Raw genomic sequence first — 56,439 nt, 5'->3', positions numbered from 1 at the left:
GCAAGAACCAAAACAATAAAGGCTTGCTCGAGATTTTCGATCATGTGTAATAAATTGTCCAACATTTTTCACAATCCGGAGTCAGCTGGGACAGTATTAAACACCCCTCCACCCCCACCTACAACCCTAATGAGGATAAAGCGGTTCAGAAAATGAAATAAAAGACAAAAGAAAAAGTTAGACGAAAGAGGAGAAATAGAGAAAGAAAGGGAGGTGAGAAAAAGGGAGGAGAAAGAGAACGAGAGAAAAAGCAAGAGATACCGAGAGAAGTGGCAACATTAAGGAAACCAATACTTTATCAGTAATGAGGATTGGATTTATTCAACACCATAAAAGCTTTTATATTTTCACATGTACACACAATCATAAATAACCTAAGTCTCTGTAGGTTGGTTTTATCATTAAACTATTCAAAAAAATGGCATGAGAATGAATCCAAATAAAAATGTATAATTCTACAGCATTAGGGCAAACCAAAGAGTAACAAATTGTTTTCACTAGTGATTGAAAATACAAAATTATTTTTCCCTCAAACTCATGGTGCTACTTGCATCTCTTTTATAACATGCTCAGTGTGGGTAACTAAAATGCAAAATCCTCAAAAATGAAAATTTACCCGATGGTATGCTATATTATTTTCTTTTGACATTCACAGCAAAATCTAATTCTTTTCACACAAAAAGCGAACTGTACAACAGAACATGGTGTCTACTAAGGCAAGAAATGATATACACGTCTCTGATTAATTCAGCAATCTCTGGTTTTGATGCCTGCACTGGCATTAAAAAAATTTTGTACGTCATTTCTTGCTGTTGTTTTTAACTGACATAGGAGAAACGACAATGCATTTATAACCCAAATGTCTAATGTGTAACAAACAGTACCAAACTAGTGATTTGAGCAAAGCTTGTGAGCTTTATGTAGAGTGTACTGAAGAATGACATAAAAGAAAATTTTGCTGCTTTGAATATTCAATTTATTCAGCAGCTTCAGTCAGTGAAACATTTCTCGGTCATAAAAAAAAAAAAAAAAAAATCACCATGTTTTGTTTTATTTTCATTTGTCCACTTAAGCTTATCCCAATGTTGCCTTGTGGAACACACCCTGTATGTAGTACTACAGAATCCCCATTTCTAAAGACCACAAAAAAAAAAAAAAAACAGTTGACAGGGGGCGGTGACCAGGTTAAAATATAACTCAATGGTGGACTTCACTCAATCCAGTACAATGTAGATTAATTAAAACAAATAAGAGAACTGAGAAATTCAGACTGAATTAAAATAAACAAGGTGGAAATATGACGTTTTCAGAATGTCTATGTCTTACTGCATTTTAAGGCTGCTGTTCTTAGAACTGGATAGGAAATGAAATAAATCTATACGTTTAGGTCACGTAAGAGGTCACAAATAAATAAATTCACCGAAAGATTTGAGGGAGATTTATATTATTAAGGCAATGCAGTGTTCTACTTTCCCTCTCTTGGAATTTTAGATATTTAAAGAAAAGAGTAAAAGAAAAAAAAATTAAATCAACTAATTTTTACATAAAAAGTATTTGGGGTTATGCATTCTGAACCTGACAACATTCAATGCGGGACTGGAAAATGTGCTCCTCAGTGGTTCTGAAAGCGAAATTCTAGCCCTCACAAACATCATACAACACTAGTCTGATGACGGAAAGTATTATATGTTTGCAGTAGTACAACCGTGGTTAGAGCAGTACACAAATCTTTCTCTTAATTTAGTCAGTGCAATGTTCGTTTGTTTTCCTATAATGAAGAAATTGCAATCCCATCAGTTGTGTGCATGAAACAAAGCATTTGAAAAAAATGGAATAACTGTGTGAAATAAAACTAGACTTAAAAGTATAAAACTTGTAACATCAAGAGGAGGGAACAATGAACGATAAATGATGTGATCCAGACAGGAAGTCACAACTCAATGAATGTAGGCTCTGTAGACTGCAGAAATATCATTGTCTGACTGGTCCAGTGCCTTAGCCCTCTTGTACACCTGCAGAGGAACAAAGATAAACTTTTTAAGAAAAAAAAGACAAGTACAGTGGTACCTCTGCATACGAGCTCTACCTACGAGCAGCTTGAGATACGAGAAAAATTTCGAGATGCGAGAAAGCCATGACATGAGGCTCTTTATCATTGTAGTTTTTTTGCCGCATCCCTTTCGTATAAAAATATATCTACGAGCACTGGGCGGAGCTCGCATTTTCCCGTGACTCTGAGCTTGCTCGTTGTCGCATTTTGAAGATTTTTCCCCCAAACACATTTTCATAACACCAATTATGTTAATGCCATTTTACAGTAAAATCTGAAATAGTCATCTCTACTTACGAATGCCTCTAGGTACGATAATTTCAGCTTACGAAAGCTTTGTTTATGCAAATGAGGGCCTCGTGATACGTAAAAGATTCAAGTTACAAAATCCCCCAAAAAGTAAATCAATTTCCTTATCAATTGGCTCTTATTGGCTGTGTCACAAAAAACACTATCCATGTTTCAAGATTCCCTTACATACATGTCAATCTCAGTTAAATGATCCCCTATTAATGATAGCAATTCCCCTTTTTAAGTGAGAAAAAACGTACAAATGCAATGCGGTGCACATTTACACACACAAATAGGGCAAACGTAAAAGTCTAAAATGTACTACAAAGTAGACGTCATAGAAGAATGTCTACTGCAGGTGGTGCGACGTTTCTGCCAGAAAGTGTACACAGGCTAAATAGTTTTAAGAAAGACGGAGCGGTGTTAAGGATGGGCCTGGTAACTTCTCCCTCATCTCCCCTTAAAAAGACCATTTACTGCTTTGGTCCCAGGAAAGCGTTCACAAATGGCATGGAGTTCGACTAAGAAGTCAATTGTAGTAAAAGACTTGAGATCAATCCATTTATATTTATTTTTAATTTTTACATATTTTAGGAAATATGGTAGCTAGTGCACACATAAATGGGAAACATTATGAAAAAGTAAAGTCCTGATACCAAATGATTTAACTCATTTATTGAATGAACCTTATACTTATTCGGCAATTTAGAATAATTCAGAATAAGGGAGTGTAAACAGGAATACATACAAAATCAAGTCTTGGTACCATCTAGACACCTCAAAAAGATTTACCTCATTTGCAGCTGCTGCCATCGGGGTGGGGTGGTTCGCCATATCTCCCATGGAAATGGCTAGCCTTAAATCCTTCTGAATGTGCTTCAAATAGTAGTCTGGTTTGAAGTTGCCTTGTAGAATATCTAGACAAGGCAACAAGAATAAACATCTGGTTAACAATATTATGATATATAGTTTAACGATTCATATTGTACAGAGAAATTCTTTCATTGCCTTTAAAAAGCAAAACCCTGTTTTAGCAATATGCGAACATGTGCTGTTATGTATAATGTCTCAAGACAGGGGTGTTCAAACTTTTTTTTGCTCAAAGATCTACTTTTCAGGGAGTCAACCTCCTGCAATCTACCTTTTTTCCCAGGCTGAATGCAAAGGTTAGCAGTTATGTATATTATCATAACTCACAATTGACTCCATTGCAAAAGTTATCAAGTATTGATATGGTGATGAAAATCCACTTCTGATTCATGCACTAGCTTACTGCATATATGCCAAATTCATCGTATCTTATTGTCGTGTCAGTAGTACCTTGGTGGTCTACTGATGGAAAATGAGCTATATGTATTCAGCAACCTGTACTTCGCTTACTTTGGCATTTCTGATCCACAAAGGTGCTTGCCATCTGGCCCTGGCATAGGATGTCAAGGAAGGTTTGCTGTGATTGGCCAGTAGCCTGGGCCAGAGTGAGTCCTTCTGCAATGGTGGCCATGAAGCTGCCTTGCACCATGTTGAGGATGAGCATCATTTTCGCTGCGTTCCCCGCTTCACCTTTAAAATAAACATCTTATGTTTTGGGCTTCTAAGGAGAGGAACATGTGAGAATTGCAGATAGAGTGAACTACAGTGGTAGCTAGACTTATGAAATTGGTCCCAAAAGTGGTTTCGGAATGTCATTTTTCTTCAGTAGAGATGCATTTTAGATGTAAAAGTCGTAATCAGTTTCAATACTACCAACTAAAACCTTTAAAATAATAACAATTGTACCAAATTTGCATGAAATACGGGCAAACACAAAACAAGAGAAAATAATTATTAAAATAAATAAAATATATGATAATTTTTTTTATTATTGTTGATGGGCTAGTACATGGAAGAGTGGATGCAAATGTTTTCCACCTATGCAACAAGTAAAAACAAAGGATTGTTTCGTAAAATTCAAACAGAAGCAACAGGACTCTGTTATTTGATGTCGATCAATGGGAGAGTATTGGCATCTCTTTTGCAACAACACCATCTTGTATTTAGTTTACATTTGTTCACAACCCTAGCACGTGCAGTTCATTATTGAACAAGAAAGTCCGGGAATGGATCCTCTTCCATACAAGGCCAGTCTCATCATCCAAGTTAAAATCTATGGAAGATGACTTCTAATCTTCAATTATGTGAGGAATTATGTGAGGGAACTCTTCTTCGACGTACCATTTCACTGCCTCTTGGTCTGCTGAGGAGGCCTCCCCTTTTCTTGAACTTTAACTTTTCAAACCAGTCCTTGTTTGCACTAGTACAATGCTGAGGTTAATCTTCATTGTCTGCGTCAGGAGTTAAGCTATCATAAAAGGTCTCGGTTCTGGTTCTAATCATATTCGTACCCAGAGGTCTCTTCAATCCGAGACTCATTCCTAGTGTAAACACATATTACAGCCCCAGAAAATTCTGTTTCAAAGCCTGCCGTGAAGAGAAAGGTTAGTGATGAGCACAGACAGTTTCAAGAAAAGTGGGGAGTGCAATATTTCTTTGTTGAATATGGGGATGTGCTCTACTTCACTGAGGTACGTTGGCTCAGCAGGGGAAATTTGTTGAAGAGATTTTTTGAGTTGAGAGAAGCAAAAGACTTCTTGGAGATAGACGGGGTTGCTGTTCCTGTGCTAAGTGATCCCAAATGGCTCATGGACTTAGCTTTTCTTGTTGATATCACACGAGCTTAATGTACTGAACAAGAAGTTACAAGGCCAGGGGCAACTTACTTGTCAGTGCTGCCTATGACAATGTGAGAGCATTCTGCACTAAACTTTTGTTATGGAAAGCCCAGCTCTCTCAGACAAACCTTTTCCATTTCCCAGAATGCATGACTCTTGTGGATGCAGGCACACCATTCAGTGGTGAGAAATATGTGGAGGCCATTTTGAAGCTGCAGGAGGAATTTGATCACAGATTTGCAGACTTCAAGACACACAAAGCTACATTTCAAATTTTTGCAGACCCCTTCTCCTTTGATGTGCAAGATGCCCCTCCTGAGCTTCAAATGGAGCTCATTGACCTGCAGTGCAACTCTGCACTCAAAGCCAAGTTCAGGGAGGTGAGTGGAGAAGCAGACAAGCTTGGGCAATTTTTGAGAGAGTTGACCCCCAGTTTCCCTGAACTTTCCCGAATGTTCAAGCGGACCATGTGCCTTTTTGGGAGCACATACTTGTGTGAGAAACTCTTCTCCACCTTGAACTTCAATAAGTCCAAGTAAAGGTCCAGACTTACTGATGAGCATCTTCAAGCTCTATTTAGGGTCTCCACTGCTTCCTTCCTCAAGCCAAATGTGACTCAGCTATGTGAGAAGAAGCGCTGCCAGGTCTCTAGCAGCAAAAAGTAGACAAGAGAAGCTGTGTCCAGAATATTTCATGTTCAATTTTCCATTCAAGTTCAGAAAGTTAAAATTTAAAGAGCTGTTAATACAGATATTTGAAATGGAATAAAAATAATTAGTTTTCTCTACTTAGCCAGCCACTGTATATCTACTGTATTCTCATTATTTTTTTTATTTTTTTTATTACTTATTGATTTATTTTTATTAGTCTTTAAGTTAATTTATTTAATCCATTATTTTTTGTTAAAAAAAAAGATATTTGATAACGTTGGAATGTTTTATCAGCGCTTTTCTTGTGGAAATCCTGATGCGGCCCAGTCTCACCCAGACTCTGCCTCTTGCGGCCCCGAGGTAAATTGAGTGAGACCCCTGCCTTAGATGAAACGGGACGCTTAAGAGGCATTTTCAACGGTGACTCAAAATCCAAACAATGCTGGAATAGCTGTTTAGCGATAGCGATGAATAAAATGGGTGAAAAATTAAATTCCAAAGAAATCATAACGTTAATGTTTATTGTTGATTGTTGTTAATGTTGGTTGAATTCCTAATGTTGTGTTTATGAGGTGTGTTAATGTTTGTGTGGTTATCCTTTTGTTAGGGTGGATGAATAAAATGGATATTTCCTCACATCTTTCATAAAAAATTGGGAAACGTTGGCCCATTTTAAAATTTTAAGGGTTTAGTTGGTATTTATGTAAGGACCATGGAACAAATGAAAGAATTGACATATAAAGTACTGCTCTACTTACGACATTTTCAAGTTATAAAACAAGTTCTGGAACCAATTAATTTCGTAAGTAGAGGTACAGCTGTAACTCGTTTGTGCACCGCATTTATCTAATGATAGAGGAAATATCTTAAACAGTAAAATTCAGGCAAAGGGAACCAGAGGGTTCCACCTTATATACCCAAGAAGAAGGAAGTCTTTCCCATGGCCTGAAAGCAGCTGCTGCAGTCCTCATAAACTGTTCGGTCCCCAGCTGCCAAGATGACCAACATTCCATCATTAGAAAGCTGTTGGCTTCCTGCCACTGGAGATTCCAGAAAACGTCCACCCCGGGAGGTGATCACCTGATAATAAAATCCATACAAAAAATTGAATGCTACAATATTAAAATATGAAAAGGTTACTTAGGTTTAACTGTGTTTTATTTATATATAGTACCTATACCTTTGAATGTTTCTACATATCAAATATTCAGTAACAAAAAAATCCCTTTGTTCTGAAAATATGAAAAGAACCCAAGTTACTAAACATTAAAAAAATCCCCCCAAAACATAAATTCACTTCTGTATGTATATATATTTATTAATTTGTCGTGGTAGGAGTTACTTTCCTTCTTGCCCTTCGTGGATTAGTTTGCCCACCACTGGTTTATGGTGCAGTAAATATCATGGAACAAATTCTATTAATTCAATGTAAAATATGCTTCTACTTACAAAAGTTAGTTACAAAACCAATTAATTTCAGTAGTAGAGTAACCGCTGTATATTCTATAAAATGTTTGCATTACCTGCCTTAGGACAAGGGATGTGAAATCTGCTAAACTCAACATATTTTCACGCTTTCATTTTGACGCTTTGGGCTAGCTTGTTGAGTAATGTGCAATGTTATAATAAACTTAACATGTTTGGTCCTGAGGTTGTAAAGCAATATTACTGATATTGTCACCAAAGGTGAAAGGTAAGCTCAGGCAAAAAAATCCTATTTTATTTGTAACGACTCAGGGACACTGAGCGGGGAGAATTTATGATAACAAATTAAAGCCTGTCTTTTTAATGAAATCTAAGTTCTATAACACTGTATAAACATTACTTTTTTTTTTAAATAATAATGTTTGACGATTTCAACATTTTAAATGCCTGCTCAGCATTGAGATGCTAGTCTTTTTTGTTCTCATATGAGAACAAAGCGTCACATTGACAACATTCATCGAAGCCAACTAAGTTTCTCTAGCATATTCAACAATTAATTTTAACTTTTTCAAGATGATGAATATTTTCAGTTCTAATGTCTTGAGTTTATCCCTAACTTCTTGTTTGTCCATATTCAATATTATTGCGCCGGGGGAAAGAGTGTGCAGAGCATGCTCTGGTTCTGCGGCTCCACCTCCAATTGCAATTGCAATTACATTAGGGCGCTTCTGTTTTGTCCCAAATTATTCATTTTATAACAAGTATTCCTCAGTTTAGTATACATTTTTATAAACATTTTTTCTTTTTTAAAAAGCAGCAAGAGCGCACACATTGTTTTAGTATAATTTTTTTTCATTGAGAAAAGCCTGACCCGACCCGAACCCATTAGTGATGACATTTTAGGCCTGACCAGACCTGAATTTTGGGTCAGTATCTGGTTAAAGATCTCTACGAAGAGTTAACACACCTGTGAGAGTTCTGTAATGGTCTGTGGGTCAACGGTACTCATCTCTACATAGCACTTGCCTGGCCTAATTCCTTGCAGCACTCCACTGGGACCCATAACCAACTGGATCCAAACACAAAGAGACAATCATATCAGAAAAAAAGACATTTGTTACCAATCCTGGGAAGCAAACTCACATCTTTGGCAGCTTTTGGATCTGAGACACAGGAAAATGTAATATCGCACATTGAAACCACTTCAGCAGGAGTTCGGCCCAGCCTGGCCCCTTCTTGAATGAACAGGTCACACTGGAAAAAAACATTCTTTGTTAATATTTTAGAAACGACAAAATATTTTACAACTTATCAATTTGATTAAAGCAATTCACAAATATTTAGTTTTAAAGATTATAGAAATACATCGACTGTAGTGAAAAAAATTAATTGAGTTTTTTATTCAAAACTTTGCGGAGGTGGCATTTGAGGTGCTTAATTTAGTGAAGGTAAATACTATGCTAACGTACGTGTCATGCTAGCACAACCATTGTTGTCTGTCCATTGAGCTGAAGTGCTTTTTCGATGAGCAAAAAAACTGAAATTGAAACTGAAACAGCACTCTTTCGGTCAGTGCACCGTATAGCCATGAAAATACGGTAGTACCTTTTCTGCTGTGCGGTTCCAGACTGTGACAACATGACCCATTTTCAGCAAATTGGAAACAATACCGCTGCCCATTAGCCCGAGACCAAGGAAGCCTATTCTGGAAGTAAAAGAAAAGAAAATCTGTTGAAACATAAAAAGTTGTCTGTGCTCCCCAAAGCTGCCTGTGTATGTTGGCGTCATAGTCAATGGCAGCCTAGCAATGCTACGTATAAACTTATTATTATGCAAGAGAAAAAGTTCTACACAGAGTAGCAACGGATTAAAGTAGACAACAGAATGACTATTTTCACACCTATAAAACACCGTTTGATAGGGCGCAGTCTCATTTGCAGGTATATTTTCATTTTTTTAGTCAATACATTAAATACCTAGGACACATGTATTCATACAAAACAAAAATATAGATGCAACTATTGTTTCTGTTCCCAATTCCTAAATATATGACTAATGCACAGGCTCATGTTGCGAGGAACTGCACATAATAATTGGAAGCTGAAAATATCCCTGTTCTAGCATGCCAAGCACATTCATCAGACATGTCACCCATTGAAGTGTTTGGCGTGATCTGGATCACTGTATACGGACGGCAGCGTGTTCCTGACTATCTTCAAAATCTTTGCACAGTCATTAAAAAGTAGTCGACCAAAATTCCACAACACAAACTTGACAACGTATTCAAATCTATGTGAAGGAGATTTTTGCTGTACATGAGCCAAATTGTGTCTAAAGTCTCAATAAAACCGCTAGCAGTTTGTAGGTATTCTCAATTATAATAATCAATCTGAAAAAAAATTCCACTCGCAAAAATGTTTACCACATGACGGACCTAATCGCATGACGTAAAAGTATGCCTAGGCGATAAAACGATAACAGTAATTATTGTCAGATATTTTTTGTCAAAAGAACTAATATGTTGGACAAGTAATAAATACAAAATGTAATTACAAAACACAAACACCAAAAAGAATGAGGGCGCTAATGCGACGTGAAAGCTAGTTCCAGACCAACGTTCGGTTGATGAAGATGGTGAGAAACAACTGATCATTTAGGAGGGATTTAGAGAGGCACACACATGAAAGTGAAAGGTCTATAACACAGCAGAAATGAGTATTTATCAGATGCAGAACAACACTGAGCCTACCCACTAAAAGATTTAGGTGAAGTGGTGTAGCCACTTTTATTGGCAGCAGGTTACACATTCATTTGTGTTTTATGATATTTTGAAGATACAATACATTTTTGTTATTATCCAAGCTCTACGGTGACTATATTGTATCAAACTAATTTAAATCGGTGTTGTCCGGAAAATATATAATTTAAAAAACTGCATAATGTGGAATGTACTCACAATTTTTGGCTTTTTTGTACTGCCCATTTTTGGTAGATTTTTTTATGCATTCAGAGCTCTGTGTTGATATATGTTTTTTTATACACGGCAATTTGTGAAATTATTTTCCTCATGTCATTTCTTTCTTTGGAATTTAAATTTGACAAAAATCTCCACTGGAAACCAGAGGTAACTATTTTCTAGTTTTATTAACAATGCAAAATATTCCATAGTAACTGAATCAAACAGCTGTCAAATTTAATGAAAGCATGCAGGACAGAGAAAGAATGAGCTTGTATTTTTTTAAGCAATTGGTCAAAGCACGGGCTCAAAATCTGTTAAATTATGATATGAATCAAACAATTCATTGTTACCATCTTGACCACTAAGCACTAACCAGTCCCTATTCATCGGTATGTGGACTTTGTGTCATAAACAAGCATGGATTAATATGGCTGCAACCTAAATTTGGATGTCATTAGGTTGAAAGTCTGACACATCTTTGGGGTGTGTTAATACCTTTTATCTGTGGGTGTGATGCTGCCATTAATAGCTGTACTGTCTGCTGCTTGAATGGAGGTTGATGCACTCTCCTATAAAATCAAATGCAAACCATCGTCTTTAAACTTGAATTCAAACTTAAGTTTGATCTTTTGTCAAGTGTGTTAAATATACCTCTTCAATAATCTTCAAGCGCTTGCTTATAGGTTCCATGGACGAGGCAGGCTAAGAGGATAGAGGATAAAAAGACAGTATCTAAGTAAAAAATGACACAAAGAATTCCCAATTTTGGATGAATTACGTCAATAAAACATCAAATGTTATACAAAGCTTACGCAACTACATATAAAAAGTTGCTGTGTTATACAAAGCCACTCAGTTCAAAAGGACATGCATTGCCGGTTCCCAGGCTACCTGTCACCTTTCAATTCGCAATTACATTGACTTGAAATGGGAAGCCATCACACGAACAGAGTAAAACTTAGCAGATGTGAACAAAGCTTTAAAGAGCAAGACAACATGTAGGATATACATTACCTATTATAAATACGGATACTCAAAAACCCAAATATACAAATCATACTAGAGAAAAATGTTTAAACAGAAAATGACAGCTAATTGGCACTACCATTTTGTGACATCAGATATAACCACATTCCTGTGTACTGGAGCTAACTTACGGAATGCCAGGCACGATGTGACAGAACACCAGAGAAGGCTGCGGGCTGGTCATTTTTAGGCTGCAAGAAAAGATAAAATGGCATATTAAGCTTCTAACAAAAATATGTTGTAATATGAACCAGGCCTGAAGTAGGACATGCAATAAAATGTAGTGTGCAAAGCAGATACGTTTTTTCCGTTTTAATTTGGTGGCATAATTTTGACTATTAGGAATAATATTCTTCAGCCAAATTTAGGAGTACTCCACAAATTCGGGGAGGCTCAGCAAAACACATTAGTGCACACGTGGACCAGGATGATTGGCCTCTGATATGCCTGCCCAAACAGGCTCGACTTCCTGGGAAACCAATCAGCGGTTAGTCCCACCCACTGACTTTGACAGCAAATAAGAAAGAAATAAAAATTAGAGAAAAAAGAAACTAATGAAGTTCTTAAACAAATATTGTTGAAATAATTATAATGAATGACATTTAAGTGTTTCTTTAAACATGTATATGTTTTATCCAATCCTCCATAACTATTTGAGCGGAGATTAGCGTGTAAACGTTGCTATCACAATCGCCCTAGGAATTATGAATATTATTGCAAGGGGTTAAATATCGAGTAAGGTACAAATACTGTGTATTCAAAGAATAAATAGGACATTTGTTTCAGTTGACAGAAATATTTCCATTGCAAACATCTTTGAAATATAGACATTTGCCCACTCCTAGTGACTGTTACCTTCTCAGACTGGCTAAGCAAGAAGTGATGAAAATGTGGATCATCCTTCACAGGCTGTAACAGAACAAGGGGAAAAGTTGGACGGTTTGTTTAGAATGTGTCCACTTTGTAGCATATGTACAACAATTCACCAAGGAAATAATTGCTCTCAAGTGATATTGCAGTGACAATTATGTTGCTGGAGATCAAAATACATCTCTTTAATTTTCCATTATTTTCTCTAGTGCTTGTCCTGGTAAATTTGTTCATTTCAAGGAAGAGGGAAGAATTCGATGAAGTACATTTCAGTAGTTTATTTAATGGTGCGTAATACACATCCAATTAATGACACATCCTAGTTGCCTTTTCATCAGTTTCTTCCGGGAGAAAAAGTATGTTATGTTAGTCCAAAAACGGCAGCGCGCGAGTTTTGCTATTTTCTGTTTAAAGATTTCCTGGTTTGCATGTTTAGAATTTTTTCCCCCACCTGAAGGTGCATATATACTTAACATGTCCTCCCCGCCTCCTTTAATGGGGTGGTTTTTAACCTGGGTTCGTTTAGTTTGTCTCAGGGGTTCGGTGGATCCATTGCCGCGGAGGTCAAGACACATCGACGCATCACGTCTATTCACAATTCCATGCCCCGCTTGACCATCACTGGCTGCAGAAATAACATTACATTGCTTGGCCAACCAGCGCTGAGGAGAATTTATATACAGAAAACCCTCACCATTTCACGGTTCAACTTTTGCAGCTTCACTACATCGTGGATTCTTTTTCCTGGCGAATTTTTGTATTATTATTATTTTTTAATAATTTTTTAAGTTCATAAAATTGTGAAAATCCACTCTGAAACTTGAAACCAGAAGCCGCTCTCAGACTCAGCACTGAAATTTTAGGGGTGACCCTACTTGGTGGTTTTCCGATTATCGTAGCCATGTTTGGAACAAATTAAACAAGAAATTTGGATTACTATAGCTTAAATTTGAAAAATAACTCATATTATATTTTACACTTAAGTAGGGTTTGGTGAATGCGCATATGAAACTTATGGGGTTTGGTAGCTCCAACAAGGTTAAGAACCACTGCTTAAATGTCTTCCCAAGACTACACAATTTTTTGGGTCATGACCAATGATCGCAGCATCAGATTAAACAACATTATGGCATGATATCAGAATGTTTTTGAAGAAACACATTGTCACACAGTCGCCATGTTCATCGCAAACTGCCACCAAGAACATGTTCCTAATCTGACTGGGTAATTAGTCTTACATTACTATATATTTGCTCGCAATGAGAAACGCTTTGGTTTACTTAGCTTATTAACATTAGAAAAGTCATTTTAGTACATTTGCTTGCAACGGATTAATATGCCTTGCTCCTTAGTTAGACCAAACAACAGGAAGGTCGAGTCCTCTTGGACTGCTAATGTGGAGAAGGTCCTTCGGCTCTACATGACCTTTATTTGTTTTGAGAAGTAAAACTTCTATTGTAACTAGGGTCCTTGACTATTGACTTCTCACCCCTATTTTCCCACCCCTCCCTTGAGAGCTGAGACGTCGATTGTAACTAGGGTCCTAGAAGCTAATAAATAGGAAAAAGATGCATGTAACGCCAGAATGAATCTGGATAGATAGGAGTCAGTTCCATTCTCTCTTGCAAGAATTCACGGAGGATTGTCCGGTCTCTTTTTTTGTGCGTGCATTTTGGAATGCCTATTGGTGAACCTATCACTGACGTGGTCGGGAGGCAGGACAAGTAAATGTTATTCAATTTAGGCCACATTATTTAATCATACACCATCGTACCTCTATTCACGAATGCCTGTGTTCTAAATTTTCAGGTTACGAAAGCCCTGTGACCGCCTCGACATATGAAAACAAGATCGAAGTTATGAAATCCGTTATTTTATCTTGAAATTCTCCCGGTAATGTGATTGCAGCCTGAATTACTTACAGTTGGAGATCCTCAGAACAACAACTTTTTTACCATTGTTTATTGTCACGGTGTTCTTTATTTAAAAATGGGCCCATTGTTTGACTAAAAACAAGTGGCGTGTGGTTTCTTATCTACCATTTCTTATTTTTGTCTGTTTCTCACATCTTTCATACAAAAGTGGGACACTGATCATTTTTAAGGGGTTTAATAGGAAGTATTTTGAGGAATGTTTTGTATACGTGAGGTAGCTGTGTCCCAGTCTGGATGTTTTCCAATATGTTGGGGATAAATGAGGCACAGAGAGAGAGCGCGCAAGAGAAATCATATGTCGGTTACGAAGTTACAATATTGGTCAATATGTATTCTCCAACAAATAGTAAAAACACAAAGGACGCATCACACTATGCGGCATGACAACCAGAACTTCTGACATGCCAAACTTCCTGCACGTAGTTGTGAGGTTTTCGATTTAACTATTCAGCAGTTGGTATATGTCACGATCGGAGGTCTCTTAAACCACCCTCAGGATAAAATAAGGCTAAAATTGTGTAGTCTGAGTGAGCATGAGACCTGTATAAAATTTAGGCCACTTTACAAAGCAAAGATGCATGGTTTTCAAATTCTTAAAAGTCAGAATGCTCAGATTAGACAAATGATCAGGAATTACATAATGGAATTGAGACCATAATACACAAATGTAATATAAAACTCAAGTAAAAAGTAGTAAATATTTGGATATATTTGCTTCACAGTGAACAGGGGTGCACAGAACATAACACATCAGTGCTAATACCTATAATTGGGCCTCGGTCCAAATCGCAAATCTGAATCAGCTCTGGGGTGCTCATTACAACGATCGACCAGTCAATCGCCAAGGTGCTACTGGTAGATCGTCTTAGAGTAAGATTTGATCTATTCTGTTAGTGTCCTTCGGGCCTGAACATTGTTTTATATGTACCACAACATCGTAATGGGAAAACCACAATACACACGCTTTACTTGAACATGCCTATCTGACTCAATTAAAATTGTCAAGATTTCAGCAGGAACTAAGCGTGGTGATTAGCGCTTGAGCTAATATTTACGACCTGCTTCACAGCTGCTTGTTAAGTCTTCCCTTTAATCTTGAATACTTTCATTTCGACTCCCTTTGTTGGTAGTCACGCATCTGAGCTGCCACTCTGGGTACCCGAGTGTGGAACAACATGTGCTCAGAGAATTTCCGTTGCCAAAAGTTGATGCCCCTGACAGCAAACAACTTTCGGCCCACGTACCGTAAAAACAGGAAAATGACCTAAATCTTGTAATAATATGACTTCTTTTCCTCCCAATATTACTTCAACCACCTAACATTACGAGAAGAGCTCTTACAGACTTATCAACATCGACAAAAATTGAAGCCCGGAAAACCAAAGAGCTTCCGGTTTACTTTACATAAAAATAAGCAACAAAATCATTTTAATATCATAACATTACGATTTGAACCTTGTTATAGTAAAATTTATGATTTTATGTGCCAGTTAGGGAGGAATTTGAAAATATCAAACTATTAAATATGACTCTGGTACAGTTTTAGCTCAGTACATCTCTAACAAAAATATATAAATAAACTGCTGATGCAACACATTAGGTTCAGCTAAAGACCAAAAGAGGGTTACAAAGCATGCTGAAGAAAGAAACACTTGGTAGTTAGGTGCAAATAACATTTTTTGGATCAACTGAAACAGACTAACCATTTTAAAGCACTGGCAATGAAGTTTGTCCAAAGCAAAATGGCAATAAAACAGAATCAGTGGTGAAAGGAAAACACCAAAAGGTCAGAAGGGAAAGGACTGCATTGTTGGTCATTAAAGCCAAGAGTTAAGTTAGAGGAAGGGCAAGGCAAGGCAAGCTTGGTCAGAAGTAGGTATGGGGTGGGTTCACCTACACTGCTTTCCCATTTGAATCCAGGTACAGCCCCCAGCCTCTCAATAGTTGACGGCTCGGGGTCAGAATCAGTTAAGTCCTTTAAAAGGGAGAGAGACACACATTCACCTTTAAAACAAAGGGTGAATTTGCAGAGATCTACCTGAGGTACCAAATTTATATGCGTCTGAACCCAGACAAATTTAAAGACAAACATATAAACGTTCATATTAGCTCTCGAGTGAGGGACACAAATGCAATACAGTAATACCTTAAGATGCGAGCTTAATGGGTTCTGGAACTGAGCTCGTATGTCGATTTGCTAATACAGACGCTCCCCTACTTACAAACGAGTTATGTTCCGAGCACATGTTCATAAGTTGAAATTGTTCATAAGTTGAAATTGTTCAAATTTAAGTTGATTCAGTGCTATATTTTGTATTATATTTTATGTTTAAGGCCTATATAAGTATATTGAAGGTTTATGAGTGCATTTGTATGTTTAAAGCTTGAATAAGTAACCAGCATTGGTTTGCACTGAAAAAAACATTTAATAAAATGGAGAGAATACATACAGTACTGTATACATACATTAGTGAGAGATGGATTTACTAGAAACTGGCTGAAAGGAGCTATCTAATGACGATTGAAGTTTTCTTTTTTCATCATAAATGGTGCGGTAGCACTGATTGGCATCATTCAATTGATTTGCAAACTTTGTTCAACGTTCAATATTTGGGTCCTGCTGCTCGATCTTTCTGTTTTTAAATGGTATGACAGTCGAACGATTCAAGTTGTATTCCCGTGCAACGCTCACCACTTTCTCACGCGCATCAAGCTTCTTTATTATTGCCACTTTCGTTTAAAATGAAATGGCTTGCCTCTTCCTTGCACCTCCCACACTAGAAGCCTTTCGCTTTTCATCAACATTGAATAATGCATGGATATTTAATGATAAAAATGAAAAAGGTTCTTTGCGCACTCGAGATACGTCACGCACTTCCGCACTGCAACGAACTGGGCAGAGGAATGTGGATGCTGGGTGAGCTGAGCTCTCACAGCGCCAGGCATCAGTATTAGCGGCGGAAAGAAGCACTACTCGGGAAAAGGCGTGCAATACAAAATCGAACTTACGAACATTTTTTGACATAAGCGCAATTTGCAGACATGTTTGTATGTATCGATTTTTGTAAGTTGAATGTTCTTCAGTAGGGGAGCGTCTGTATCTCAAATCAACTTTTGCCACAGAAATAAACTACCATATTTTCACACCTATAAAACACCACACCGTGTGATAGGACGCAGTCTCATTTGTGGGTAAATTTTCCGTTTCTTGTCAATACATTGGACGCTTCGTCCGATAAGGTGTTGCATGACATAGGCTAGCGTATGTTGTGCTAGCCGCTAGCATATGTTGTGCTAGCCGCTAGCGTATGTTATGCAATCCGCTAGCGTATGTTATGTAATCCACTAGTGTATGTTAGGCTTGGCACAAGCGTGTTTATTAAAGACAGCATGAGCAAAACTAAGTTTGATAATGCTTTGTCAGAGGTACACTCTGATAAAGTTCAGCGTTTAACATGCTAGGCTCCACTGTCAGTCAGAATTGTGCAGTTAGAATTGTGTATTCCGGGAACTTGCTTCCAGCTTTGGCGAAAGCACGAACAGTGCTGGCCGACACTTGAGCCCAGGCATCCACAATCCATTGTAACTCACGACATGCATCACTCCCAAGCCTTTAATTCTCCTCGCTGTTATATCGGCATCGACAATTCATTAAAAATCGTCACGTAACTCGTGCGACGCTGCCTGCACGAATTACAATGTTGGCCATCCGTTAGCAATCCGTTAGCAAAGCTGTTAAATTGTGTTCGATCCATGGCTTCAGTCCATTTACAAGCGTTCACACCCGCATTGTGTTGTCATTCACGCCAGGCATTTCCTCTGGGAGTGTTTTTGAGGGTCAAAAGCACTGTTAGCACAATGCCTTGCCACTCCTCTGGGATGTTTTTAATGGATTTACCGTAATGGTTGGAATGCACGGTGATGCTTTTTTTAGGGTGAACGTCCGCTGGGTTGATTGGAATAAGTAGCGTGCCAGCAAGAAATAAAACCAGCGACTAATGCGGTCAGAGCCATACAAAAATTGAGTTTAGTGCACAGACAAAACACAGTGACCGATTGGGCGCATCGACCATTTTAGACTTTTAAGTGTGCCCTATAGGTATGAAAATATGGTAAATAAAAATGAATTCGTTCCAACCCTCTGAAAAAACACCAAAAACCAGGATATTACAAAGGAAAAACATTTTTATTGGTTTTACTTCATCTATGAACAGTGTTAAATGACTATCTTGAGTTATGACATTCAATACTAAAATGAGACATTGTTCAGTAGAATGAGTGAGCGAGACCACGGGCCAGACCGCACGAGAGCACTCAGGTCATTATTATAATGACCCTACTTTGCGATTTTTCGATAATCGCGGTCACGTCTGGACCACATTAACCAAGATATTCGGATTACTGTAACTTGAAGTTGAAAAATAAATCATTAAATATTTGTACACGAGGGAGATGCAGCGAGAAAGAAATTGTGATTTTATCATAATCAGCTTCTCGCGCCTCGGTCACCAGGTTGATTTGTATGCTCGTATCTTAAATTTCTCTAATGTCGGGGGACTTGTACGTCAAAGTAGTACTGTGTTTATATGTACACAAACGTGTTTGTACGCAAATATGCTAATGTACTCCTGAAAAAACAAATATGTATAAATGTAACCACAAATATATCTCTAACAACATGAAGTTGTATAGCATTTTTTTTGTCTTTTGGAGAATAAGCACCTTTTTAAGATAACCCAAATAAATGTGAAAACTACTTATAATACACAACAGTACCCTTTTCCCCACAAAAAAATGGCACCAATTACTTACCCACATTAGACCCCCATTTGCAGCTATAGAACTGCAGATGCATTTTCAATAGTATTGCTCAGGTTTGACGCCCCGTAAAAAATGGACGAAAATGTGAATACAAGCTTTCAGAATTTATTGCAGAATTTATTGCAGAATTTATTGCGCAAATCTATCAATGAATATTGAATGACGGCAACAGTTTAAATTGGAATTGCACATGCTCAGACTGGGTGACATTGAGCCATCTGACAAGTTATATAGGGAGGGCGTCAGTCATCTAGCACGCGTGTTGTTTGACATGGTAGGGAACCATTGATACTATACAATTATATTACGCAGGATACGGCAGTGACATTGCTTAACTACATTGCCATTGTTTATAGGCACCTCTTCGCTGCCTTCGTAAAGTAAATGCTGTGCTTATCCCAAAGAATGCTGTGCAATAATTCATAAAAGGGGAACAGTTTGTGCCCTGTCTCACTTTTGTTGTTGCCATTCTTAAATTTCATTAACATATTTTCTCGCATATTAGCCTCCACGTATAAGCCGTACACTTAAAATTACCTTTAAATCGTTGAAATGTTACAATTTCTCTTGTGTAAGATTCACCCTAAAATGAAATGCAACGCTACGTTACAAAAAGGTAGTTAACCAGAGATTTTACATGAGGAGTTGTGGGGGAGAGAGTCAGTGCCCCTGACGTTCTTATGAGCAGCCAACGAGAGGTAATATACTATACTGCTCGTATTTGCGATCGCTCCGGCATTCGCGCTGAGTGACGAAAAAAAAAAAACACTGAAAAAAAAATGCACCACTGAGCCCAGTGCTTGTAGATATCGGTTATACACGAAAGAGATGCGGCAAAAAAGTCTCATGTCTAGGCCACCTGGCTTTCTCACGTCTCAAATTTTTTATCGTATCTAGAGATAATTATTTGCAAAAAAAAATCTCATATCTAGAGATAATTTGCTGAAAATGTACCTCGTATCTTGAGCTGCTCGTATGTAGAGAGGTGCTCGTATGTAGAGGTACCACTGTACTATTGAGATGTGCGCACATGGTTAACACTACAAACATGTATCAAGGCTACTCGTATCTGGTCAGTCTGAGCCCGTTTAACTTGAGCAAGTTGGTGGCATCACTGAGTGAAGTGTTTTCATATTTTATGCAAGATAATTTTTTCTTGAATTTCATTCGTATACTTCAAAATGAATTATGTTTAGCATTATATTTATCTTATTTCTAATTTGACATAAATGACTATCGGCCGCATTGTCTTGCGTTATGGCGATTCTACTTTGTCACCTTGCAATTTTGTGCATATCGAGTCTAATTTGTAAGCCATACCCTTGATTCAGCCATCATTTTTTAGCGACAAATATGGTGTATATGCCAGTTGCATCTTTACCAAGCACATGGCCTCAAGCGTGCTTGCTCCAATTGACATCCTGAAGTCCGTCCTGATCTTCCTCACAGCACTGAAGACACGCTCACATGTTGCATTGCTGTGGGGAATCAAAAGTATGCCCAGTGCAATCTGTGTTGTGTTAGCATATTTTGCGTTTCCAGAGCTGTCTTTTATTTTTCCTACCGGTCCCCATTGCACATCTGTTCTCTCCAGTACTGTAATGTCTCCTAGCTCCTCAACTTCTACCAAGGCATCAACCTCACAGTCAGGCTTCATGCATGGGAATCTGTTGATGAAGTACCTTACACTTGTGAATGAACTTTTTATTTGATGATGCGGAGATCAGCTACCTCAGCATGTTGGAGCAATTTGCCCTTCATTGGAAAATTTTCTTAGATATTTCACTGCAGTTTTATAAAACTCTCTCACACTTGTGCGGATGGCAGTCATTTTATCAGGTATTTCTTGCTCTTTCATGTACTGACAAACGTTCTCACCAATGCAAAGTGCTTCATCATTTTTCTCAAATAGAATACTAATCTCATAATTCACATTCACTTCCAACAAATCTTTGTCATGCAAAGCAAAAGTTTTCATGAACTACATCAATTTCAGGTCAAAGTCTTTCATCAGTCTTCTGAGCTTGTGGATTAGGGGTGCTTTCGACTGTAGTGTCAGATTTCTTCTGTAGTGGAGATTTCTTCTCCACAAATAATGACTGAGGACTTCCTCGATACAAGGACAAGGTTGATACATTGCTTCATTGAAAGCTACCTCATGGGAATGTATTTCAGAGCCTTCAAGTGTGCGTCCTCAAACAACTCCGCTTCAATCTTTAACTCCGTCTGACATTTTGCATTATTTTTAAGGTGGTCATAAATATCCGCAGCCACAGTCGAAGTCAACTGGTAGGACATTTGTTGCATTTTTGGCCACTACGTGCAACAAATACAAATACAGCCTGCAGAGAAGATCCTCTCATTATCTCCCTTGATATAGTCGAAGATCCCAGCTTTCCCACCTGACATTACTGGAGCATTATCACTGCCTAGTGCAACACAATTTGCCCAACGGAGATCATTGTCATGACCTGACAATTCGCCAAAAGACGTTTTGCCAAATGTCAGCTATAACGGGCCGTACATGACCCGGGGGCTGAGATTGAAAAACTTGTACACACACGATCCAGGGGTGGAGCGATAATCCCGTTTCGGCGGAGCGCCCGTTTCGGCGGAGCGCCCGTTTCGGCGGAGCGCCCGTTTCGGCGGAGCGCCCGTTTCGGCGGAGCGCCCGTTTCGGCGGAGCGCCCGTTTCGGCGGAGCGCCCGTTTCGGCGGTGCGCCCGTTTCGGCGGAGCGCCCGTTTCGGCGGAGCGCCCGTTTCGGCGGAGCGCCCGTTTCGGCGGAGCGCCCGTTTCGGCGGAGCGTCCGTTTCGGCGGAGCGTCCGTTTCGGCGGAGCGTCCGGTTCGGCGGAGCGTCCGGTTCGGCGGAGCGTCCGGTTCGGCGGAGCGTCCGAGTACCGATCATTGTTAGCTATTTGTCTTACATTATATATTTGGTTGCAATGAAGAACGCCTGCTTTGCTCACCTTATTAACATTAGAAAAGTATTATAGTACATCTGCTTGCAAACATGTAAATGCTTTGCTTCCAAGACCAAACAACAGGAAGGTCGAATCCTCTTGGACAGCTGAAATGCGGAGAAGATCCTTCGGCACTACATGACCATCATTTGTTTTGAAGGCTAAACCTTCTATTGTAACTAGGGTCCTTGGCTATCAACTTCTCACTCCTGTTTTCCCACATCTCTCTTGAGAGCTGAGATGTCCACTGTAACTAGGGTCCTTGAAGCTAATAAACAAGGAAAAGCTGCGTGTAACGCAGGGGTGGGCAACCATTTCGGCCCGGGGGCCACATTGACTTTAAAAATTTGACAGATGGGCCGGGTCAGCACAAGATACAATACATCTAAAAAAAAACTCCATCCGTTAACAGTACATATGAAACATAAACAGAAAAAAGGACTTAAGTATTAATGTACTCATCACTCATCATTAAAGTAAAAAGTACAAAGTAAAGGAAAAATGAATGAATTAAGAAATATTAAAATGTAATTTAAAAAAAAATAGAGGGGCTGCAAAACACGAAAAACAAATAAGAGTGGACAGAGCTACTGCCATTGCCTTCCCGCATGACGGCGCCATCTCTGGGGGGAAAACTTTTTTGAAGAGGCCTATTTGTCGAGGCCTGCTCAATGCATGTTTATATGTGGTCTAATGATCAGTGTGGCTCCCTGATGAATATACGACGGCACACATTTCCTTGTTTGTTCGTGTCTTACTGACCTTCTCAGAGGGGTCCCTCAAAGCACTGAGATCTTCATCATCCTCATCCAATATTTTAAGCGGTTTTTTAGGAGTCTTCTTTCCTTTGGAGTCTCCTTTACCTTCAATGTTCTGAGGGAGGAGTGAAGGTCATATTAAAGTATTTGCTGTGATTTGTGTCACCTATTGTTAACCCAGATTGAGCTGTTTGTTGATAGTACCAAACACAGAGCAGCAAAAGATATAGCAAGTGGTGTTTTTTTTATATTAATTTCGGAGAAAATTCAATAGACTATTCGCCCCATAGATATACATAAGCAAAACAAGCCACAAGTTTGGACACACCTATTTCGATGTAACGCAAACCCATCGCTAAAGCAACAAATTTCACTTATTAACATTGATGAAACCATAGCTGTAAAGTGAAAATAATTTCTGGTAACTCCTACTTAAAGTTCATCCAGAAAAGACATCACGAAAAGCAGTCATCAGAGAAAAGAGTGACTGCTTTAAAGAAACTAGAACAAAGTGTTTTCAGTCATTTTCAATTTTTGCTTGGTAAATAATTCAATCTGTTCAATCAGTTTTGATACCTTAGGAACCAGATTCCGTGTGATCTGTGTGTATTTTTTTTTTGACACTGCCATTCATAAGGCCATATTTCAATAAATGGGATTGGTGAAGGCGAGTTGTATGCATTGATTTCAAGATTCTGATGCTCTCTGCCACCCAATTTGCCGAGCCTGTTTTATTTTCTAATCAGCGCTACGTCGCAAGGTCGCACGGGGCTCGCAATTCTGGTAAGAATCCACCCTCACAGCGGCTCCCAGCCACGCAGAAAGCTCTTTTTTCGGATAAAAATGGCCACACCCGCTGCCCGCCATTTTTTTCTCCAATGCTGTCCTCAGTCTACCGCCAATCTCCTATTGGGCAGCGGAAGGCAGGGGAGTGGCACCCTCTTGCAAGTTTCAGTGTGGATTTTCACATTTTTGTGAACTTTTTCCGAGATGAAAAAATCAAGTACACCAGCACAAAGAGCTTGGCGATAACCAGTAATTTTTGTCAACAATAATAATTAAAACCTTTGATAAGAATTATATCATTGTAAATTGCAATTACACCATAAAGAATGATGGTGCTCATGCGACATTAACGCTACTTCCAAAGCAGCGTTCAGAAGAGGATGATATGGTAAAGTGATTTAGCATCATTAGCAATAGAGCGTCTAACGCAGATTATGAAAGCAAAATGCTAATAACACGGCCAAATAGAGCGATTAAGAGATGCAGGAAAACACAGAGCCGAACCACCAAATGATCCAAGTGAATTCTCCCTGGGCTTTTCTTTCTTTTTTTTTTGTAAATACCTGTGCACATGGAGCAACCTTGATAAAGGCGTTTCCCCATGCTATGTAAATGTTCTGAAAAGTTTAAAAAAAATGTCTAACTTGCTAACTTGGGTTGAAAATGGTTTAAGTTCATGTTTCCCAGAGAAGCTCCATGCGACATCATGGGTGATGGTGTCGCCATTTTGGAAAAATAGAGCTCTTAGAATAACACACATTTGCTCCTCGGCTATAGCCTGTTGAAGAAATAATTTGCGTGTTTAAGGATGTTTTTTGCATTTTCCTTAACTCCAATCTGTGGGCGGTATTTTTGATAGTTGGTAGTGGATTTTAAGGGCAAACTATGGCTCAAATCAATTAAATTATATTTTTCTACAAATTGAAAGATGGTAATTTTAGGATATGAAATTTGTAACATTGTTTTCTTTCAACATTTAATGGCATACTGACATCATTCTCGAAAGAGAAATTATTCGTATAAAATATATAATCAATGGTAATGGACCAATGTTTTTTTACCGTATTTACTCGCATACAAGCCACCCACGTGTATAAGCTGCACCCTGAAAGTTGCCTTTAGAGCTATATGCAGTGTTCACTAAGTCTCTGGGTGCAATAATAGCATACACATTGTGCAGGTATCAAGGTTTATATTTTTACGATCGGCCGCAAGACCTTAGTTCAGCCTTAACTGTTGGTGTGCTGACATGGTACACGCTATGGTCAGAGCACGTACCTACGGTAACATGGTGGCGCCCCTAGCGAGCAATAGCAGACACAAGTCACGTGTGGCCAGTCTGAGCACGTTTAGCAGACACAAGTCACGTGTGGCCAGTCTGAGCACGTTTAGCAGACACAAGTAAGTGTACTCGCGTGTGGCCGTGCCCTTTAGCCAGCAGTGACAGGAACGTTTTATGCAAGTTACGTACATTTTTATCTTGAATTTCATTCAAAGACGTCAAGATAAATTTTCTTTCGCATTTTATCTGTTTATCTTTTCTCTATTTTGAATTAAATGAAAGTATACTCCTGACGTCACACGCCGACGCACGGGCGCCATCTTGAAGTGACTTGTCGCAGTCAAGCTGCAGGTTTTTTTGCAGGTCGTTTTATATAAGACGTACCCTGGATTCAGTCATCACTTTTTTATCCCACAAGAGGCTTATATACGAGTAAATATGGTACATTAAATTTGAGAATAAATCGGGCAAATAGACATTCCAAATGCTACTATTGTTTTTCCAGCGATGTTTACCAGGCCTAATAAAATGCTCAACAATTGTTATTAAACTACGTCTTTAATTACGTCACGCAGCCTTATTCTCGCTTTTTGCATCATTTTTTAAAAACATTTTCACACGAACCTGTTCTTTCCCCTTTGATTTTTTTAGGAAGTCTTCCACTGCATCTACAGCCTGCTGGAAGCGTTTGCCTTTATTTATCTTAATCATCTCCTCTTTGTGGGCATGATACGGCTTCAACTGTTCCACTTTGATCCATGCACTGGAACAGATGTGATTATATTCATTAGTTTAAGATGGAAAAGTGAGTACAACTCGATCATTTAAAAAAATTATACTTACTGATCTTCCGTTCCAAAGAATTTCACGAAATGGCATTTTTTCCCCCTTGGTTTCTTTAGATCTTTGGGTGGGCTCACAATCTAAAATGAAAAAACAAAACATGCAATACACTGGGGTATTTCTTATTTTCTATCATTTAAAGGGTGTCTCCCATGGTGGTTAACATCAATAAATTATTTGATTTTGTAAAAATGTGTGTTAACGCCACCAAATTACCGTATTTTCACGACTATTCGGCGCATTGTAGTATAGTATAGTCGAGAAAATAAGGTAGATTTTGACAAATTTCTAATTTCGAATAAGTGTGGCCCTTCAGGTCTCAGTTGCTACAGCCATCATTTCCGATGACGGTGCTCAAAATGTGCATAACTAAAAAGCCTTATAGCCAGTGAGCAGCAGGAAGCAACTCCAGGATGCTCGCAAGCAAAGTCTTTCAAATTTGTGGTGGTCCATATATCTCCGTAAGAGCCGTTACTATACTCAAATCGAGTTGTGCACCAAACCTAATCTGGACTATCACTGTACTATGAAAAGCCAAAACACTTCCACATGTTTCAAAAAATATCAGTGTCAGACGGTGAGCACTGCAAATTTTTATCTTTGATACTTGCACTAAAACACCATAGCTACCCCACGTGCTACTAACCACTTTAATCACTTTTTTTTTACCTCGCTTCCTTTCTGTTCTATGACTTTTTTATGACTAGTTATTTATGTCTGCACTTGTACTCATTGTACTTGTATAACGATAATAAATGTGTACAACACAAAGGCAACTGGCCACAGAGCCTTGTGAAGAAGTTTCCTTTTAGCGTTTTATTTTCTTTTTGTATGGAAAAGGGCAGGAAAATTATTTAACATGATTATTATTTTTTTTTAAATGTAAAGAATCGAAATTGTGTAAATAGTGACCCTTTAGCAGGCCCTAGAACAGTATTATAGTCAATTGTACACATGCACTGCTAGCCAGCGCTTGAACCAAGGACTTCCTAGCAGTGCTGCCTGTGATCGGCCATCAATGGAAGACACATTTTGGTGACTGAAGTCAAACTTTTTTTACGCTGCTACCCGTTGAAGTATGGCCAGAAATTCAGCAGACCCTTTGTAAGACTTAAGACACAGCGTCTTTGCTTACGGTCAGTAGTTGGGCTCAACTAGATGAAGCCCAAATAACTACTTACTATTAAGCTTGCTTTTCTCATCATTATTAGCATCATATTTGATTGCAACGAAGTAAAAGCTTCACATCTTATGAGCTTGGTTAGCCTAAACAAAGAGGAGAGAGAACGTCCTGGACTGCTCCACTCCCCAAAGGCTAATGGTGAACCTGAGATTTATTTGGTCCTTCTGTGTAACATTCTGATTAAGGCGGAAGTAACATGGCGAAACATGTCAGGGAACAAAACAACCTAGAGAAGAAAAAAAACACCATAGTGTGCTATAAACAAACCAGTCAAAACTGTCTTTTCCTTTTTATTTGTGTTAATTTGGGAATGTCTAATGGCGAACCTGACAAATATCAAACACAAAGTGCTGAGATAATGTTGGGGGATTGGAGACTTTAACATGGGGACTCAGTTTGACAACAGAGTAAATGAGGAAATTGGTTAGTTAGCCAATTGTGTTGCAGTGTTTATATAGTGGAGGGGTCGGCCTTAAAACAAAGAGTTGAAAAAGAGAATTTTGCTCTAACTAAAATCAGCACTTAAGTTCTCAGTCTGTGCATGTTTTTAAAACTCATCAAAATTAGATATTTTTTTACCTTTCCAGGCCATGGTGGGTAGCGTCCAAGTTTCCCCCTGGAATTAAGACAATTATTATGCAAGGCTTTTAGAAAATTGTCATTTAAAATTACATTGCAGGCATCAAATAGCTATTGTAGTTGTTGTGGGGTCTTACAATAACAGACACAATCTGACCCAGGGGCAATTAAGCCATGTATCTTTGTTATAACAATTTTCAATTTCAAATACAAACCAAATTAGCCAGCAGAAATACGAGCTAAAAGCATTTCCTGTCTCATATATTGAAATGAAAGCATGCATGATTGCTGAAATTATTAATTTTCAATTTTTAATCGAGGCCACCTGATGAAGTGGTTCACACGCCTGACCTAGGTGCAGGCAAGCAAAGGATGGATTCCTGTTCGATGGCACTGATTGGGAGTGTGAACGTTTGTCCATCTCTAGGTGTGCCATTCGTCTGACCGGTGACCAATCTATGGTGTAGTCTGCCTTATGCCCTAGTAGGGCGGGAAAGGCTCCGTAACCCCTATAACCCTTACATGCATGCACGGTACGGAAGATTAATGAATGAATCTTAGGCATGTCAATAGGTATTTGAATACCCTGTTATATTGCAAGTTCTCCCACTTAGAAATCTGGGTCTGAAATTTTTGTTATAGGTGCATGTCCACTGTGAGAGAGATAACCTAAGTAAAAAAATCCAGATATCACAATTTGTCTATCTTTTGTTTTTAAATGTTTATTTATGTGATACAGATGCCAATAGGTAAGCGTGTCTGCATATATAAATCCAACTTAATTTAAAAAATGTTGTTCTGTTACGAGTGTGTTGACTTAGAAAGTACACCCCACCCCTGCCGCCTCCCTCCATGTGCCTCTTTCTACCACCCGTGAAATCAATCTAATTTTAGTTGTATTCAACACATTTATTACCAATTTTTACACTATATTATTACTATCGAACCACTAGTTATGTTACTTTGTTAATAGATGGCGAATTAGAAGAAATAAAACATTTTTTCCAAGTGGGTTGGAACAAATTAATTTGCTTTTAATTCATTTCAATGGGAAACATTCCTTCGAGTTAAGAGAATATCGACATACGAGCTCTGTCCCGGAACGAATTAAGATCGTATGTTGGGAAACACTGATATAAAACCTTAATGAAAACAACCTGTGTATCCCATGTTGTATATTGTGGGACGTGTTGAACCTTACCAATACTATATGGCCATTTTTTGAAGGAAAAAAATGTTGCAGGCTTAATTGCTCCCCCACACACACACCCTTTGTTCTCTTATTGTACAAATCCCTAACGTTAGTAGATGATTGCCTACGATAAACACAAAAAAAAGTGTTACGAGGCCAGCTTTTTAAGCAACTTGCCACATTTCGAAATGATTATATTACATGAATAAGAACGCCATTTTAAACACGAGCAAAACGTCAAATTTTCCTAATGAACCAAGTACATGAAAGACTTCGAACGCCAACACGTCCGTGTAACCTAGATTTCCGCTTGGGCAACTGTGCTTGAACACCCTCTTTTAATCGGAGTACATTATACAACCAGGTCGACCTAGATAGAAACTTGAAGGGGATGTAAAGTCAATTTGAATAGAAAGGACCAAAATCCCCAAAACGGAATTTAACTAAAACGACGCCATTATATGGTCATCTGTTAGTTTTTTCCGCTAACGTTAGCAAGGAGCTAGCCGCGAATGTTGAGTCAGCTTGGAAAACAATGTTTTGAGTTGTCCGTAAACTAAACGAGTGACGGTGTTGGTTATTTCTTAAATCATGGTTGGTTGTGATTGCCGAACTATAAAAACAAACTGGATCTAATTACTGTAGACCGCCACGAATAAGAGTGGCATGTTTTAACGTGATGATATCTCACCAGACCAGGTCACCGATTCTCAGATGCACCGTCGCCATCTTGCAACTCTAATAAAACGTCGCAACGAATGAGAGGAAAAGACAACACTCCACACACCCACAAATCACGAAGGGAAGTCCCGCCCTTCATACCTACGCTCGGGCGCCATTGGCCGAGACGTATTATGGTCTTTTTCCATTTGATGAATCGCCTGGATAAAATTAGACCAGTCGATGGTAATGTAGTGGAGAAAATGAATATTGCACATAGTAGACAAATTACATTGCCAGCATCAAATTGTCTTCATGAGATATTGAATTGTTTCTAAAAATCAGAATAAGACAGTTGCTTTTTAAACAACCACATCTGTTTATTTTCTAAATGGGAAGAGTAAAGCTTTATGTTCCTCTAAAAAGGTCTCTGTTGTTTTAAACCAGTGGTTTTCAAAGTGGGCGGTACCGCCCCCCGGGGGGTGGTGTGAACTTTCAGGGGGGCGCTGACGAATAAACAGGCGAATGGGGGGCGTTGAAATAGTGAAGGGGGCGATGGAGCAATTACAGTAAAATGTGACGTTGGTGTTTGTAGAAAGACCGGAAAAATTGATTGTCTGTAATAAAAAGTCGACAAAAAAACAAGCTTTATTGAAACAAGAAACGTTGTCTGCTCGAGCGCTCACGAGCAGCGCGCATATACCGTATAAACTCGCGACAATTAGTGATATACGGTATATCACTAATTGTCGCGAGTTTATCGTCGATGCAGGCGACTGGGGAAACCACCACCATCCAGTCAGCCGCAGAGGAGCACACAATAGCGCGCCGGCAACGCTTAACCACAGACGTATGCGCACAGCGATCGGCTTAATGCATCAGCTATCAATTTTTATGATTCGAGGTGAAGAATAAATGATAACCATTTTGTGTTTATTAAAATTGTTTTTTTTAGTCTTCAAACTGTTTGTGATTGAAGAATCAACCAATTCTTGTGACATTTAGCAATATAGTCGTTCTAGCGTTCGTTGGAAAGGGGTAAAGAGGGGGGCGTTGGCATTTTGGCCCGGCGGTGAAGGGGGCGGTGGCCAAAAAAGTTTGAAAATCACTGTTTTAAACTGTCCACTTATGAGTTAAGGACGTATATTGGTCATAGAGGACAACGCAAGTTTCTGTGGCAGAAAAAAAAAATCTGGGAATTTTGTCCACTTCGTAATTAAAACCGAAGGTAGCAACAGGATAGAGCGAGGGTGCCCAAACTCAGGCCTGTGGAGCAACTTCGGTGTGCTGCCCATTATTTATTCATCTTCGATACCACCCATCCTCAAAAGGGTTGCGTGGATTGCTGAAGCCAAACCCAGCTGTCTTCGGCCAAAATGAAAATGAAAATCAGACATAGGCATTGTTGTCATCATTGACTTGACAAAAAGCCTAGTAGTCATCATACCCTCAGCAGCGTATGACGAAATTGTATAGTGCTTCTCCACAAGTTCGTCTTCCCAGGCAAGACCCATTTATGACATTTATTTATGACATATTCATACTTGTTAGCTCTCTGCCTCCTTGAGCGCCATCAATCCGGCGACTGCAAGTTGCCTCCCGATGCCAACAAGAATAAAATGGATCACTTACCTCTCACAGTCTTCTTACTTACCCTCCCTCAGTCAGCCTGTGGAAGGCAGATCCACGCCAAACGAACTTCCTGTTACTTCACTGCGACTTAATTTCATAGAAGGGATTTTTGTTGTCGTCACGTCACGTGTTGCTGTAGGTTCAGAGCCCTGATGGCTGTAGGGAAAAAGCTGTCCTTGAGTCAAAAGTCAGCCTACAACCAAGACTGGTCACCAGTCAGTCGTAGGGCACACTGAGAGACAAACGACTATTCACTAACCATCCGCCCATTCATACCGCCACCAGCAGGAATTGAGCCCGGGCCTGCCCGGACCAAAGTCAGGCGAGTGAACCACTCCAAATCGAGGCGGCGCAAATATAATTGGCAAATGATAAATTTATTACGGCGGTCCTTACTGTCACAAGCACTCCCCACGACCCTACTGAGAATAAAGCGGTTCAGAAAACGAGATGAGATAAAAATATTATTAAACATGGCCTGCAGAAGAGGCTTAAATTCAGTTTTTATTCTTTAGCAGTACTCAAGTAAATACTAGATGGAGAAAGCCATATAGACTCCCATACCTCTCCATTAGCTAAGGCATCAGAAACCAGGGTTGTGACTGTAGAATTTTAGTATAACATAAGAATACACCTATATCTTTAAAAAGAAAAAGTCCACTGTGGGCAGCCCGGTAGAGCGCGTCGGCCTCACAGCTCTGGGGTCCTAGGTTCAAATCCGGGTCACCTCCACCTGTGTGGCATTTGCATTTTCTCTGGGTACTCCGGTTTCCTTCCACATTCCAAAAACATGCATGGTGGCCATATTGGACACTCTAAATTGCCCCTAGATATGGGTGTACATTGTTGTCCGTCTCCTTGTGCCCTGGGATCGGCTGGCCACCGATTCCGGGTGTCCCCCGCCTCTGGCCCTCAGCTGGGATAGGCTCCAGCACCCCCCGCAACACTAATGAGGATAACGCGGTTCAGAAGAGATGAGAAAAAGTCCACTGTTGAAAATTTAACTATCCTGTTACGCTTTTTGCCAGTCACTGTAGTCTTTATCATTGTTCAGAAAACTTTGTTTCAGTTTTATAAATATACACTCATTCATACATCGCTTATCGCTTATTCTCACAGATGCTGAAACCTATCTTATCCAATTTCGGAGAATATATGGGGGACACCCTGAATTGGTAGTCATTCAATCACCAGGTACAATGAGACAAAACCTTTCACGAACACACTCACATAGGGACAACTTAAAGTTTTGAACCAGCCCACTATGCATGATTTGGTGGAATACTAGAGGAAACTGCAGTACCTGGAGAAAACCCAAGCAGGAACGGGGCGAACATATAAATTCCACACAAGAAGGTTGGGAACCACAGGGATTGAACCCCCAATCTCAGAACTGTGAGGCACACATGTTAACCACTCTTCTGCTTCTGCCTCTTACCAGACACTGCACCATGCAAAAGTAACCCCTTGTCTTTTATAATTTAGCCAGATTTCATGTATAATTTAAATATTTTACCTTTAGATTTGATGAATAACAAATGTCATTTTTAGATCAAGAATTAATGAACTAAAAAGAGGACAATTATCTAAATAATATTAGAATTTTTCAATTTAAATATGATCCGTACTCAGTATCTGACTCTAATAGCACTAACTCCAACAGCATTCCAGAGGGAAAAAAAACAATATACAGCCGTATGAAACCGTTTGGGGACCCAAGATCATTGCCAAGATTTTCCTTTATAAATCATCAAGGATCACCAATTACAGCTAAATATATTATAGAGAAGACAAACACTTTAATATTTGAGAAGTGAAATGAAGTTTATGTGATTTACAGGCAGTGTGCAATAATTACTTAAATAGAAGCAGGCAGGCTCGCATCTCTAGCTCCTTTCTCTTCGCCGTCTACGGCGTACATTAGGTGGGTTGGATATCCTCGGAGATCCCGGAGGTCTCCGGATGTTCTTGGGGATATCGAAGGTCAGTCCGTAGTAAGTTGTGAATTAGTTAACGAGTAATTCATTAATAATTAGTTACTAACGGCCGTCAGATGCTATAAATTGCAGAGAAAAACTCTGCTGAAACTGTCCGTGGTGGATCAATTGGAAAAAAAACGTAATTTACCATTGTGGAATAGTATGGATATCTCTGGGATATGTGATTGAGATAGTGAATGTATTAATGAATGGTCAGTGTTTCAGACCATTTAAATCATGTTTTTAATGCATTATAATAACAAACAAAACACTTCTCATTTTAGCTGGACATACCTGTCAACTGGTACGTTCTCGCCGTAATTGGTACAACTGAAAGCCCATTTTTATATTGGTACGCTGTACACATGAAAATGGTACGCTAAACGGTGATTTTGAGAAAAAAAAATAAATTAAGGCACTTTCTAGCCATTTTTCACCATCCGCCATTGTTTCTTCCCGGAAACGCATGTCTGCCAAGTGATATATGTACCGGCGCCTCTGATTGGCTAAAAAAAAAAGATCATGATAAACATTTCGTTTTGTAACACTTTCACCATGTGATTTCCGTTTCCTGTTCCCTTGTTTAATAATAAACAATAAACACATAAACATACATTTTCTACTTGTTGTTCGTGATTTTTTACAAAAAAGTAAAGTGGTAAGATTTTCCATGTATTTATACATATATGTAAGGGCGAAAACAAAATTTGGTAAGATCACAAATGGTTCGAGGTTGACAGGTATGGCTGGACTTTTATTTAAATTTAAGGCACAGCATACAAATGATTTCCTGGTATAATCCCACAAATCTTGGAAGCAATCATTTTTCCTAATGGATTTTATCTATCTGGATATAAAATCTAAAAAATAGTTGTTTACCTCCGTACCCCACATAGTTTAAAAAAAAAGAAGCTCAGCAACAGGATTATTCTGAGAGCATATTTAATGGTAATTTAATTTGGTAATAACTGAATGTTAAATTAATTTCCACATAAATGTGTTTAACTAAGGAAATAGGTACCAAGTGCATTTGTAATTAATGAAGTGGGGGGGGGGGCAGTTCACCTAAGCAGAGAGTTATGACCTAGCAAAAGGAAAACAACAGTAATATTCTGAGACCATAGTTGTGTTTGACTAAGCAAATAAGTACCAAGTGCATTTGGTAATTAAGGAAGTGGAGAAAAATACCAGTTCACCAAAGCAGAAAGTTAGGACCTAGCAAAAAGAAGAAGAAAAAAAAAAGAAATATTGCTTTTGTAGGTGTTTTGTAGATCACTTTTTCTTTCCTGAAACCAATGCACCAAATTCTTGGATGGTTAGCTGTTTGTTCATGTATTGCTGAAGTTGGAGATTTGTTATATGGCCAAGACTTAAAGCATCATCAATGGAGAATTTTTTTCCTGATTTTCTATCATGGAGAACAGATGATTCTCCCTTTGGGCCCTTGACTGTGATTTCCTCCCAGTCACACTCCTGGCTTTGCAGATTGACAAACATATTCCAGTCGATCAGCCCAAGTTTAAAGGCCTCCTCTGGCCGCATTTCTTTCCCAGTGTCTGGGTCAATTACAACAATGGACCTTCGCAGATGGCTCTCTCTCTGTTCTCTCTTCGTTCTAACAGTTGAAAGATTCTTTTGTAGCTTCTCTATCTCCTCATCCTTTTTTATTGTAATGCCTCGGAGCTCCGCAAGTTCTCTCTGTAGAGATTCAAGCCTCAGCTCCAGGTTCTTTCCATCCTCTCTCGGCGAAGACTCGGTGATAAGCTGAGTCTCTTTGCTGGTAATCTCAATTTCGGAACGAAGCTTACGAATTTCGTTCTGCAGTCTTTGATTTTCATGCTGCAGACGACTACTTTCATCTCTTATGTAATCAAGCTCTTTAGTTGATTTGGTGTTGGAAAACTCCATCTCAGACAGTCTGGAAGTGATCGTAAGTAACTCTTGGTCGAGGTCTCTCTTTCGTCTTTTTTCCTCTTCCAGGGTCCTCTTTAAGTTCTCTATCTCTAGCTGAGCCTCTGGATCCTTTTCCACCTGGACCTTCTCAGTACGAACAATTCTTTCTTTCACATCCATTTTCTCCAAAGTGACCTGCTGTTGCATCAATGCATTTAGTTCTTTCTCAAGCAAGATGCGTTTATGCTTCTCTTCATCCAACTGCAGTTTGAGAATAGAGTGTTCTTTCTCTTGTTGGGGATCCTGCTGTAGGACTACCTTCTGCTTAACAGTCACCTTCTCACGGTTTTCTTTGTCTCGCATCTCTAGCTCAGTAAGTCTGAGCCGAAGCCTTTGGATCTCCAATTCTGCTTCACGTCTCGCCCTGCGCTCACGCTCAAGTTCCTCCAGCTGCAACTCCAAGTCAGCCTTCAGCCTCTGCAATTGATAGAGCTCTGTTTTCAGAGTATCCTTTTGTCTCTGCTCATTGTTGATGTTTTGTAAGAACGTTTCACACTCTGATCGGAGCACAGCATCTTCTTCCATCTTCACCACTTCCTGCTGGACAAACTTCTCACGGACTTGAGAGAGATCTATCTTCCTCAGTCTGATCTTTTCCTCCTGGGATGACCTTTCTCTCTCTAGTTCAAGGCGCTTAGACTGTTCCTCAGATAGTTTTCTTTTCAAGATCTCCACCTCCTCCTTTGTTTTTGGATCCTCTCTGTACTGAAGCACTTCATTGACAACTTCTTTGGTCTGCACCTGAGGCTTCATGTCTTTCCATCTTTGGATTTCATCATTAAGTTGGCGGATCTCCATCTCAGATTTCTCAGTCTGGTGAGTTTTGTCAACAATTTCATTGCGGAGTCTCTCTAGTTCTCGCTCAGTCTGTGGGTCCGTCTTGTATTTGATTACTTCTTTAATAATCTCCTTAACCTCCACTAGTGGTCCTCTGTTCTTGAGCATGGTCAGTTCATCTTGCAAAGATCGAAGCTGCAGTTCGGCATCTTTATACCGCCTCTGCTGCTCAACAAGTTCAAGTCGGAGGTTGGCCACCTCATTTTCGGCCTTGGGATCAGGGCGAACAATTTCCCTCATCTTCTCTTGGATCACAACCTTGGATTTCTCTTCCTCGAGACTAGAAATTTTCCTTTGCAGGTCAGTTTTTTCACGCTGGGACGATCTCCGTTTTGTCTTCTCATCTTCATATTGCCTCCTAAGGTTTTCTACTTCCCTTTCCAGTGCAACATCTTTCTCTACTTTAAGGACCTCCTTAATGGAAATCTTCTCCTCAGCCATTGATTTTTCCTTTTCCAGCCTACGAAGCTTCTCTTGGAGAAATTTCAATTCATCCTCGAGTTGCTTCCTTCCGTCAATTTCTTTTTGTTTCCTGTTCAAGAGGAGTCTGTATTCAGTTTCAAGTTGGGGGTCATTTTGTACTTTTATTATCTCCTCTTCTTTAATAACTTCCTGCTCTTTATTCTTCTCTTCAGCCAGGATTGTTACTTGTTTTTGTATCTGAACAAGCTCATTGTCTTTCATCGATTTCTGCCTCCTCAGCTCATCCAGCTCTTCCCGAAGTTTGCGCATCTCCTCCTCCTGACCACGATCTCTTTCAATACGCAGAACCTCTTTCACCATATATTGCTGAGCCCCTTCCTTGACCTCGGTCTCCAGACCACGCAGCTTTAGTTTCAATACTTCTAGGTCATTTTCTAGAACATGGGTAGTGCGACGTTCCTCTGAAAGCTTCTGTTGAACCTTGTACAATTCCTCATCTAGTTGAGGATCGGGGACTTTTTTGATTAGCTCCTTTTTGACAATTGTGTCCTGAGGCTTCTGTCCTTCCAAGACATAAATATCTGTCTGGATTATCTCAATTTCTTTCTCTAATTGCTCCCTCCTCTGAATCTCATCTTGTAGCTGCTTCCTAATTCTCCAAAGTTCCCCTCCCGGGGCAGCTGCATTTACTGACTGGACATTGATAGGCTGGATCAAAGTGATATCTGGTTGCTAGAGAAAAAGTGTACAGCAATATTATACTAAGTGTTCTGATTATGTATACAAGAGTATTTATTTATTTTAATGTCATTTCACCTGGTTGAGAAGGCTGTGGGTGAACTCAAGATTCTGTAGTTTTTGCTTGTTCACAGCATTCACCTCAGTATATTTGGCTTCAATAGCAGCTTCCTACAAAAGGAGAAATAATATGTCATCGGAACAGGCACTGTGAACAGTAAAGGTGAGTATAAATAATTCAGTATACAATAATAGTCCAGTCAATATAATTACTATATCACTGAATTTCCCACAGAATAGAACATTAAACTGATCTACAGATATAGATTTCTTCAGGTTATTTGGTAAAATGTGGATACAATTATCACAGCACCTTTTGCCACCTAATAGGAAAGTAATTTATTGTTCTTTCCTTATCTCATTTATGTAATAGACGGTATGAAAAAAAGTACTAATAATTAATTAGGATACTAGTTTGCCATACAACCTTGTTTGGGAATTACTTTACGAAGAATCTAGTGTGCATTGACATACGTACTTTTTGGTTGAATTGAAAAATTTCTTCAACATGACCCACCTCTGCTTTGACTGCCATTGAAGGCGATTCCATCCGGCTCCGCTTGTAGGTCTGAGGAACAAGTCCATCATCGAGGTCTAGTATGGACCTGAACTTTTCAGTTTCATTTTCATAGTCCTAAAAAGATCCATTCATCGTAAGATTGAAACCATTATCATAATGATTTTTTTTTAAATTACTATATGTTTTAAGCAACAAATTGTGTTAAATAAAAAAACTTACTTTGATAGCTTGTTGGTAAAGCCGACCATTTTTAGATAGATTGTTCATGTCAGACTCTTTTCTTGCAATATCAGAAAGCAAATTCTGTATACAGGTGAGGAGAGTAATAAACCACAATTATACCCATTGAAAGATGTTCATCAAAATTGCCTCCAGTTGGAAATTATTCTCACCCTCTGATTCTTCAGTTTAGTTTCCAGTTGCCTTATGTCATCAGTTTCAGATGGCTCGTAGTTTGGGATGCGAGCAAGCCAGTTATTAGTGTTGTTATAATCATTGCGATAGTTATTGTATGCCATCTTGGCCCTCTGCAAACTTTGAGACCTGTGACATAGTGTAGAGGGGCCTATTAAAATGTGGCTTCTAGATATGATTTGTAGATTGTCTTTTTCATCAAGACTCTCTGACCTGGTGTCGATCTGATTGTTCAGGATGTTAAAGCGCTTGTTTAGCTTGTGGACATCAGATTCCTGCCGCTCAATGTCAGGACAATGCTCTTGGAATTTTATGGCCATTTGGTCGGCACTGCTTTTGGCCAGACGCAAGTTCTGCTCAGTTTCGTTGACCACTGACCTCCTGGACCTTAGGTCAGAGGCAATGTCCTGTTTACAAGAAAGAAAACTAATTTCAGAAAAGTATGAGTGTGAGTGTGAATGGTTGTCTGTTTTCTTGTGCTCTGCAATCAGCTGGTCACAGATTAAGGGTGTCTCCTGCTTCCAGCACAAAGTCAGCTGGGATAGGCTCCAGCAGCCCCCGTGACCCTTTTGAGAATACGCAGTCCAGAAAAAAAATGAGTGAAACCCTAAATTTGGTTTATGGTATGGTTTTCTTTCACAATAGAAAATTTGGAAACGGCTTTTTTTCTGCATCTCAAAATCAAGTGTGTGTTTTGTCTGTTTTTTTTCCAAAATGATGCTATTTCTACAACACATTAGCAAATGTGAATTATTAGTTCCTGTACCACTTGATTACTTTACTATCATAAAAATAAAAACATTGGCGAATATTCGTCTGATCTTTCCACCTTCCCAATCAAAACAGCTTGGATGCCAGCCATTGAGTGTCCTATTAATACTAAAGATAAAATCAAATAAAGTATATATTTTTCATGATTGTTGGTGAATTTTTATTCATTTTTTTGGTGTGTTTCTTCAGATTTTGCAAATATTCAAAGGGATTGAAAAGTAATTTTACCGCAAGCTCACGCTGAGTTTTCTCCATAGAGGACAGGTCAGAAGGAGCAACATCCTCCCTAGCCAGCCTGTTCTCATAACTGGAAAGTAAAGCCTTTCCATTTTGAAGTGAATTCTCCAGCTGATTGGAATTCTTCATTCTAAAGAATGCAGGATTTCATTGTGAGCGTGGGATATTTAAAAAATCTTGAAAATAATGAAGCAAAAACCCAATCATGCTTTAGTAGGGGTTAGTAATAAATAAAGTGTTGTACTTTTCCTGAGAACTCTGAAGAAGCTGTTCTAAGTAGTTGTACTTATTGTTGACTTCATCAGCTTTACTGTGAAGGTAAGGAGCGCTGGCACATGTTGAGTTTGAGACCAAAAAGTTCTTTGCTTCTTGCACTTTGGAAGTCTTTTCTGGTTCAATTCTATGAACTGTAATGTCAATATCCTGAGGAAAATGTAAAATTGAGTGACTTTTGACCTGCCTTGATCTTTTATCAATGATTATTTTGATATGACATGCACTGTAGAAGATTACCCTCAAATCCTGCATGCGGTCACTACTATCCTGCAGTGGCTTCTTTAGCTCAAGTGGTGGGCGCAGTCGTGCTTGAATAGCCTTCTCTTGTTTGTCGAGGTCGCTGGCAACTTTATCTAATCCAGCCATCATTTGGCGGCACTGTTGCTCCTGTTTGTCTGATTGCACAATATTATATATTATATATCAGGAAATATGTGAAGGCACTATTGTAATTGCATCAGTAAGACTGTAATTTACAATGGAAAAAAGCACAAATACCTGCACCACCACTGGATTTTTTTAAATCATCATAGCGTTTCACCAGTGCGCCCTTGCTGTCTGCCATTTTCTGCTTGACAGAATTTTGTTGTCCAGCCAGGCTGTTGACATACAACATTACAGCTTCATATTTCATTACAAGATATATTGTGAATTTTAGAAAAGAACAGATATAAGAACCCACTTGTCAGCAATTGCCACAGCCTCAGGATCTGTGGGTGGAATAATGAAACAGATGGCTGGAGCTGAATATTTCTGCCCAGCTGCGTCATTCACATCCCATTTGGTTCCGTTATTGCGAAGCAAAGTGTATTTGTTCCCGCGCACAATTTGCCCCTGCACCCATACAAAAGTATAGTATGTCATGTTATTCAAAGTGGAAGCCAAAACGATCTTGATGATGACAGATGCAAATATCACAATAACTAATTGAAATATCCTGCATAATACAAAAAATATCAAATAATTCCTCGAATTAAATTAGGAGCAGGATTTAAGAAAGAAGGTCGACCAGCAAGTGGGTGGTTAATGCGTCAGCCTCACAGTTTTGGGGTCCTGGGTTCAAATCCAGGTTGGTCCTCCTGTGTGGAGTTTGAATGTTCTCCTGTTCGCCTGTGTGGGATTTCTCCGGATACCCTGGTTTCCTCCCACATTCCAAAAACACGATGCATGACTTTATAATGTAGAAGATAACTGGAGCACGAAGAGAAAACCCACACAAGCCTGGGGAAAACATGAAAACTCCCCACAGAATGATCCAGACCTGGGATCAAACTCAGAACTGTGGGGCCGACACCCTAAATACTCACCCACCAAAGCACTTGAAGTACAACAAAAAAGTATTAATTGAAAAGAATAATGAAGTAATGAATAACTTCTTACAATATATTTCCCAGCACAATTGCTGTTGTAAGTATATTTACTATAACCTATTATATGACAAGATTAGGCCAAAGAAATACACAAAAATGTGACAACAAAAATCTACAGTGAAACATCACGCATCCATTTACTTTTTTGTAAAACCTATCCCGTTTTATCCATTTTGGGTCTAATCCGAATTGTCTCCGTCACTGATAGCAGACGAAGACATCATCGTCAACTGCTAAAATTGTCATGCTTTCGCACATGCGCATTCCACCTATTCAATATATAAATATAGCGCGTCAGCAAGCAATGTACCAAGACAGTCAGGCTGTCTGCATTATGAGCATCATCTACACAATCTTGAATTTAGTGCAAACAAAAGGCACACCGGCAGATTGGGCACTACATCCATTTTGGCTAAGGTTTTAGACGTTTAAGCGTGCCTGATGTGATTAGATAAGTGACTTTTGCATTTGTATGGTTTATTATCGCTTAATAAAGGGAATTGCAGTCATTTGTAAAGGGAGAAATTGGCCGATGTTGACATGTATGCGCTTATCCTCATGGGAGGGAGATACTATCCCGGATGCCTACGGCCACCAGGCGGGGGACACTTTGAATTGGTGCCCAGCCCATCTGAGGGCACAATGAAACTAACAACCATTCATGCTCACACTCAAACCTAGGGTCAATTTAGAGTGTCCAATCAGCCCACCATGCACGCTTCCTACCTTGAAATTAAAATGATCAAATCTTTGTTTTTTTCCAGTGCCAAAAGTAAACTAGATGAGTGGTTGAAATCTGTGGTTTTGAGTTTACTCAGTTCACATAATATCTCATTTAATTTCATTTTCCGCTTTATCCTCATTAGGATCGCAGGCTGGAGCCTATCCCAGGGGAGTGGACCAGAGGCGGGGGACACCCTGAATTGGTGGCCAGCCAATCACAGGGCACAAGGAGACGGACAACCACTCATGCTTACACACCTACCTAGGGGCAATTTAAAGTGTTCAATCAGCCTACCATGCATTTCTTTTGGAATGTGTGAAGAAATTGGAGTACCCGGAGGAAACCCATGCAGGCTCGGCGAGAACATGTAAACTCCACACAGGTGGACATGACCTGGATTTGAAACCAGGACCCCAGAGCTGTGAAGCCGACGCGTTAACCACTTGCGACATCAGGCCGTCCTCAAACAATATTAAATGGTATAGTATTTCTATGGCGCTTCAAAGAAGTTATTGAACAGACCAGCATGACCATAGGACGGCTGCAAGTTTGTGTGTGGCCATGTGACTGGACTGTTATGTTGCGTATGTTCGGTATACCGTACTCAGGATTATTTTTTATTGTTGTATCATTGATAAAACTGGTAGGCACTGAGGGCATCTCTGGCAAAAAATAAAGTAAAATCCAATCGGTAGAGTAGAGACGAGTGTAACCCAAAGTAATCTACTCTTGTCAAAGAAAAATGCACGGCGTGGTAAAACTGTTCTTAGAAAATGTAACATATTCCTACCCCCTCTGATCTGTGCATACCTCATCTGTGTCGAAATCGCATAAAGACTCAACAGGCAGAGGCTTTTGAGATGTTTCTTGTCTAGCCTTGAGCGGTAAAACTTGAAGACCCCGCTTCTGCAGAGCCTTCACCCGCTCATCAAAGTGGTCCATAGCCTTGGATTGATCCTTCAGAGAGGGGGAAAAATTATGTCTTTTTGCAGAATGTTCAGAGAATGAGAGTAATGGTTGATCAGTCTTACAACAAAAACTTACATCTAATTCTCTGATCAGACCTTCCATCTGGTACACATCCTTGAATTCAGGATTGTATTTCTGTTTAACCTCCACATCCAGTCGCTTCAACAGGTCCTGGGTGTCACGAGCCTCTTTGTGATACTACACACACATGCACAAGAGTTATGTAAGAATTTTAATAATTTAGTACTTGGCATAAACTTCTTTACCAAATTATTATGTAAATACGGCACACATCACATGCCTTATTGTGTCGCTCAAACAAGAGCCCAGCATTTTAATGCAATACATAAATTGTACTAATGCGCCTTATGATCACACGCAGTTTTAAGTATTTAAAAAAAAATCAAATTAGTTCATTAATGGTGCGCCTTACAGTCTGAAAAAATATTTTAAATTTTCATGTCTTATCAGTATTGTATCTAACCTTGTGGTACTCATCCATGTGTTTCAGGTGATTTTCTTCACAGATTAGCAGATTTAAATATTCCTTCCAGTCGGCATGAACAGCCTCCATATGGGCCTGGGAAAGAGCATACAAAGTATATATATATATATATATATATATATATATATATATATATATATATATATATATATATATATATATATATATATATATATATATATATATATATATATATATATATATATATATATATATATATATATATATATATATATATATATATATATATATATATATATATATATATATATATATATATATATATATATATATATATATATATATATATATATATATATATATATATATATATTAGAATACATTATAATACAATGAGATGTGTCATCATAATAAGTAAGACACCGATTATTAATTCACAGATCAACAAGAGCTGGTTCTAGAGGTGACTGTGTAGTTCTGTTCAGAAAGCATTTAGCCAAAACACCTTCTCTGTGCCTCAAATACCTGCAACTCAATACTAACTACCATTGGATGTACATACTCTTTTTTTAATGTATTACAGTGTTCCCTCGCTACTTCGCGCTTCAGCTATTGTGGACTCAGAGCTTCGCGGATTTTTTTTCAGGAAAAAAAATAAAACATTTAAAGATATTAAATAAAAATTACAAATTACATCATTTTACAAGAGGTGGAAAGCAAAATATTCAATAAGAATTAGTAATTGCATCAAAAAAAGGCCAAACAAATGGTCAATAACATGGTGAGAGTTCAGGAATCGCATTGATGACATCATGGCGGTTTACAGGCGCATCTTCACCGCCCAAAAAAACAATTCTCACAACTCCCATTAACGATGTTTCTTTTGTGCAAAAAAACTGCAGAAAATCCACCATCTGGACTACTATGATTTTTTTGCTTGGTGGTGCTTTTGTTCACGTGTTACACGTTTCTTTAAGCATTTTTGAAGGGGCATGCCTACTTCGCAGAAATGCAGCTATTGCGGGGGGTCCCGGTCCCCATTAACCGCGATAAGCGAGGGAACACTGTATAGCCTATCAATGTACATTTGTTTTAGCCCATCCCGTCACTCAACCACGCCCCTTTTACACATGGAAACTAGGACCTATCGGGTCCTGCCATAGAGCCCCCCCCCCCCCCAAGACTCCGCCCATCTGCAAGGTACAGAATATCATGAACAGAAACAAGTTCAGACAATGATCTCTTAAAATATTTAAACGATAGGTGGTAAATTTTAAATGCTTAAGGCATGTGTTCAGCAGTATGCCAAGCTTAAAACAGCGCAAAGCCCTATTGCCAATAAATGTACCTGAAAAATATACCCTTTCAGTAAGAAATGAAAGAAAGGAGAAACTGCTGTGTGAGTTCTGCTTGCGTTTCTACCTGATTCATCACATAATAAAAAACAAGACAGTTTAATTGATCATAATAATCACTCATTTCAGCTATTTTTATAACTACAGAAAAATCTCACAACGAGACACAGATCTTTGAAGCGATACCTCAATAACATTTGAGCCTGGATGTTTTGCTGCAATCATCTTTTCTCCATCTTCATTTAGCTTGGTGATTGTAGCCTCCTTGGACTCCAGACACTTGCCAATGAAATTCTGTTAGAAACAGTGCCACAATACATTGATTAAAAAATTCTTAACATTTTATTTATATCCAGTACTTGTTTTTTTAAGGGGGCCAAGATAAATCGAAAGCTAAAATAGATAGACAAAATATTTAGACAAGGTGTCTTCGCATTATTCCACTCACGCTTCGATCAAACTGCCGGCATACCTGATTCCAGTGTGTTTTTTCCTCATATGCGATTTTGGAGATGGCTGTTCAGAAAGTGTCCAAATCGGAATTGTGTCTGTTTAATTCACAGATTGCGGTGGCAATAAAGGTGCCATGTGGTGGGTGTAGTTTTTGACATAGTAGGGCACCAACCTTCAACTTATTTGTCCATGCGCGCAGAAGTAACATTCACAAGCGCAACTATTAAAAAACATTCTCTTACACTACTCCCATATTTACTACATATAAGGTGCCCCGTGTTTAAGCCACACCCTTCAAATTTCTTCAAAATATTTGAATTTTACAATTTCTCGCGAAAAGCCACCAAGTATTTAAACATTGCAAGTTCTTCCAGAGAGAATGAAGGTTCATTGGATGCCTATGATAGCCAATGGCAGCAGCCGGTGTGTTAAATGGGTGCTCTTATTGATATTTTGATATTGGATATTTAGATATTAAACTCATGAATATAATTTTGAGAGATGGTTTCAACAGTACTTGGATTTTAAACTTATACCCCTCATGAATATAATTTTGAGAGATGGTTTCAACAGTACTTGGATTTTAAACTTATACCCCTCATGAATATAATTTTGAGAGCTGGTTTCAGCAGTACTTAGATATTAAACTCTCTCTCATGAATAAAATTTTGAGAGCTGGTTTCAACAGTAAACTCATTTGCATTTATTGCATTTGACTGGCGACCAAAAGAATGGCGACCAACTGGGACCAAACGTCCGGAGACCAAAAGTCCGGCGACCAATCGTTCGGCCACCAAAAGATCGGGCGACCAAAACGTCCGGGCGACCAAACGTCCGGTGACCAAACGCCTGGCGGCCAAACGTCCGGCGACCAAATGTCCGTCACCTTGCAGTTTTGTGCATGTCGTCTTTTCATGCACATATAAGCCGTAGCCTCTGTTTAGACATCATTTTTTGTTCGATAAATGTGGCTTATATGGGAGTAGATATGGAACTTTTATCTTTCTCTTGAACTGAACCATGTCTGTTAGTATCCTCTCTCTTTTATCGCACACAAAATACTCTCTTATACATAGTCTTGTTTCGATACGTGCTCCCCACAGATCGACAAGGAAACACATTTCTTCCTCCCTCTCCAGCAAGCTCCAATAGAGCTATTTTCCACACTCAGTCTTCCGTCACTTGGAGTGATGTCACGGACAGTTGAATACCATTTGAGCTGTTCAGATTGGGATGTATCTCGTCCAGATCGGATATGAAACTACCCCAGCATATGGTTTCAATATCTGTTGCAGAAATTTGATTTCTGTGCTCTGTTACAAGTCATACTATATAAAGGAGCAATCTGCTTCCAATGTGGATGGCCTAAAAATCGGATTTTGGCCGCCACTCTGAACCAGGCCAAAATGGACGCACAAATTTGTTCCAGCCAAATCCGACACATTTTTACCAATTGGTGTGCTGCAAGTGTAATCAGATGATTGTAGCCAAGTGTTGTTTGTTTTCGTAGGAACATGATTGGTTAAACTGTATGTGTAACCCACAATTGCCCTTGAGGAGCGTTTTGAAGACAGATTCTATTCATCCATTAAAACATTGTGACATCACTTAATTCAGTCACTTTATTTGTGAGGACTGGTATTTTTTGTGTTGGTTTTTATACCTCATATTGCCTTTGGCGGGCTGGGTAGTCTAAATTACTGTCACTCCAGTCATAGTTTATTCTCTCATCAGCCTGTTGGTCCATCCAGTAAAGCTCATTGGTGCAACGCTGCATGTAGTCACGCAGACTCCGCAGGTGGCGCTGGCGATCGCTAGAAAGAGCCTAAAGAAGGAGTGTGAAAGAAAGAGCAAGGGAGGCAGGGAGGGGTTTGTGAGGACTCAGTGATCATGCAGATGTTATATTGTTATGAATTATTATGATAACGTTCATTGTAAGAAGATGAAAATATCCATGAATACATGTACACATGGGCATCATGATATGTTTAAGTTTCATTACCAACAGTTTGTTGTATTTCATCTGGAGGCCACTGACATATTCCTGGGAAAACACAAACCAAACATGACAGGATGACAGTGGGTTTGCTAAGTTTCTATTTTTGTTAGTTAAGTATTTGAACTTATTAGTGATAAAAATGATCATGTCAACACAATTTCCAAGTAATTTTAAATGGCCTGAAAGTATTTCACTAGCAACATGCTTTGTTTCATTAAGTAAACTTTTGCACAAATTCTTTTGATGTCGTGTGAATGTTTGTACCTTGTCACCACCGGCGGAAATGTGAGGCGCCAAAGCCTCCACTTCACTATGGAAGATATTGTGCTCCTCCACCTCGTTTTCCACGGATGGCAGGTCTGGGCCAAAGCCTTTGTTGCTTAGATTTTCCTAAAAAAACAGACATGAGAAGGGATGTAACTTTGCTTATACCTATTCAAAGTTAAGTATCCCATTTACTACCTTAATGGCTTGGAAGCCTTCACTAAATGGCTCATATTTTTATTACGCTGGTTGACTTCCGCCTGCTTGGTAAGTTCTTGCATATATCATTGACTGTTTTAATATTTTTGTTATTCTATTTGTTTTTCAAATAATTTGCATTAAAAATAATGCATTTCATATATATATATATATATATATATATATATATATATATATATATATATATATATATATATATATATATATATATATATATATATATATATATATATATATATATATATATATATATATATATATATATATATATATATATATATATATATATATATATATATATATATATATATATATTTATATATATATATATATTTATATATATACCCATTATTCATTCACAGATCAACAAGAGCTGGTTCTAGAGGTGACTGTGTAGTTCCATTCAGAAAGAGTCCTTTGAGCCAAAACACCTTCTCTGTGCCTCAAATACCTGGAACTTAATACCAACTACCATTGGATGTACATACTCTTTTTTAAATGTATTATAGCCTCGTATATCATTGTACATTTGTTTTATCCCATGCCGTCACTAAACCACAACGCTTTTACCCCCTTTACGGTGTGTGTGTTTGTGTGCATATGTGTGTGTTTTATTACCAGTTTCTCATCCATCATGTTGCCCCAGTTGATTGTGGGCACCCCTTCAGTGCGGATAAGTTGGTAGATGCGCTCATGGTCTTCTCGGAGCTTATTCACTCTCTCACGCAGCTGCTTCATGCTTTATGCAAACAGAAAAACTACTTTAGGTATTTAAGCTAAAACTACATGAGGAAAATACATATGATTACTTACTCTTGTCCAATCATCTCTGCCTGAGGATGCTGAAGACGCTTGGCATTGACAGCATCCTCATCCAAGCCAACGAGCAGTTCCAAAGCATTGAGGAGTCGCTTGTTGGTGTCTTCCTGGTACAATGGCTGCTTGCCCTCATTGATCTTACTTACATCCTATGGCAAAAAAAGTCAGGGTAGAATAGGAGTAACAAAATTAATATACGTAACTCAATTTCGCCCATATTAAGAACCACTGCTCTAGAGAGTTTATTTTTATGCCCCCTCGACCAATCTATATTAACGACCATGGCATTATATATATATATATATATATATATATATATATATATATATATATATATATATATATATATATATATATATATATATATATATATATATATATATATATATATATATATATATATATATATATATATATATATATATATATATATATATATATATATATATATATATATATATATATATATATATATATATATATATATATATATATATATATATATATATATATATATATATATATATATATATATATATATATATATATATATATATATATATATCATGGTCGTTAATATAGATTATCTTTCAAACCTCAGTATTTAGAGATGTCTGGCAACTTAAAACTTCCTTACAAACTGAACTCTACCTTGTTGAGGTTCTGCTCGACATCATAGATGTTCTTTTCCACTTTATCAGCATTCTTTTGCAGCTTCTCAATCAGACTTGTCAATTCCGTTGAGGAAACACTGAAAGAAGAAGCCAGAGTGATAAACATTATCGCCATGGGACCCAGCCTTTGATTGATGGAGAATTTAATTGAACAGTGAAACAAAAAGCATTGCAGTTAATAATATGACACTGTCAATTGCTGCATATTGTAGCAAAACAGTAGCAAAGTTTAAACTCTAATCTACTATACTATATTACAGTGGTGTACCGTCAGGGCCTTCAAAGCCTTCTCTGCTGGCCTAAGAAATATCTAAATCATATTATATTTCGTCCATCAATACTAAATTAAATAATTCTAAATGGTCTGTTAGCTTCCTTTCATTGCTTTCCCCCTGGTTGCACTGCTTCCAGAGGTGTTTTCATATTGAAGCATTTAACCAATCACATTTCAGCCATTATATGTTGCCAGGGTCAGAAATCTGCCTCAATGCCTTCACAATCAGTTCTGCAGCGTCTGCTGCATTAAACAAGCGTCAATAAGACTGTTGCTTCAACCACTCAGATTTCGATTTGGTGACACCAAGGCCTTCTCGCAGTCGTAGGGAAACGTCATCGCTTTCACCAACCAAGATTGGCTAGTGATAGAGTAAGTGGACCAAAGCCAAAGTGAGCCAGCTAGAGTTCGTAAACTCAACCCACAATGGCCGACGGAGGAAAAATGGATTTGGTTGCAGATTTGCTGGCAAAGCCATTTTCCAGACGGACTTTTCCAGAAAAAAATGGACATCATTGAGAAAGGGCTGTCAACTCTGAAACAGGCAAGCCTGTTACAACCGGGAAAAGGGTTTGTCCGCCACTTTCAGTTCGCTTACTATGAGCGCTACCCTTGGCTGACGGGCTCAGAGAACACTGCAAATTGTATTGGTGGGAGAGCTTGTTATTTACCACCGATCCACATGGTGTTTGGAGCAACACTGGATTTGCAAATTTGACTTGTTTAACGAAAGCAGCAATGAGACACAAAAGCTCTGCCAGACAAGCAACGGTGCTCTCCAAAATTAAAATTCAACGAGCAAGTGTGCAGGGAAAGGGAGCGCCACGACGAAAAGGTAAAGATAGGGACATCTTAAAAAGTTTGATAGACTGCGTAATTTTTTTGGGAAAGCAGGAACTTTCATTTCGGGGACACGATGAAAGCGCTGCATCCCCAAACAAAGGAAATTGTGTGGAACTTCTTTCTCTCATTGCTGAGAAAAACAGGGATTTACATTAGCACCTGTCCACTAATAAAGTGTTTAATGGCATGACGGGCAAAATACAAAACAACCTGATCAGCCATTACAATGACAATCGTAACCTCTTGAGAGCTAAGGATTGTCATTGTAATGGCTGTTTACATCCCACCGGATGCTAACGTTAGCACGGCACTTAGCCTCCTGCTAGCGGCTGTAAACAGCTTGACGACCCCGATGGAGTCTTTTTTGTCGCTGGTGACTCCAACAAAGCATGTTTAAAGACTGTTCTGCTTAAGTTCATCCAGTACGTGAAGAGTCGCACCAGAAGAGATAAAACTATCGACCATGTGTATTCTAATATTAAACATGCTTATAGAGCCACACCCCTCCCTCACCTTGCTGGATCCGATCATCTCTGCCTGTCCCCTTCCGGCACCCCACTCCGGAGGCTAACAAAGCCACAAATAAAGATATTAAAACATTGCCCGAGGACACCCTTTCTCAGCTGCAGGACAACTGCAGTTTTTCCCGCACCATTTGGGAACTTTTTGAACACCACAACCTCCAGGACTAGACGGACACTGTACTTTCCTACATCAAAAACTGCACGGACAACGTCACTGTTAATAAATGGATACAGGTTTTTCCTAATCAAAAACCCTGGATGACCAGTGAGACCCAGGCCCTCATCAAATGCCGCAACATCGCCTTCAGGTCGGGGGACACGGTACAATACAGCCCTGCCAGAGCCGAGCTGAAGAGAGGCATTGAAAAGGCCAAGGCAGCATATTCAAGGAAAATTGAGGACCACTTCACAGGAAATAACCATAAGAAGATGTGGCAGGGAATACGACCTATAACAAATAAAGTTACAATAATGTGTCTATTAACACACTAACACACTGATGCGTCACTAGCCGAGGAACTGAACCGTTTATTTGCCCAGTTTGAGACTGACAAATCAACTCCCGGTCTCTACACATCCACCACCACCCTGCAGCAGTACACTGGAACTTCAGGAACACGAAGTGAGACAGGTACTGCAGACTGTGAACACCAGGAAGGCTGTTGCCCTTGACGGAGTACCTGGGAAGGTGCTCAAAGCCTGTGCTGACCAGCTGAATGGTGTTTTCACAAAGATCTTCAATTGTTCTCTGCAACAATCTATCATCCCATCCTGCCATTCCATCATGGGATAAGATGGAAGAGCTGTCAGCGCTCACCAGACCGTAGTCGAGGGCTTCTATTCTGGTACTCTTGTCTTCAGCTCCAGACTACTGAGGAACTGTGCGGATAAGCTTGGAAGAGTGACTCTGCATATTCTCTACCTCGGTCCCAGTCAGCAGAAGTTCCCCATCTGGTGGAAGACTTCCTGTGTGTGGTTCCAGTTTTATCCTACTTTACAACGTCTTTTTCTTGAGTCTGTATTCGTTTCAGCGCAAATTCTTGTAAAAATCAAGTACTAAAAGGTAATTAAAAAATGGATGTAAAAAATACGAGACTTAAGTTTCACTGTATCATTTCAGCGCACTAATATTAGATCCTACTGATTTCTCATGTAGAATATATTCATAGATCTTGAAATAGGGAATCATTTAGAGCATTGATTAAATTCACAACCGCCAGAGTTAAGCCTATTTCATTAACAATATCAGGCAGTCGCAGTTGCCTTCAAAGCAAGATGAGCAATTAGAAAATAATAATAACAAAAACTATGAGCATTATATTTACAAACTCCCCAAGGCTTTCTCAATTTACTCCTCTCTGTGAAAACACAGTACTTTGTGGACTTTTGTACACATTGCCGTCAGAAGAGTCAAAGTGATAGCAAGAGGTGTGTCTGCTTTAGAGATAGGGAGGAAGCAGAACCAGATTGTCCGGTGTGCTTTCAAGTGTTGAGTTGCCTTCCTCTTTAAATCAAGAATGATTCAGAAAACCATAAAATACTTCAAACACTACGCGTTGCGACATTTATGCTTGGTGATGAGACTTTAATCAAGAAAAGGGACAAAAAAGTAAGAGAAAGAGTATCTTGTATTGCTATTAGAGTTAGCTTGCCTATAAATTCCACAACGTGGCTGAATAGAGGTTAAAATAGTTTCTTTCATCTTGAGACTTTCTTAGCTTACTTTATGCCAACAAGTAAACTGTATCTATGTGTTACTTACAGTCTGTTGCATTAATAAACTCTGCCTGTTTGACATGACATGTACATTTGTGTTCATGTGTCATTTTAAAAATACTACTGCACATTTATCTGCAATACTCATACATAGCCCTACCCACTCTGCTGCAGAACAAAACAGACCTTATGTAACTCTCTTGCTTAAAAAACTGGAGAAGTAACTTCAATTGTATCCTTTTTAATCATTTAAAAAATCTTGGGTGCCGAGCAGGTGTTTTGTCCCCTTTCAATGCACAATTTCTGACAAAAAAAGCAACAGGTTCTTGTTTAAGATAACATATAATTTTCATCTCAGTTTAATGTTTCTTTTTTGTTTTAGTATGCACCCAGAGTAAACAGACGAAAACACACAATCATAGTGAGTTTGCTCATCAAGTGACAAATAGCCGTGTTGCACTTGTTTTACTTGGAACATTAAAAGGAAATGCCATGGTTTTCTCGCATCTTTTGTTTCAAATATTTGCTAAAAGTGGTATTGGTTGCAGGAAGGTATAGAGGGAGACATAACCGGGTCTTTCCATGGCATGGAAGTGTGTTTCCGTGTGTGTGTGTGTGTGTGTGTGTGTGTGTGTGGAGGGGGGTCTATTTGGGGTGGTAATACTGTTGTGATTGTGGATGTGGTTGGAGCTATTGTCATTTGTTGTAAGATCATCAAACTCTAACTTACTGGTGTCAGGACTATGTGGGAACATGTTGGGAGAGACATCATACCTCTCCAGGAATTAAGTTTGTTCTTTAAATTTTTATCAAGCGGTTATTCAGAAGTACTTGTAACAGGTCTGAACTAGCATACAAAGAGTGCAGTGCATTTTTCCCTGTTCTCCTCCCTATCTTGCTTTCAAACAAACCAATTGTAACAAATAGGTGAGTGTTTCCTAAACTTTTTTGAGCCGTGCACACTTTTTGCAGTGAAAAAATCTCAAGGGACACTCTTCGGGGGACACCCTCGTTCTGCAGGGGGACTTCAATCACGTGAGCAATGATAGTTAGACCTGGAGTGGCTAAGGAAGAACGGCCTCCCTGATAGGAACTCGAGAGGTGTTCCATTGTTGGATTTCTGCGTTCGTCGTGGATTGAAAATAATGAACACCATGTTCAAGCATAGGGTTGTCCATATGTGTAGTTGGCACCAGGAAACCCTAGGCCGCAGTTAGATGATCTACTTTGTGGTCGTGTCATCGGACCTGCGACTACAAGTCTTGGACACTCGGGTAAAGAGAGGGGCGGAGCTGTCAACTGTTCACCACTTGGTGTTAAGTTGGCTCCGATCGTGGGGCCGGATGCCCGTGCAACCTGCAGACCCAAATGTTTCATGACGGTCTGCTGGGAACACCTGTCGGAGTCCCCTGTCAGAAGTTTTTTTTAATTCCCTCATCTCTCACAGATCTTCTCTCATGTCTGGGAAGAGGTGGGGGACATTGAATCCGAGTGGTTCCGCTCTTTTATTGCCGAGGCAGCAGGCAGAAGTTGCGGCCGCATTGTGGTCGGTGCGTGTCATAGCCGAAACCCCAGAACCTGCTGGTGCACACCAGCGGTAAGGGATGCCGTCAGGCTTTTTGGCCCACGATAGCTGGGTGGCCGAGCGGCACGTGGCCCTGGCTGTTTCCGAGGCAAAAATCCAGGGATGGGAAGAGGTGTTCTGGGCATGTCCTGTAGGGTGGAGGCCACGGTGCCGACCTTGGACACGCTGGGGAGATTATATCTGCTGCCCCCGCGCCCGACTTCGGTTAAAGTTGGAGATGAGATGAGGCATTTGTTATACATACAGAGCTATTCATAGAAATAATCAAGAAATTACACCTACCTAAATAATATGTGGATGTGTTTTATGGGGGTTGACTCTACACACTACACCCCCCACAAACACACACACACACAAACACATCAAATTAAGCACCTACCACGACAATAGAATTAATTGCTATAAATGCATGTTTTTCTTACACGACATACATAGAAAGTTAGAGAAAAAAAGAGAGTTAGCTACATTATTTTTCCCACATTGTTGTTGAAAGTTGGTATAATACCTATCAAACCAGTTAGTACAACTTAACAACAGTGCCACACCCTCTCTAGAAATGAGCACAAACCATGCAAATTAATGGATTGGTATTTATCTCTCACACCCATGACTAGGATAGGCCCAATTATTCCAGGTTGCAAAAAAATTACATATTGTATAAATACAAAAACATATTGTCAAATTAAGTCATTGTATATGAAAAAAACACTAGGTACGGTTAAGCTTCGGTTGTAATTTAATATTATTTATTAGCAATTTACTCTTTCACTACCATTGAAAGCAAAACACATAATATTGAACTGGCTGGCATTGAATGATCACGCTTTGAGTGCCACTTGCGTCAATGGGCGTTAATGGTATAGTTAAAGCTAAGGTACGGCAGAGATTCTTGAAATGAAAACTAAGAGAATTAGCCTGACTGGTAATTTAAGTCCACTTACGTTTTGCTGACCGGCGTAACAATCTGACTTTTGCTCTTTCTCTTCATCATGGTGACAGGTGACCTGTTGGCAGCTTCCAATCAAACGACAATGCCAGCCAGAGAACGTTGATGTCGAATTGTCGATCCACTGCCGCTCGTGCGTGAGTGCCGTGTGTCAGACGTGTCTACACGCCCTTCACGAGTCGATACTTCTCTTCCTACACTTAGCCAATGGGCTGCACTGCGCTCATTGCAGGAGAAGTCACCTTTGAGTGGATTTTGTCATTCCACACCTGTCTAGTTGACAGGTAAGCGTGAACAGGGCGGGGCTCCATGCAGGCATGCATTCAAGGCAGCACCCAAAGCCGCGCACGCCAATACGCACACGTACACACACACGCGCGGACCACTGGCTGAACCGGTCCAACTTGAATATTTCTTTTCACCTTTATGTATGTTTAAGCTCCAAGGAACGTGGACAGTATTCAAAAAGAATGTGACTTGAAACATTCTAATTTAAATGGGTTGGAGAACATGGGGAAACAAATCAGATGGGACGGAGGAATTTGACCTGCTAGAAACCCAAATAACAAAGATATTTCATTCATTTTCAAAAACTTTTCCTCACTTTCTAAACTGCTTATCTTCACAAGGGTCATGGGAGGGGAAGAGAGGGTGTATGGCTGGATTCTATCCCAGCTAGGCGGGGAACACCCTGATTTGGGACTCATAACTAGGGGCTATTTAAAGTTTCCAATCAGCCTACCATGCATGTCTTTGGAATATGGTTGGAAACCGTAGTACCCGGAGAAAAATCGAGGGGGAATATGCAAATCCCATTCAGTGATAAACAACCTGGGATCGAACCTATAACCCCAGATCTGTGAGCCTCACACGCTAACCAATCGGTCGCCAGGGCCTCCAATAATGATAATTATAACAACATTTCACAACATTTCATTTAATTTCCTTGCTATACCGCTTTATCCTCACCAGGGTCGCGAGAGGTGCTGGAGCCCATCCCAGCTGCTTTCAGACACGAGGCAGGGGACACCCTGAATTGGTGGCCAGCCAAGTGCAGGGCACAAGGAGACAAACAACCATCCACACTCACATGCATACCCAGGGGGCAATATAGAGTCTCCAATCAGCCTACCATGTCTCATTTTCTGAACCGCTTTATACACATTAGGGTTGCCGGGGGTGCTGGACCCTATCCCAGCTGACTTCTGGATACCCTGAATCAGTGGTCAGCCGATCACAGGGCACAAGGAAATGGAAAACCATGCACACTCACACCCATACCTAGGGGCAATTTATAGTGTCCAATCAGCCTAGCATGCACGTTTTTGGAATGTGGGAGGAAACTGGAGTACCCGGAGGAAGCCCACACAGGCCCAGGAAGAACATGAAAACTCCACACAGGTGGATCTTTTTTTTGTAAAAAAAATCAAATAAAAAGTTTCCGAGATGCAATGAAAATCGGCCAACACGCCTGTGGAAAGCAATAAAAAGTAAAATAGAATAAATGAATCACAATAAATGAGGAGCTTTGCAGGTTTTTACAATCATCCCTAGCATAACCAACACATTGACTTTTTGGTCTTCCAGGGTGGAATGCTGCCCAATAGGTGTGACAGTTGAATGCAGAGTTAATTAGTTACTTTTGCATGTATTCTCAGATTAGAATCTTAAATTGATGCTGGTTCTGTTCTACTAAATTTTTGGGGATGTTGTCCCTAATAGGATTTTTAAAAATATTTTCCATTTGTCTTCGCTAAAGTAGCTAAACAAATGGATTATCCTTTTTATTTTGTCAATTAAAATGGAATTAAGTAAAAAAACAACATTTGGCTCGTTTTGCTTTTTAAATGGCGATAGAAGATTTGGAATTCTTTATTCTTAATTCAATTTAGATTACTTCATAACAACCCACAGATATTAGAAAATGTGTAGACTCTAAACATCAAAGTATTTATATATATTCTTCATCCTCTGTGACAAAACGCTAATAATACCACTTTCAATAATTGTGAGTCTTCTTTGTGTATCATAAATGTTTAATACTGTCCCTGTAGCCAAATTGTGGTGGTGCTGTGAGTTGCCCCATATTTCTTAAACCAAAGGGTTGAATCCTGGGCTCTGGCCTTCCTGTGTTGGAGTTACATGTGTTGAGTATTCACTGGTTCAACGCTCACATCCCAAATTATGCACGATAGGATGATTACGGTGGCTGGTCTTCTTCCCATAATATAATGGGTTAGGTTGTAGCACCATTGTGAACCTCGAGTGGTTATGCAGTACAAAGGAAGAACAATTTAATGCACACTGAACAAATTGATCCCATATTTGGAATCGCTACTACAGCGAAACACCAAATATAGTATAAAGAACAGAGCCCATTATTAAAGTTTCCTTTTACCCAAAAGCTAATGTCTCAGAAA

The 56,439-nt window shown here is 39.2% G+C and overlaps 2 protein-coding genes across 4 annotated transcripts; both read right to left on the bottom strand.

Moving 5' to 3' along the window:
* Positions 1–294: 294 nt before the first annotated feature.
* Positions 295–29,133, bottom strand: glyr1 (glyoxylate reductase 1 homolog (Arabidopsis)). Of its 3 annotated transcripts, XM_077733923.1 has the most exons (17): positions 29,011–29,133; positions 27,128–27,164; positions 25,366–25,445; positions 25,147–25,285; positions 22,459–22,569; positions 15,811–15,888; positions 11,965–12,018; positions 11,241–11,300; positions 10,735–10,785; positions 10,579–10,652; positions 8,730–8,829; positions 8,268–8,378; positions 8,092–8,193; positions 6,617–6,779; positions 3,722–3,901; positions 3,134–3,258; positions 295–2,012 (listed from the first exon to the last, which is right to left on the bottom strand). In XM_077733923.1, exons 1-17 carry the CDS (start codon positions 29,046–29,048, stop codon positions 1,938–1,940), a joined length of 1,578 nt encoding a protein of 525 aa, XP_077590049.1. In that variant the 5' UTR covers positions 29,049–29,133; the 3' UTR covers positions 295–1,937. The 3 variants fall into 3 exon arrangements, with proteins under 3 accessions (XP_077590049.1, XP_077590050.1, XP_077590051.1); XM_077733924.1 differs by lacking the exon at positions 15,811–15,888; XM_077733925.1 differs by lacking the exons at positions 11,965–12,018; positions 15,811–15,888.
* Positions 29,134–33,515: 4,382 nt separating this feature from the next.
* On the bottom strand, positions 33,516–54,268 carry ppl (periplakin). The gene is made up of 22 exons (XM_077734490.1): positions 54,015–54,268; positions 48,109–48,208; positions 47,452–47,606; positions 47,257–47,377; positions 46,420–46,545; positions 46,159–46,200; positions 45,820–45,981; positions 43,890–43,997; positions 42,367–42,462; positions 41,958–42,080; positions 41,724–41,870; positions 39,502–39,653; positions 39,318–39,418; positions 39,057–39,214; positions 38,788–38,966; positions 38,535–38,673; positions 37,749–37,942; positions 37,514–37,664; positions 37,341–37,424; positions 37,119–37,235; positions 36,620–36,712; positions 33,516–36,535 (listed from the first exon to the last, which is right to left on the bottom strand). The coding sequence occupies exons 1-22, from the start codon at positions 54,062–54,064 to the stop codon at positions 33,863–33,865; spliced, it is 5,271 nt and encodes a 1,756-aa protein (XP_077590616.1). The 5' UTR covers positions 54,065–54,268; the 3' UTR covers positions 33,516–33,862.
* Between the last annotated feature and the right edge of the window lie 2,171 nt (positions 54,269–56,439).

Source organism: Stigmatopora nigra, chromosome 15 (genome assembly GCF_051989575.1).
Source record: "Stigmatopora nigra isolate UIUO_SnigA chromosome 15, RoL_Snig_1.1, whole genome shotgun sequence".
In the NCBI taxonomy this organism is placed as follows: domain Eukaryota; kingdom Metazoa; phylum Chordata; class Actinopteri; order Syngnathiformes; family Syngnathidae; genus Stigmatopora; species Stigmatopora nigra.
Note: the sequence above shows the minus strand (reverse complement) of the source record. Positions and strands in the feature narration are given on the sequence as shown.

Coding starts and splice junctions, on each gene's coding strand:
- glyr1 (XM_077733923.1), bottom strand. CDS start 29,048: ATGGCGACGGTGCATCTGAGAATCGGTGACCTGGTCTG. Junction 8,830..10,578: donor ATCACACCCACAGATAAAAG/GTATTAACACAC, acceptor TTTTACTTCCAG/AATAGGCTTCCTTGGTCTCG. Junction 6,780..8,091: donor CCATTACAGAACTCTCACAG/GTGTGTTAACTC, acceptor TTTTATTATCAG/GTGATCACCTCCCGGGGTGG.
- ppl (XM_077734490.1), bottom strand. CDS start 54,064: ATGATGAAGAGAAAGAGCAAAAGTCAGATTGTTACGCCGGTCAGCAAA. Junction 38,967..39,056: donor ACCGCATGCAGGATTTGAGG/GTAATCTTCTAC, acceptor CATTTTCCTCAG/GATATTGACATTACAGTTCA. Junction 38,674..38,787: donor CTTCAGAGTTCTCAGGAAAA/GTACAACACTTT, acceptor TGCATTCTTTAG/AATGAAGAATTCCAATCAGC.